The sequence below is a fragment of the Rhododendron vialii genome, chromosome 9a, assembly GCF_030253575.1.
Source record: "Rhododendron vialii isolate Sample 1 chromosome 9a, ASM3025357v1".
Lineage (NCBI taxonomy): Eukaryota > Viridiplantae > Streptophyta > Magnoliopsida > Ericales > Ericaceae > Rhododendron > Rhododendron vialii.
Genome location: NC_080565.1, coordinates 25,121,347 through 25,183,881, shown reverse-complemented (window position 1 = coordinate 25,183,881; position 62,535 = coordinate 25,121,347). Strand labels below are relative to the sequence as shown.

General features: G+C 40.0%; 4 protein-coding genes across 4 annotated transcripts; 3 read left to right on the top strand and 1 right to left on the bottom strand.

The window, feature by feature from the left end:
• Positions 1-21,762: 21,762 nt before the first annotated feature.
• On the top strand, positions 21,763-28,291 carry LOC131301856 (endoglucanase 8-like). The gene is made up of 7 exons (XM_058328337.1): positions 21,763-22,026; positions 22,227-22,634; positions 23,820-23,912; positions 24,117-24,278; positions 25,785-25,896; positions 26,573-26,736; positions 27,690-28,291. The coding sequence occupies exons 1-7, from the start codon at positions 21,802-21,804 to the stop codon at positions 28,011-28,013; spliced, it is 1,488 nt and encodes a 495-aa protein (XP_058184320.1). The 5' UTR covers positions 21,763-21,801; the 3' UTR covers positions 28,014-28,291.
• Positions 28,292-30,927: 2,636 nt separating this feature from the next.
• LOC131301855 (cell number regulator 2-like) lies at positions 30,928-38,031 on the top strand. The gene is made up of 4 exons (XM_058328336.1): positions 30,928-31,231; positions 35,154-35,225; positions 35,343-35,555; positions 37,655-38,031. Exons 1-4 carry the CDS (start codon positions 31,066-31,068, stop codon positions 37,729-37,731), a joined length of 528 nt encoding a protein of 175 aa, XP_058184319.1. The 5' UTR covers positions 30,928-31,065; the 3' UTR covers positions 37,732-38,031.
• Positions 38,032-41,308: 3,277 nt separating this feature from the next.
• LOC131299734 (uncharacterized) lies at positions 41,309-43,678 on the bottom strand. The gene is made up of 3 exons (XM_058325314.1): positions 43,504-43,678; positions 42,280-42,373; positions 41,309-42,209 (listed from the first exon to the last, which is right to left on the bottom strand). The coding sequence occupies exons 1-3, from the start codon at positions 43,676-43,678 to the stop codon at positions 41,309-41,311; spliced, it is 1,170 nt and encodes a 389-aa protein (XP_058181297.1).
• A 2,910-nt stretch (positions 43,679-46,588) lies between these two features.
• On the top strand, positions 46,589-49,489 carry LOC131301854 (cell number regulator 2-like). The gene is made up of 4 exons (XM_058328335.1): positions 46,589-46,748; positions 47,091-47,162; positions 48,301-48,531; positions 49,222-49,489. The coding sequence occupies exons 1-4, from the start codon at positions 46,676-46,678 to the stop codon at positions 49,299-49,301; spliced, it is 456 nt and encodes a 151-aa protein (XP_058184318.1). The 5' UTR covers positions 46,589-46,675; the 3' UTR covers positions 49,302-49,489.
• The last annotated feature ends 13,046 nt before the right edge of the window (positions 49,490-62,535 follow it).

Here is a 62,535-nt window from a genome sequence, read left to right as displayed (position 1 = left end):
AAAATCTAGGAACACAACCGCGAACACTTATAACTGTACCCGAAATCATTCGATGTATGTAGACCTACATGTATCGAACAGGTCTAGACGCAGTTGTGTGTGAAATTTAGTTTTCAAATCGTATTTCTCAAGTAACATTTTGTGTTGATCGGTGGAACCTGGAAAACAGAATATCCATTCAAAAGTTTGCACTGTACGGGGCCGGAAGTAGTGGTCTACCTATCGATATCATAATATGATTCCCGCAAGAAAGGGAAAGTTGAAAAAAATAAAAAATAAAAAAACATCAGAAAATATGAGATCGATGCGCTTCCGTTACGTAAGAAAACTGGCCTTCCCTTGTGTCCTACTACCATGGGTCCCTCCCCCCCGCACAGTATCTTCGAAAAAGAGGTCCTCAACATTTGCGAATTTTGATCTGGTTGGTTCATACATGATGGGCAATTAACATGCATATGTATGTCCCTAGTGGCCGGCAACACTATAAACAAGTATTGTAGTACAATAGTTATCTTTTGTGCTGATTTGGTACTATATTCTTTGTGTATGTCTAGTTTAATTGCCTATTGAATTCTCTGTTACGGCTACGTGCGATTGTTTTATTTCCTTTCTTTGGTGTAATGGTGTAAGAGTAAAGGCATATTAAAAATTTAACGCATTTTACCATCTCGTTTTCATTTACAAAAAAAGTTTTAGCATTTTACTATCTCGTTTCCAATAACAAAAAAGTTGTCAATAAACACTGTTTTTGCTACAATATGTAACTCTACTCAGAACCATCAACAACTTATTCATTATCGGAAATAACTTGACGTTTCACATCAACTTATTCATTACCAGAAATACTTAACAATTTCTTGACCACAAATAAAAATTCACAAAATTTTCACTACCGGAAACACTCCTAATATTGGCTAATAATGTTAGCCCAACATTTAAAGTCAATGCTGGTGTATTGCCCCAGGCCCGTTGCTGTGTTTCCCTGACCTTTTTTTATCTTGTTCAATTGTGCCTTCCTGGTGTAGAAGATATAAATAATAAAGTTGTTTCTTTCTCTCTAATAACTTAAGCTTTTAGGTGAGTTGATGGTTAACAATATAATACATAGTTTCGTTGAAATTAATTTGTTTCTTAAAAAAAAAAAAAACTCCATCCCTTTGCTTGGGAGTTGATTGTTAAAGGGAAGAGGGACCGAATCCGTCCTTTTTCTTTTTCATTTTCATTTTTTAAGGTCAAGTGCTACTTCTTTTTCTTTTCCATTTTATTGTTATTTTTCTTATGACAAACGCAAAAAAAAATATAAAAAAAAAAACTCAAAAAGATAAAGTCCAACTCCTTTATCTTTGACTCCCTACTGCTTGGTGACATCGTATCAATGCTAATGAAGGGATACTTGACGAGGATGAAATTCACAGGCAGCCAGCTGCTATAAAATCAGTGCGTTTACACCTTCATCTTCTGTTTTGATCCTCCCTTAAAACTGCTAGTCATTCACATTTCAATTTATTTAGCTAACTAAAATGGTTAAAAGAAAAATCAACACCCGATGAATGTTTGGAGAACACAAAATGATATCCAATTAGCATGATTTTTTGGGTGACTAAAGTTTCGACGAGGTCTAAAATATCGACAGCCCCAATTATCAAGACGGACCCAGAAAAGGCTAGCTATGTAAGTAAAGATCCTGATAGGACTGTCCAATCCTGACTGGAAATGATCCCATTCCTTCATATTAACGTACAATGTTTAGCCATACAATAACGCTAAGCTTCACAGAGGTTGGGGCTTAATTAAGATGTTAATTAGTAGGACGTGCATCATTCTATGCTAGCTAGGATTGGACCGCTTCTAGTATGCACAACAGCCGACCTAGCTATGGCTTTCGCACATTGTGCTAATAATTAAGGCATTTTATTACCATAATAAATATATAGCCTATGCATGATTCTTTGGGACCATTCATTTAATGCCATTACTTCTTCAAACTCTAGCTAGGTGTGTACATGTGTTAATTTGCCAATGCAAAATTCAAACTCTAGCTAGGACCCGTATAAAGGAAATAGATTGGGGCAACCACGGCTAGCAGTCAAATCATAGAGCGGGCTAGCTCTAGACTCGCGGGAGCTAGATCTTGGAATGTTGAGATCAGTCAACAGTACTTGCTCGTTCTTCATTACTCAATAGTTCAATACGTAATATTCTAGAGAATTCCGATAGTTTCTTCCCAAGAACATGAGAGTATCTTCGAAAAGATTCTAGAATGTTAGGGAAATGTGTAGAATATTGAAGAAAATTCTAGAGTACCTTCGGAAAGGTTACTTGGGAGAATCTATAGTGATTTGGAAGGTTCATGAAGACTCCGGAAAGATCAAGGACATTCTGTCATGTTCTAAACATGAGGAGAATTCTAGAACGTTAGGGTAGATAAAATTATCGCAAAAGAATCTAGAATGTGGTAATTAAACGAGTATAAATAGGGCCAAAGCTGTTGTAGTACTTGGTTTTTTTGTTGTCTTTATTTATTTAAAAAAGATTCACTTTTGTTAGTTTAGCAGCAAACAACAATCTGTGGTGGTTTCTCAACAGTTTTGGCCCTTTCATCATCCAGCTTTGCCCTTAAAGGCTGAGAAATCCTTGATTCATACTGATTTTCTGCTTCCATCCTCTCTTTTAAAACTATTGTTTTCCTTTCTAATATTTCTAACTTATGTGCAATATAAACCACTTATAAGCTTCTCTATCATTTCTCGACTCACATGCCCACTTCACTCTTCAGACAATCGTTGAAACTAGTAGAGATGATGACAGATTCAGCAATTAGCTTATACGCGTGGCTTGGACCAAGGGTGTCGAGGTGGCTGATTGGTACTTCAGCACCAATCGACGTTGGTGTTAAGGTGTTGTCCCTTATCTGCTTCACGAAGCACTGAGTTAGGATCCTTCGCGATATGGTCCAAGAGGAAGTCGATCGTGAGGAAGTTGATATATTGTGGGTCTCAATAAATAAAAGGAGACACCAACACAACAATAAAACATTGAGATAATTATGTAAACACAAAAGTAGGAGTCAAAGAGAAAACTTATTGATCGAGTCATGCGTAAAGCGCCATCTTAAGAGAAGATATGTGTCTGCTTGCACCGGGTTGTGTAACATTCTATTCCCCAAGATAAAATGATCCTAGAATTAAAGTTTTGTGTGCAGCTAAAGCTTTCTCCGGGTGTAATTTAAAGAGGAGCCAGGGGGTCACGTGCCTCACCTAGCCATATTACACTGGGACCCCTATAAAATTTTGTTATTGCATAGTTGTAGTTATTCCTTAGGTAATCACTCTTGTGCCTGGCCCTCTTACAAATTAACTTGTAAAGGTAATATTAGCCGTCTTCTTTACGATCCTCTCTCTCTCTCTCTCTCTCTCTCTCTCTCTCTCATGTATTCTCTTGAAATAGTTTAATTTTCAATTGTGCTCGTTGGTTTTTTTCAAGAGATGCTTTGGATATCTGTAACTATTGCGTTGATTTTGTGCAAAAATTAGAATTTACACTTTCAGTTATTTGGATAAATTAAATCTATAGAAATGAGTAGAATCTTACTATTTTTTTTTTACATGAATTTTCATTCTGATTTGTAGAGGTTACGACTTTTGAATTGGCTCAACTCAATTGCTTCATTTACTAGTATTAGTGCCCCATCTCCACCAAATTCCTGGCTCCAACACTGGCTTTCCTCACAAACCAAGAATCGTCTGTATGCTCAAAATACTAAGAGTATATGCAAGATATTTTCAAAATATGTGTATGGTGTACTATATGTATATTTGATCAAAATACATCTTCAAATCACCAGGGCAAGAAAAGAAAGTTTCTAAACTCGTGAACTCTCTGTATGGTTTAAAACAAGTTCTGAAACAATGGCACGGAAAATTTGATAAAGTTATACTTTCTAATGGTTTTAAGATAAAAGATTTTGATAAGTGTGTTTACATATAGCAAATTGTTGATTGTTATGTGGTTCTTCACTTGTATGTTGATGATATTCTAATTTTTGGTACGAATATGGGTGTCATTAATATGATACAAAAGAATTGTTGTCTAAGAATTTTGACATGAAAGATTTGGGTCCTGCTGGTGTTATGGTATAAAGTTGATAAAAAATTAAAATAGCATTGTTATGGCTCAGTTTCATTTTGTTGAGAAATTATTAAGAGAGTTTGGTTATTTTTTATTTTGAAGTAGTTTCTACTCCTTTTGACCCTAATTGTAACGACCCTGATTTTTAATAAATAAAAATTTCGTTAAATATTTAAATTTTATTTTAATTACTTGGATTTGCTACTAAATTATTTTTTTAATTTTTATAATCCGTCATAATTAGATTTGAAACTTATAAAATTATATCTTTCACGCCGAGCAATCTAGTCATTTTCTAAAAACAAGTATGCTTATAAAAGCACTTGTATATTTTTCCTAACGAGTTAGATAAAATCTTTAAATTATATTTCTTGGCTAGAAATCCTACTTGGCGAGTAAGGTTAGTTTCCAACCGACTAGTTGGACAAACCAAACTACCGATTCACCTAGTTACATTACCCTAACCCTAATTGGATCTTTTAGACCATCTTTGAGCCTTATGAACCCCTCCAAACCCTATCGGACCATTAGACCATAGGAGTAATCATTTTACTCCCATGACAAGTCATTTCAAACCCTAATTATTACCAATATTCCTTTACCCATTGGTCCATAATTGTTAGGGGAATTTTTGTCCCTTGGTTATTAGACCTTTGACTTGCCTAAATGCATGACAAGACAAGTCATACAAGAATCCCATCATTTTGCTTCCAAAAGAAGCAACCTTAGACTTGCCATAATGAGAACCTAGATTTGACTAGTCATTCAAGCCCATACTTACCTTCTTTAACCAATGGTTAATAAATGCTAGGAGAATTTTTGACCATTGGTTAATAGCAATTAAGTTGCCAATGAAGCCTTGATTTGACAATACAAAATCATGGGCTAAGGAATCTCATCATTTTGCTTCCAAGGGAAGCAAAGCTAGCTTTGCCATGCATGCACACCTATGTTCTAGTCTTAAAATCCTAGACTTACTTTCCTAGATTTTCTTGGATGTATATAGATACAAGAGAGAGAGAGAGAGAGAGAGAGAGAGAGAGAGAGGCCGAAAGTGAGAGAGTGAGATGGAGTGTGTGCTTGTGTTTGATTACTTACACAAGCAACATTTATAGCCTTAAGCCTATTTTTGACCACTTGCCAACCCATTTCTAGTCTTTCAAAGTACAAAGCTAGGCCATGATTATATTCCTTCTTGCAAGCAACCTCCCCATAGACTTGACAAGTCAAAAACCCTTCATGATGGCCTAAGATTTGGCCTAAAATGGAAGTGACAAGTCATGGAAGGCTATGACTTGATTGAAAGACTTGAAATGACCACTTAATGGAGCAAATCCATGGGAGAGAGAGAGAGAGATATGGCTGGCCATAGAGGAGGGAGGAGGAGCTCAAGTGTTGGCTATAAATAGCACCCCATGTCTTCCATTCAACTCACACCCTCACTCAATTGCCATTTCCATTTTCCAGACAGCTTACTGCCCTTCACGAATCCTCATTTTTCTCCTGCTTAAAATAGTTTTTGGAACCAACTCCCTTCGGAAAAGTTGTAGAGCACTTCGAAACCTTCAAGTTAGAGCCAAGAACCACCCCAATCGGTGAAGAAATGACAAAGATATTGGCATCCGAAGTTCAGTAAAAATCTCGGATTTCCATTTCCAGACAGCATACTGTCTCTTCCTTTATCACCATTTTTCTCCTACCTAAAGTAGTTTCTAGGATCAACTTCCTTCACGAAAGTCGTAGAGCACTTCAAGAGCTTCAACTTCGACCCAAGAACGATCATATTCGGCCAAATACTGACCGAGTTACTGCCATCCAAAGTTCGGTCCAGATTTGCGAGTTTCACCACCCGTAAAATCTTCCAACTAGCTTATTCGGCCCCGACTAGTTTCGGATCAAGGTAAATTATTCTTACCCCTAACTCTAAGTTTATCCTTACTCACTTACTTACTTATTCCAAGTAAAACGTATGTTGTTTGATCTTTAAGAAAAAAACGGTTTTCGAAAGTTAAAACGTTACCATGTGAATCGAAGTATTCGTATTTTGATATTCCAAGGAGTATGAGCTTACATACATAAATCGAATGTGTTACTTGTAGTATATTATAGAATTGGATGATCTTGTTAGAATGTTTCATGCTTACTTTTGTCCTACCGCGGAGTCTTTGCATGTAAACGAGACACGAGAACCGAGAAAGTAGAAACATGGCACCTAGGGTGTGATAAATGAAAGGAAATGTTTTCCGAAGAAGGAAATATTTTTGAAACTACATTATGACCGGTTTTGGTGGCATAATGTGAGTTGGGTGTGTGTTCCAATGGAGATCCGGAATAGCGGAACCATTGTGAGGTTGTGTGCGTTCCCATGGGAACCCGGACCGGCGGAACCATGGTGAGGTATGGCTTGGTTATCCGCGGAGAGGAGCCAATGCAAGATTTTGTGTGCCAATGGGAACCCGGTGCGGCGGAACCATTGTGAGGATACTCGGGAGACCGGAACGGCGGAACCGAGGTTGGGTGTGTTAAACAAATGATTTTTGAAAGATTGAGTTGTAAATGAAAATGTTGACACGGTCTACGACGAGTCGCGTAGGAGAAACACGGAAATCTTGGACACCAACGATAGATGATTAACGAATATGGGTGTGTCATTGTTAGCTATATATACATGTATCATGTGGAAATCGATGATTGTATAACCTGTTGTTTGTAAGTTATGGGTTAGCGGGTATGGGTTTGTTCTACTGAGCTTTTGTAGCTCACGGTGTTACCTTTGGTGACCCTGACATATTATATCGGTGGCGACGCTGGTATAATGTGTCAGACTTTGTAGATGATCAAGGTGAGCAGTACACCTTGGAGGCCTTTGGAGCTGAAGAGTTGGCTCAGATGAAGGAGCAGGCGGAGCTGTAGTTAGGGACCTTAGTTTCCCTTCCCTTGTGTAATAAAAGTACTCTCATGAGAGTTATGTTGTAATAATGAGCTAGACTCACTTTGTTTTTGCAATAAAATGTTTTCTTTAACGTACCCAAAAATTCGGGGCGTTACAACTTGGTATCAGAGCTTTAGGTTCAAAACCTCGGCCATGGGTAGAATGGGTAGAACCATGAGATAGTTTGACCGTTGCACAAACGTGAATTGAGTTTAAGTTTACCGTCCCAAATTGGGTGGAATTCTGTCAAAACAATCTTCGGATTGAAGCAAGGCACGGAAATTGGCAGTACAGCCGAGCTGGGAATTCCCGAACAATTGGATGATAACTTAAATCAAGAATCGAATGTGGGACTTAGAAACTTGAAAATATTTTTGGTATTAGTAAACCTTGCGGCCTGTTGTTGGGATAAATATTTTTCCACGTCTTTTAAACGACGAGAGCGGAACCTAGCACCGAGTGCCACCCCATTAGGCGTGGCAAACCGCACCCCCCTAACCGTCCAATTTCAAAAAAAAAAAAAAAAAAAAAAAATTTCAACCTCCAAAATTCAAATTTCAAACTTCAAATTTAAATTTCCAATCTTTCCCTCCACAACACCCCTTTTCCGTCCCCTATATATACCCCACCACCACTTCCATCTCATCATCTTCCTCACCATCATAACTCCTCCAAATCTCCATCATATCCTATCAAGCCGAACCGAACCGAGCCGAGCCATGGCAACCCGACGACGAGGATTTCCGGAAGACGCCATATTCCGAGAAATCGAGCGAGCCGAAATAACCATAACAATCCAAACCTTATGGTTGCAACTCTTCGCCCTCATTATATTTTGTGCGGTAGTCACAATAGGCATGCCACGGTGGTTCGCCGTGAATAACCGTCTCAACACCTTCTGGTACGGGACTCTCGTCGTGGCCGTCGCACTCGCCGCAGTCATAAAGGAGTACGAACGTCAGTTGCGCCAAGCTTACAACGAAAGATGGTAGAGAATCTCGAGGATGGGCGAGACCCGAACCCAACGACGCCATTTAGACATATATTAGGCCGATTGTAATCCTTCGGGATGTAGGATGTCGAAAATTAGGATCCCTTCTATCTGTTTAAATATGTACTCTTCCTATGTTATTAATGAAGGGCTTATTTCAGTTACTATTTATTCTATTATGTTCTTGATCTCTATTCACGTATGTGACCCTACTTGCCATTATAGTGGAACTCTATGCTTATTTGTGAAAAGCTTGCTTTTGTTGATTGCATACTACTCGATAAACTACTTCGACTTTTGAAAAGAAACACCATGTGCAAAAAAAAAAAAAAAATTGTTTAAGTAGACTAAAAGTTTCCCCTTTCAATTTTTACTCGTAGATGGCGAACCGACGCAATGGACTAGGACACGATAATGGAGGACCCTCTAACGCGAACCCCGACCTAGCCCAGATCATGCAAGCGTTCATAGCTGCTTTGAACGCTAACCGCCAAAACCAAAACCACGACGACGGACCTATGACCCGAACCCGAGCAATGAACGAGTTCTGCAAACGCAGACCTCCGACCTTTCATGGGGACACCAACCCTGTCATGGCCGAGACGTGGCTAAATGAGGTCAAGATGATCCTCAAAACCTTAGGGATTACCCAAGACGGAGATCGTGTGGCCCTAACCACCTACCAACTGAAGGGAGAAGCCCGCTATTGGTGGGATCTGATGGAGGCGACCCATGACATTGCCACCATGACCTTTGCTGAGTTCGAGACTTTGTTTCTCGACAAGTACTTTCCCACGCCCCTTCGCTTATCCAAGGAACAAGAGTTCTTGAACCTGAAACAAGGAACAATGACCGTCACCCAGTACGCGGCCAAATTCGAAGAACTGTCCCGCTATGCCTTAACCTCCATACCTACTGAAGACAAGAAGGCAAGACGGTTCGAGTGGGGACTGACAACCGCTCGAAAGGCTGTGGTAGCTCAAGCTTTTGCCACCTACGCCGAAGTAGTGAAGTGTGCACTCCGGCTAGAGAGTGAGGAGACTGACTTCAAAACCCGATGGAAGAAGGTGACAAGCAGCACCGGCGGACCGATCCGAACCCAACCACCCAACAACAACCGTGGACCCTACCATAACAGACCCTTCACCCCGTCACAGAACAACCAACCCTGGAGGACTACTACCCCCGAACCTAGCGGGCCACAGAGAGATGGTCAAGACATAGCAACAATTCGGTGTTTCAATTGTCAGGCTATGGGCCACATTAGGCGCAACTGCCCGCAGCCTCAAAGGAGGAGGGATGGGAACTTTTGGGATCAGAAAGCTCAACAACCTGGACAGGTCGGGTTTGTGATGCAAAACCCCGAGGGTCCATCACAGCAACAGAATGGGCAGAACAAGGGAAAGCAGCTCATGGGGAACCAGCAAAGCACGGGAGGGCGTATCTTTGCGCTACAGATGGAGGCACAGGAGCAGGATCCCTCTGTGATCCAAGGTACGCTATTATTGTATAGTACCTATGAGCAAGCCTTGTTTGACTCTAGGGCATCACATTCATTCATATCTACTGCCTGTGTAACTACTCTAGCCCTAGAAACAGAACCCCTAAGTACGAGTATGAAAGTAACATCACCGTTTGGGGGGAGTATAACTGTTAGTCTAGTGCAAAGAGGTGTGAACTAGAAGTAGCCAACTTGCACCTAAACTGCGATCTTGGAGTGAATGACATGGCGAATTTTGACGTAATCCTGAGGATGAACTGACTATCAGTACATCAAGCGGTCAAAGACTGCCATCTGAAGATGGTGACCGCGTATACCCCCGTAGGAACTTGTTCTCAATTTAAGGGGGATAGACAAACGGTGAACCCGACGACGAGAACATCCGAGTGGCAGAATCAACTATTTGGATGGCTCGCTAGTCTCCAATTAGAAGAAGCCAATAGGATGGAAGTGAGATTGCCACGCATCGTATGCGAGTACGCTGATGTTTTCCCTGAAAAACTTCCTAGCTTACCGCCCCAAAGAGAAATAGACTTCTCTATAGAACTCCAACCGGGAATGGCACCAATCTCTATGGCGCCGTACCGAATGACTCCTGCTGAGCTAAAGGAGCTCAAGACCCAACATAGCGACCAAGTCTAATCTATAGTCACGTGCCAATTTCGGGGACGAAATTGTTTTAAGGGGGATAGTTTGTAACGACCCTGATTTTTAATAAATAAAAATTTCGTTAAATATTTAAATTTTATTTTAATTACTTGGATTTGCTACTAAATTATTTTTTTAATTTTTATAATCCGTCATAATTAGATTTGAAACTTATAAAATTATATCTTTCACGCCGAGCAATCTAGTCATTTTCTAAAAACAAGTATGCTTATAAAAGCACTTGTATATTTTTCCTAACGAGTTAGATAAAATCTTTAAATTATATTTCTTGGCTAGAAATCCTACTTGGCGAGTAAGGTTAGTTTCCAACCGACTAGTTGGACAAACCAAACTACCGATTCACCTAGTTACATTACCCTAACCCTAATTGGATCTTTTAGACCATCTTTGAGCCTTATGAACCCCTCCAAACCCTATCGGACCATTAGACCATAGGAGTAATCATTTTACTCCCATGACAAGTCATTTCAAACCCTAATTATTACCAATATTCCTTTACCCATTGGTCCATAATTGTTAGGGGAATTTTTGTCCCTTGGTTATTAGACCTTTGACTTGCCTAAATGCATGACAAGACAAGTCATACAAGAATCCCATCATTTTGCTTCCAAAAGAAGCAACCTTAGACTTGCCATAATGAGAACCTAGATTTGACTAGTCATTCAAGCCCATACTTACCTTCTTTAACCAATGGTTAATAAATGCTAGGAGAATTTTTGACCATTGGTTAATAGCAATTAAGTTGCCAATGAAGCCTTGATTTGACAATACAAAATCATGGGCTAAGGAATCTCATCATTTTGCTTCCAAGGGAAGCAAAGCTAGCTTTGCCATGCATGCACACCTATGTTCTAGTCTTAAAATCCTAGACTTACTTTCCTAGATTTTCTTGGATGTATATAGATACAAGAGAGAGAGAGAGAGAGAGAGAGAGAGAGAGAGAGGCCGAAAGTGAGAGAGTGAGATGGAGTGTGTGCTTGTGTTTGATTACTTACACAAGCAACATTTATAGCCTTAAGCCTATTTTTGACCACTTGCCAACCCATTTCTAGTCTTTCAAAGTACAAAGCTAGGCCATGATTATATTCCTTCTTGCAAGCAACCTCCCCATAGACTTGACAAGTCAAAAACCCTTCATGATGGCCTAAGATTTGGCCTAAAATGGAAGTGACAAGTCATGGAAGGCTATGACTTGATTGAAAGACTTGAAATGACCACTTAATGGAGCAAATCCATGGGAGAGAGAGAGAGAGATATGGCTGGCCATAGAGGAGGGAGGAGGAGCTCAAGTGTTGGCTATAAATAGCACCCCATGTCTTCCATTCAACTCACACCCTCACTCAATTGCCATTTCCATTTTCCAGACAGCTTACTGCCCTTCACGAATCCTCATTTTTCTCCTGCTTAAAATAGTTTTTGGAACCAACTCCCTTCGGAAAAGTTGTAGAGCACTTCGAAACCTTCAAGTTAGAGCCAAGAACCACCCCAATCGGTGAAGAAATGACAAAGATATTGGCATCCGAAGTTCAGTAAAAATCTCGGATTTCCATTTCCAGACAGCATACTGTCTCTTCCTTTATCACCATTTTTCTCCTACCTAAAGTAGTTTCTAGGATCAACTTCCTTCACGAAAGTCGTAGAGCACTTCAAGAGCTTCAACTTCGACCCAAGAACGATCATATTCGGCCAAATACTGACCGAGTTACTGCCATCCAAAGTTCGGTCCAGATTTGCGAGTTTCACCACCCGTAAAATCTTCCAACTAGCTTATTCGGCCCCGACTAGTTTCGGATCAAGGTAAATTATTCTTACCCCTAACTCTAAGTTTATCCTTACTCACTTACTTACTTATTCCAAGTAAAACGTATGTTGTTTGATCTTTAAGAAAAAAACGGTTTTCGAAAGTTAAAACGTTACCATGTGAATCGAAGTATTCGTATTTTGATATTCCAAGGAGTATGAGCTTACATACATAAATCGAATGTGTTACTTGTAGTATATTATAGAATTGGATGATCTTGTTAGAATGTTTCATGCTTACTTTTGTCCTACCGCGGAGTCTTTGCATGTAAACGAGACACGAGAACCGAGAAAGTAGAAACATGGCACCTAGGGTGTGATAAATGAAAGGAAATGTTTTCCGAAGAAGGAAATATTTTTGAAACTACATTATGACCGGTTTTGGTGGCATAATGTGAGTTGGGTGTGTGTTCCAATGGAGATCCGGAATAGCGGAACCATTGTGAGGTTGTGTGCGTTCCCATGGGAACCCGGACCGGCGGAACCATGGTGAGGTATGGCTTGGTTATCCGCGGAGAGGAGCCAATGCAAGATTTTGTGTGCCAATGGGAACCCGGTGCGGCGGAACCATTGTGAGGATACTCGGGAGACCGGAACGGCGGAACCGAGGTTGGGTGTGTTAAACAAATGATTTTTGAAAGATTGAGTTGTAAATGAAAATGTTGACACGGTCTACGACGAGTCGCGTAGGAGAAACACGGAAATCTTGGACACCAACGATAGATGATTAACGAATATGGGTGTGTCATTGTTAGCTATATATACATGTATCATGTGGAAATCGATGATTGTATAACCTGTTGTTTGTAAGTTATGGGTTAGCGGGTATGGGTTTGTTCTACTGAGCTTTTGTAGCTCACGGTGTTACCTTTGGTGACCCTGACATATTATATCGGTGGCGACGCTGGTATAATGTGTCAGACTTTGTAGATGATCAAGGTGAGCAGTACACCTTGGAGGCCTTTGGAGCTGAAGAGTTGGCTCAGATGAAGGAGCAGGCGGAGCTGTAGTTAGGGACCTTAGTTTCCCTTCCCTTGTGTAATAAAAGTACTCTCATGAGAGTTATGTTGTAATAATGAGCTAGACTCACTTTGTTTTTGCAATAAAATGTTTTCTTTAACGTACCCAAAAATTCGGGGCGTTACACTAATTTTTTATTTTTCGATTCCTCTTGTTGAGACAAACCAATAATTCATAAAAGTTTGGTGCAACAAAAAAAAATGCAAAGTTTTGGAACAAAGACAACAAAAAAGTCAAGTACTAGCTAGATCTTTTAGTTTAAGTGGAAACAAAGCCATACCTTATTGGGTGGTGGTTACATAACATCCCTTTGGCTAGGTAGGGAGAACCCCAAAGTGGGAGAGTAGCAAGTACAAGAGGATTGGTACAATTCATGACATTTGGACCATGTAAGTGTCCATGAAAATAAATGAATGGTAGTGAATCTGAACCATTCATTTATTTTCATGGACACTTACATGGTTTGAGTGAATCTGGACCATTCATTTACTTTCATGGACATTTACATGGTTTGAATGAATCTGGAATGGACACTCTAGATGTCATGAATCCCATCATTTTTTAAGTACAATTTAGTGTACTTACACGTATTTGCATATGTAATAAAGTTCGTGTTTCTTCCGTTGCGTGTATACTCAACAAGGAAGAGACCAAAGAATTATAGAAATTACAGTTCCTCCCAAGACAAGCTGGCAGTAGCTTGGAGAGAACTGGAAGGCACGGTCTAGCGGCATCCTGAATCGAACCAGCAATCTCTCATTTTCCCCAGAAAATAATAAGAAAGGTAGGGAGTTCAACTCTAGTATTTTTGGGCCTTGGACAAAAGGGTCCTCATTAATGATGGAAATCGTTCTTCTTTTAGGCCCCGTTCATAGATCAATTTTATACATACTAGATTCAGACATTGTTGTCACAAGATTTTAATAAAAATTTAAAAAGATCGATGATTGTAACATACTCCTATTTAATACTTCATCCGTCCCTTTTAATATTAACTGTCTAGCATCGTAACTCCAAATTATTAAAAAACAATATCATATTAACACTTTTCACATAAACTTTTACCTCCACTTTCTTTACTTACCCTCTATGAAAACATCAATATTATAATTTTACTCACTAATTTTTCAAAATGGAATATATTTTAGGGACAAAATGGAAAATATACCAACTTTTATCCACTAATTTTACAAAATGGACACTTATTAAAGTACAGTCCAAAATGGAATACTGTTCCAAAGCCCAACTAATACAAGGTACATAATAAAAAAAAATGACACAAGGAGCAATTGCCCCCAAACAAAAAAAATAAGAAACAAAATAATTGGAATATAATTAAATCTTTTTCATTTGAGATTTCTCTGCAAATGTTTATGCAGAGCAGAAAAGTTCAATAACTTCTTTATGCGACCTTTCTTTGTACCAAACATGAAAGATGAACATAGAATAACAAATATAGCTAAAATACACAAGGGGAATTTTTGAGGGAAGCTGCTGAGTGGTTTGGGCCAGCCCAAAACCTGTATGGGCTTTCAGTCCAAACAAGAGACAGTGGCATCGATCGTTTGGGCTGCAACATTCTCAGCCCGAGGCTTTGTGTCCATCCTGTTGAATACCGGGCATTCGTTCTTCGGGTCGAATTTTGTTGGACCAAGCTTAGCCCACCAAGGACATCTTTGTAAATTGACGCCAAGAGGAAGCCAGAGCGGCAGTACTCCTTGGCCACTTGGCGATAACCGATTTGTTGCTTGGCATGACATCTTGGAAATGTTTGTTCAGGATATAGGCGTGAAATTGAGGTGTACACGATAAGTTGATGAAGACAAGTAGAAGATATTAAAACCTGTCATATGAGAACAAATTTCAAAAGACATACCAAACAAATCCCCATGCGACACAAATTAAGCAGGAGGTTTCAACGCTTTTGGTGAAGACACAAGTAACAGGGACATGGGATTGCCTCTCAAAGTTGTGGGCCATCACAATTTCTTTCTTATCCATTTGAACTACATTCATAGGAGTATGCAAATCCAAAAGGGATACTATATTTTACAAGTAAAGACTATGAAATAAAAGTATAGTAAGACTTGGGGGTTGTTTTCCAAAAGTGCTAAAAGTTTTAAAAAATCATGTTTAAAATGCTAAAGTGATGAAGGAGTTAAAAGTGCTTAAAAAAGTCAACTTGATTGCCAAAAGTGCTAAATAGGTTTCTTTTTAGAGAAATGAATTGGCTTTTTGCCTAACAATGTAGCCTAGACTACTTTTGGAAAACTTGGCCACATTTTTCTTATCGACCGGGCCACAACAATCGAATAGAATTTTGTATCACGTATTCTATTTTTTAGGAGAATGAGAACCCAAAATAGAAAGGGCATGCCAAAAAAGTTTTTTTTTGTTAATATGTAAAATTGTATTGATATAAGTCTAACGACACTTATATAACAGAGTTCATTAACAATATCTTTTGCTTCATAGTCAAAGTAATCATCCAACACATGCAAAAAAGAAAAATACAAGGCAGTTGATCTATTTCACCCCAACCTAGATAACACACATTTTGTTGAAAATTTATACATTTCTAGCTGTTTGAAAAGAGAAATGAGCCAAAGACGAAAGAAAATGAATGCGCAAACGATCAGATGTGCTCCACAAAATATGAATGCACCAATGAATTTTCAAAACTAAATATTTAAGGTCATTCATAGTGGTATAATAAAAAATGGATAACCAAAAGTTGACACATCAGCTTTTGATTATTCATTTAAGATGTTGCTAAGCTCAACAATGTTGAATTGTAGATGATGAGTGGACCCCTTATCCATAACCAAAATAAGGGGTCCACTACAATTTCACTCTTTCGCTCTCTCCCCCTATGTTCTTCCTAGTGTTCTCTATCAAAACAACACCGAAACTTCTTCGTTTTTCCTATTCTGTAGCCTATCTAACCAAACTAATATCACAAATTAATCCACCACTTTCTTAAATCTTCCAAAAAAATTTAGTGTGTGTTCTTAAATTTGGAGAAGAATGTAAGGTTCTGCATATACTCAACCACAAGGAAAAAATGCAGATCAAAAAAAAAAAAAAAAACCCCACAGGGGAGGAACGGAAAAGGAATAAAATATAGACGGGAAAGAAGAGTAAAATGCCTTAATCTGCAACAATGGGTTGAATTGTAGATGAATGAGAGATATGAGTTTCACTTTTGGAGAGAAAGAAAGAGAAACGATACTTTGTGGGTGAAATGAAGAAGATATAGAGCAGGCGAAGAAGAGAACATGAAAATACCAATTGAAACACGCATGTATATAAATTTTGAAACTAATTAACTTATGTGGTGTGGGGTTCACAAATTTTGATTATTGAAAAATGCTGTTAGTTTTGATTATCCAAAGCCTAAAATTTGATTATTTCTAAGAATGTTGCTAAGTTTGATTATACTACTGTGAGTCATTTTTTAAACAAATATTGTTAACTTTAAAAACAAATAGCTTTTGATTATACCACTGTGGATGGCCTAATAAGCCACCATGAGTTCTCACGTCATTTGCCAAAGACATCAAAGGTAAGAACACAGATGGTATGAAGTGATATCGTCTAAAAAAATCTGATATGTAGTTGAAATACTCGTAGAAAGACAAAACTAAGTACTCTTTCAAAAAGAAGAGACCTATCTCCTACAGATCATGTGACAAGTCAATGATTTGAAGAAACTGGAAAAACAAATTAATACTACAATATAGAAGAACATATTTAGAACTGGTATTATGCCCTTCTCCTTTCGCTGCCATACGAGAGTAGTGAAACCGTACAAGGAGAGGGGAAAAGCGAAGAAAAATATTTGTGACGGCTAGAGTTATGAGAGGGAGTGCATTTCTTGAAAGATGGGAAGATGGAAAAGTAATACACCAATTTATTGCATATCCAATATATTTTCCGGGCTAGATCGAGTACTGTTTATGTGGCATTTCTGTCTGTACATGAAATGAAGTTGTACCTATATATTGACTAAATTGACATCTTTTGGGAAGAGCTGTGCTATGTGCACAGCATGCTGTGCACAGCAGCTGTGCACAGATCCCGTTTTCTCTCGCCTCGGGTCGCACAAAGATGATCGGAGCCGCTCATTTTGTTCAAAATATGTTGTTTAAGGTCTCTGTAAAAAATGAGCTTCATTCGATATCGTTAGAGGCGTTAACAAAACACCCAAAATCACTTCAGAATTTAGGCCGGTGTTTTGTTAACGCCTCTAACGATATCGAATGAAGCTCATTTTTTACAGAGACCTTAAACAACATATTTTGAACAAAATGAGCGGCTCCGATCATCTTTGTGCGACCCGAGGCGAGAGAAAACGGGATCTGTGCACAACTGCTGTGCACGTAGCTTTTCTGTTTTGGGAAACTTGGCCACATTTTTCTTGTCGACCGGACCACAACAATCGAATAGAATTTTGTATCATGTACTCTATTTTTTAGGAGAATGAGAACCCAAAATAGAAAGGGCATGCCACAAAAAAAATTCTTTTGTTTTTGTCGTCAATATGTAAAATTGTATTCATATAAGTCTAACGACACTTACATAACAGAGTTCATCAACAAATCTTTTGCTTCATAGTCAAAGTAATCATCCAACACATGCAAAAAAGAAAAATACAAGGCAATTAATCTATTTCACCCCAACCCAGATAACGCACATTTTGTTGAAAATTTATATCTTTCTAGCTGTCTGAAAAGAGAAGTGAGCCAAAGACGAAAGAAAAAGAATGCGCAAACGATTTGCTCTACAAAATATGAATTCACCAATGAATTTCCAAAACTAAAGATCTAATAAGCCACCACGAGTTCTCACGTCTGTCGCCAAAGACATCAAAGGTAAGAACCAGGGGCGGAGCCACCTTGAGACAAGGGGTGGCATCCGACCCCCTGCCTTCCAAATTACAATGGAGATAGTTATAGTTTTCACCCCAAAATTGCTTACTTGACCTCACTTTTACATTACAATTTGCCCCAGTCCGTTTAAAAGTTTGAAACTTGAGGAAAAAAAAAAAGGCAAAGTAAAATATCATCACTTCTCCCCCCAAAAAAACCCCCAAAAATATCTACTTAACTCCTTTTTGTTTACCATTTCAACGTTTTTTTTTTTTTTACTATCAAATAGTATGAAACAAATTTTTTTTGTGCTATAGGAAATTGACTCCACTGCCAAGAATTTCTGGCTCCACCCCTGGTAAGAACATATGGTACAAATTTCATTGTGAAGTGATATCGTCTGAAAGAATCTGATCTGTAGTTGAAATACTCGTAGAAAGACAAAACTAACTACTCTCTTAAAAAGAAGAGACCTATCTCCTACAGATCATGTGACAAGTTAATGATTTGAAGAAACTGGAAAAACAAATTAATACTACAATATAGAAGAACATATTTAGAACTGGTATTATGCCCTTCCCCTTTTGCTGCCATACGAGAGTAGTGAAACCGTACAAGGAGAGGGGAAAAGCGAAGAAAAATATTTGTGACGGCTAGAGTTATGAGAGGGAGCGCATTTCTTGAAAGATGGAAAAGTAATACACCAATTTATTGCATATCCAATATATTTTCCGGGCTAGATCGAGTACTGTTTATGGGGGGCATTTCTGTCGATCTGTACATGAAGAAATGAAGTTGTACCTATATATTGACTAAATTGACATGCGTCTATGATGGAACTTGTGAACACATGCATAATAATAACATTAATTGCAAGCAATGAATCAATCAGAGAGGAAATCAAGGGGCCGAATCTGGTGGTGAGCTGATCATGGGGAGATTTGATTCTCTTTTCTTTTTTCTTACAAAAAGGGAACGAGCTAGTAGGAAACAAACAAACATCATCTTGGAAAAGTGTTCCATCTAGCTAGTGATGTAAGAAAGAAAGCTGACCCCACCTTGGCCTTCTTATTGATGAGATCCCGATTCCAATGCTTAATTTATCTGGGAAAAGAGGTCGGCCGCATTGCAAATTTTGAGTCCAGGATTAAAGGCAAACATGTCTACTGTGAACCTGCAGCCATATTAATATATATAGTCATCTTTGTAACTTCAACCCTGTGCTTTGCAGCTTTGAGTTGATTTTAAGTAGGTTTCAAGAACAAAGAAATCAGACCGATTCCCATTCCTCTAGATATCACTAACCAGAGCAGATTATTGTATTGTATCAAAATACCATATATCTAAAAAACATCTCTTACATACTTGGAGGACTAGTGGGAGACATGCATTAGTATATTTACTTTAGTCTGATTATCAACTTTTATTTGTTTGTGACACCTCGTTAGCTTTTGCAACTGTTGCATTGACAAAACACAGGAAACTCTAACTCTCCCTTTGTATATGGGAGAGATAGATCGATTTCATAATTATATCATAATCCTGCCGGCGAAAAATAGAGATCGAGGCGGAAATCGGATATCACAATAGTAATGAAAGTCAAATTTGGACATCGATCTCAGTTGGTAAAGAAGTAGCAGCAGAGTATGCGCCTCGGCGCAAGTAGAAACCGCAAAACGGGGCATGGCGATGGTTAATTAATATGTCTTAGAACTCTAAGGTTTGTGGATTTATTCCTACCTCTACTCATGTATTTCACGATTTAGGGTCTTGCTAGATTATTTCACGATTCTTGGTTATGGCTTTCACTAATTTGTTATTTAAGTGGTCCCGTAATAATACTTTGTGTACACTCTCAAATTTTGTACAACTTTACGGGGATCAATTTTTTTTGATTTGTTTCTAATGAGTTAAGCATTGTGAGACCGCCAATAATACTGAGCTTAATATGCAACATTACATTACGTCAAAGTTTTAATTAAGATTTACCGTATTTAAGTCGACTTTAATACGTAAAAGATAATGAGAAATTTCAATCCGCAATATTGCTAACAACCAACACTGACGATTGAGGATGCAAAAAATATATACAAATAAGATAGACCACTGATTGCTGGAAGGAAAAAAGAAAAAGATAGACGTACCACTGATGCTAATGGAGGGAATGAGCAGTCCTAATTAGCCAAATAGTACAAATTAGGTATATGAATAAGAAATGACAAAAATCCAATAGAATCAAGTGACGATCGGTAATTGTTGAGCTAGAATAGTGATAGTTGATATATGTGTAGATTGCAGTATATATCAAAGACAATGTGGATTGTAAATATATAATCGCAAAGATACTTAGTGGCAATTGAAAATGATCATAAGAATATCTTCAAAAAAATAAATGTAAACCTTTATCTCTCTTTAATTTAACTGTAAATAATAAGCGATGTTGGAGGTAAAATAAAGGATATCGGTGGTATATATATGCTTAAGCCTTAAAGGGCTAATATAACACTGAAATAACTGTTGAAATCTTCAAAAGCCACTTGCAAGAGTTCACTCTCTCAAAATTCGAAGCCTGAGGATTCAAGAAAGATTGAAATGAAATTCGCAAAAAACTAGGATTCAATATGTAAACGTTGAGGGAAATAAATAAGGATCCGAGTATTTGCCGTTTCAAAAAAAAATTAAATAAGGAGTGGTCTGTTGAATTTGGTTACTATGATTGCGCCACCCTTGAGGACCATAATACGTTTCTCTTGACGGACAAGTTTGTCGATGTGTCGTGGATCGGATCTTATTGTGTGGGTTCTGATTTTATCACCAACGGCGGGGCGGATGTGGTGACATATGCATGTACTCCATGCCGAAAATTTTCCAAAACCAATTCCATGAGGGATGATGGTTTCGAACACCTGAACTTCTTTTCATATGAAATTTTTTCTTTTTATGTATCACTGTGTTTGGACAACCACGAAGTAGAAAATAAATATGTCAACAAGCAATCAAGACAAGGATGTAAAAAGCCGACTATACCCATAACTCTCAAGGAGAAATTTTTCAGTGACGGGTGGGCACAGGCTACGTGGTACCGAGCACCATCTTGTCTGTTCAAACTTGTTTTAGACGGTCCAGATCTATTTAGGCTTGAGAGAATGTTTTGGTAATTTTACACTTCAAAATTATCCAAATAAATTTATACCGTCTAAAACATGTTTGGACGGTTGAGATGATGTTCGGCACCTCGTGGCCCGTGCCCACCCTCGGCACTGAAAAACTTCTCCTTGAGAAGTGTTAAGTGTTCAACAGTAACTCCAGCTTCAATTAATAACAACTGACATCCTATAGAGAGAGAGAGAGAGAGAGAGAGAGAGAGGAAAAAACTCACTTGCAGAGGTGAGGTGGGCATACTAATAAGTGGAGTAATTGCAATCGAGACTTTAAAAGTTGTACGCATCAAACGGCTATGATTCGACCAAGTATGCAAGTAGAGCTCTCAAGGCAAATCATGGTCCCTTCTTCCTTAGGTAGGGTCCAAACCGTCCAGTACTTTCCCAGACGATCCATGTGTTTACCACCAATAAACGGTTACTCAACCAACCTCATTCATTTATTTATTTATTTATGGAACCAGTGAGATACCCTACCGAGTACCGACCCTCATAAAAACCCTCAACCCCGACCCGAATAAGACCCGTCAAAACCCTCAACGAACCGGTCAAACCCTGCTGTCATCGGTATCTCAACTCTATCCACTCACAGCCTCCCACGTGTCCGCCATTCCCTGGCCCACTCCTTCGAATCCAATGAACGATTTTTTCTCCTCATAAAAAGAACCACAACCGGTTCCCACTTTGCTAAACCAGCAAGCAAGCCAGAAAGCAGAGGAGTGGGAAAAATGGCGCCAAATGCTCGCATTTCTCGGGCGAAATTACCGCATTTTCTCCTCGTTCTGCTTCTCTCCCTGAGTTCCTCCTCCGGCTCCGGCTACGGCCACGACTACTCCGACGCTTTCCGGAAGAGCATCCTCTTCTTCGAAGGCCAGCGATCCGGCCCTCTCCCGCCGGACCAACGCATCCGGTGGCGCAGAGACTCCGCATTGCGCGACGGTGCCACCGCCGGGGTAAATCCCTCCACCACCGCATAATGTGGACCGAGCTCAATTACTTCGGCCCAAGTAATCGAGCTCGAACCAGGCTAATGTCGAATGAGACGAGCTATGAAGCGAGCTCCAACACTCCGTAGCTCGGCTCATTTGCAGCCCTGACTCCGCATTCCCTTCACTCCTAATTCACACTAATTTTCCTACTCTCTTTCGAACAGGTAGACTTGACGGGGGGCTACTACGACGCCGGGGACAACGTGAAGTTCGGGTTCCCGATGGCGTTCACGGCGACGCTGCTGTCGTGGAGCGTGATAGACTTCGGGAGGAACATGGGGCCGGAGCTCGGGAACGCCCTGAAGGCCGTCAGGTGGGCGACGGACTACTTGCTGAAGGCGACGGCGGTGCCGGGCGTGGTTTTCGTCCAGGTGGGCGACCCGCTCTCGGACCACAATTGCTGGGAGAGGCCCGAGGACATGGATACGCTGCGGACGGTGTACAGGATTGATAGGGACCACCCGGGGTCCGACGTGGCGGGGGAAACCGCCGCTGCATTGGCTGCTGCTTCCATCGTGTTCAGGTCACGTGACCCTGGTTACTCTCGCCTCCTCCTCGATCGTGCCGTTAAGGTACGTCTTGCTATCCAGTGGGCACCCCACATCAGTTTGTTTGTTTTTCTGCATAATTCTTTAAAATGTTCTGCGCTTTTGTTCTTAATTTTTGTACTGCGCTTGCATTTTTTTCATCTTGAATTTTAGTAAATTTAAGATATATTTAAAAACGCTCGCACTTCTGCACGTGAATTATGTGACCTAGCTATAGTCACTCTTCACATTCATGATGCATGTAAATGCTACATACATGTATGCATGTGCATTGCTCAGAAATGATCTTTTATGGCCGTCATGTGAATGAGAAATCAAGAGAGTGAAAAGAGTTGGCTTCTTATTCCTGCTTTTCCGTGTTAATTTTCTGATCTAATAGGGATAGTACATGGAAAATCGGAGTAGTAAAAGTATGGTTCGTGGGATACTTTACTAGTACTGTAGTTTATTAATTACTCTGAGATAAAACCCATTTCAGTGTCGGGTGGGTAGCACGTTGTGCCACTCGGCACATACAGACCGTCCAAAAGTGTTTTGAACGGTCCAGATTAAAAACAAAATTTTTTAGGGAATTATTTCCCATATGATCTGACATTTGGTCACGGAAGATTTCCAACAGTGTGTACATTTGTCATTCCTGCACTGAACAAGTCAAAATTTATATTCACATGTGAGTTTGCGACACTTTTCGGGAGTTAATAGGGGGGCATTGTGGACATTCGGAGTCATTTGTACATACTGCAAGAAAAATAACACGGATGTAAAATCATCAATTGTATTTTTCCTCTCATTTTCTCCTACCCGTTGTCCCCCTTTCTTGGTCCTACATAGTAAACAAAGTTTCGAAAAGGTTCCAAATCTTGAGACCGCTAGAGGTTTATCCAGTTTAATGTTGAGGCACAAAATTAGTCGAGGTGCGTACGCGCAAACTGGCTCAAGCATCCGTTATAGGGGAAAAAATATATTAAAAACTTGCTATAACGAAGGCATGCATGAGTTGTTGGGTTTGCATTTTAACATGGCCCATGGGTTGGGTATTGATATTATTATTTATTAGTGAATTATTATTTACTATTAAAACATGCTTCCCTGCATTCTTGCATAAAAAAAGGCCTTCTTATATAAAGAGGTATAGGTACAGAGTATTATATGTATGCGTGTACGTACGTATCAATTGACCGTTGTGTGAAACGGCCATGTGCTTGGCAGGTGTTCGAGTTTGCTGACATGCATCGTGGCGCGTATAGCAACAGCCTCCGCTCTGGTGTTTGCCCTTTTTACTGCGACAACAACGGTTACCAGGTAAAGATAAAGCAATCCTGCCATCACAACACAATTCCAAACACAATTGTGTTCGGAACATTTCGATGCACGTGGATCCACATGTATCGATCGGGTCCAGACGAAGTTGTTGTAAAGTTTTGCTTGTAGACTTTTTGAACAAAACGGAGCCGTTGATTTTCTTGATTTTTACAAAATGTGTGTAACGTAATACTAATAGTGTAGGATGAGTTGCTTTGGGGAGCGGCGTGGTTGCACAAAGCATCGAGGAGGCGCGAGTACAGAGAATACATAGTGAATAACGAGGTGATCCTAAGAGCAGGGGAGACTATCAATGAATTCGGTTGGGATAACAAGCACGCCGGGATTAATGTTCTCATTTCCAAGGTTAGCTCACCCCCTCCAACCTTAACCCTGAATCTTAATTAAAACCCGGATAAAAGGGAACCTTTGTTTTACTTTCCCCATACAATAGTAACTCGTTACTGTGAATGTTTGTCTCTACTAAAATTTATCCTTGTCTCCCCTCTTGGGCAGTAATAGTATATTCTTCTTGTCCTTGTTTATTTTGTTTTTGGATTGCTTGATTCATTATTATATTACTCCGTAGTAGAGATTTATATAGTATTATCAGCGAATCACATGGTACGGAATGGATATCTCCTGTATTGAAGCGGGGTCCCACAAAGGACGGGCTTTAATTGCTTGGAAGGGAAATAGTAAAAAATCAGAGTAAATAGTCTAACAAAGAGTTGATTTATTTTTCTTTTTGTTCAGTAACAAAGAGTTGATTACTGCATATGATTGCAGTTTATGCTTTTGTGGGTTTCCTGTGGGCACTTTTGCTTTGTTGACAAAATAACAATGTGCAAATTTTTTTTTTTATTGATCTTTGGCTTGCAATGTCGCTCGAACTCGTTTTCGATCCGTTTTTACGGTTTGTTTTAAGAGCATGATGTTCAAGTCTAGAAAAGTTTTCTTTTTTCTTTAATTTGTTCATCTTTTTTCTTGACGGATACTTACATTTTTTTTTCTCTTGAATTCGATATAATTCCTTTCATGGTATCGGATGACTTTATTAAATGGAATCTTTTCACCAGATCAAAATTCTTTCTTGGAAATCTCTCGAATTGAATTAATGTCTCCAATTAGGGCTGTGGCCTCTATGAATAGGGCAATTGATTTATTTTTGGGAAATTCGTAAAATGATGGTGCCCCAAACCATGTGGGTTTTCTGCTGCATGCATGTGCAAAAAGGCGTGGTGCCACAGTTTCTTGCCATCCTCAGCTCTACTAATATCATTTCAGTTCATTTACTTTTTTGCTGAAAAGTGATTGCAACCTCTCCTCTCTCTCTCATCAGTCTCCTAATTGTGGGCTGCAGATTCCGTAGCCATGAAATCATGCATTTAATTGACCTTACTTCAATTTGTTAAAGCTATCTCTGTGGTTAGCTAGCTTTACACAGCTGTGGGTCCTGAAATGGAACTAAGCTATAATTACTAGATTTCCTTTAGGTCTGACCTATGTATGTACGCTATAATCTAGTCCTATTTTCTCTGTCTTTTTTTTCTTTTTCATTGGTATCAATTTTCAATCGCTTATATATTTCAATATGAATTTCAAAAAATATACAATATGGATATTGTTTGATAGTTTTCAATTGGTGCTATGATACAAAGTTAAAATTACGAAAAACATTATTGAAAAATATAAACGTTTCAAGAACGACACGAAAAATAAAAAAAGAAAAATAAAATGGGATGGAGGAAGTAGCATTTACCAAGGACTCACATGGGTGTATCAGTATTTGCAATGTTAATTTATGTACCTGTGTGTCTATATTTAGACTTTTTCGAAATGGTTATTTCTAAATGTGAAATTCCACGACAGGAAGTGCTGATGGGAAGAGCAGATGATCTTAGATCGTTTCAAAACAACGCGGATGGCTTCATTTGTTCTATATTGCCTGGAATTTCTCATGCTCAAGTTCAATACTCTCCAGGTATACTTTCTTAGAAATTATAGCAGAATCAAGTTCACCACGCCTTATGTTGAACATATATTTGTCGTATTGTTGGTTCCTTTTCTTTTGCTGCACTCCATCCATTGGATAAACTCGTGACCAAGAATAGAAAAAAAAAATGCCCATTGGATAAAGGGGATAAACTAATACTCCAGCACGCCAGCAAAGCAGAGATGTGGAACCTAAAAAAAGGATTCATTCCTTTTTTTTTCGTTCTTTTTCGCTCGATGGTTAAGGATGTTCGGACCAATTTACGTCCTCGACTGATTAACTTCTGGACAGAACTAGGAGATTCAAAAGCAATTACTTTCTTGTGGTCAGACTTCGTCAACACTTCCTGGCATTGAAACAGAAAGTGTGAACCCACATGTATTACCACACTTCCACAACCCAGAGGGATAGGATATCCTTTTTGTTATTTCTATACAACACAAAATTCCCTTTTGCGGTGAAGAGATTGAAATAGTTATACCCCATTTGGCCATTTCGTGTAGCTAATTAAACCGAGCCTTGTATCTCAATCAATCAAAGTAAGCTAATAATGTTCCGTATCTGTGTATTTCATTTGTTTTTTTTTTTTTTATTATGGCACGTTATCTTTCCGCTGATAATGAATCATTTTTGGTTTGTGAATTTTCGTGATTGGGACAAAAAGGTGGACTGATCTTCAAAGCAGGAGGGAGTAACATGCAGCATGTAACGTCTCTGTCGTTCCTACTGCTGGCCTATTCTAATTATCTGAGCCACTCTAACCATATCGTGCCATGTGAAGGGCGATCAGTCTCTCCTGCTCTCCTCAAACAGCTTGCCAAACGTCAGGTAACTTTCTGTCCCACCCTTGTTCCCGTATACCCCCATCCACATCACCGTTAAAACAATCAACGGCTACAAATCCATCTTTTTTGTCTCCTAATAGTCCACAAGGGATGGACCCACAGGTCACAGGTGTAATGCCCGGGCATATATGCGGTCCACTAGTGCCGTAGACATATGGGATGAGGTCCTCTCCAGGCCGTGAAGATGGACTAGCTAGACTGTCTAGTTATCTCGTTTGTGGACCTTTCTCGGGACCACTTTGATCCAAGCTGTTCATATTTTAGACGTCGTTGAGACTATCAATTACGCCAAAAATTATTTTGATCGAATATCGTTTGATATGATTTTAGGATATACTTGTCTGGGAACATAAGAAGAAACTATTTCACATTTATCTCAAAACAAATATATCCCGAAATATTATCAACTGGTATTCGATCAACTTGAATTTTGCTGTGACAAATGTGCTCAATAAGGTTTAAAACGGGCACAATTTATACATATGTTTTGGAGCAAAGCCCGAAAAATATTCCTTCTAAATTACTCCTTAGCATAAGAATAAAATTGATTAGTCATAATCTAAATAAATTTAATTTTGACTCAATTCGAACAATTTTTTTTTGTTCTGTCGAAAATAATCTGGTGTTGCAAACACGACATTATGAGTTTTCTGATGATTTTTTTTCGCTTTTATCCCCTAAACTCTCCATTTTTTTCAACTTCATCCTTTAACTATGTAAATTACAATTTTGTCCCCTCAGCTTCCGATTTGCAAAATATTTTGTCCAAAATCGTACGAAATTGGACAAAATTTTACCTAGAAAGTTAACGGGAAAAATTGTCGTTTAAATAGTTTAGCGACGAAATAGACTAAATGCATATAGTTTGAGGGATAAAAGCAAAATACACTCTTTACTGATTAACAATGCTTATTGTTTGTTGCTTTCCCTACGCAGGTGGACTACATTCTAGGGGATAATCCAATGAGGATGTCGTACATGGTAGGATACGGCGGACGCTACCCACGAAGGATACACCATCGGGGCAGCTCACTCCCATCCGTGGCGGCCCACCCGGCCCACATCGGGTGCAAGGCCGGGTCTCTATACTACCTAACTCCGAATCCAAACCCGAATATATTAGTCGGAGCAGTTGTGGGTGGGCCCAACAGCACAGATTCCTTCCCGGACTCGAGGCCTTACTTCCAGGAGTCCGAGCCCACAACGTACATAAACGCGCCGTTGGTGGGCCTCTTGGCATTCTTTTCGGCCCATACTTGATTTCTATGCCGAAAGAGTGGGTAGAAGAGGAGATAATGTTACTAGTAGTGGTGGGCTAAGGTCACCCTACTTATTATTATTATTATTATTTTTATTATTATGGTGAGAATTAAGATTTGTTTTGTGGCCAATCAATTAGAAGGGGAAAAAAATTGAGAGAAAGTGTAATTTCTAGTTTCCTACCTAGTTTTAATGGTTTTGTATCTATGTGTATGTATGGATTTTCTTGTTCTGAGTTAAGGACGAGGTATAAGAAGTGAACCACTAATATAGCCCTATTGTTGAGTATGTGGTGATAAACAACTAAAAATTGATGGCTGCAATTTTTGAGAAAAAAGAACAAGTTGGGAAGGATGAGGTTGCGAAATCATCTCCTTATTTCTCAATTCAAAAAAATTAACGGGATGAATGAATATTTTTCTGTGACTTTCGATTTGGCCGCTGCATTTGACAATATTTCTTATAAAAAGTAAAATGGAATTAACGAAACTCAAGGTTTGAAATGGGAAGATCCGCCGTAATGAAGCTAGTTTTGTTAAGTTACTTCCAACGTTGGATGATCATCGGATACATTTACACGAAGCCCGGCTTTCCAAAGGCTTAAGAAAGTGCTCTACTTGACTCCCGATTCATCCAGATCTGCTGCCTGGAGGGGAGCCGGTCTCCACCCTCCTCCCCCGGGTTGCCTTCCCTCTTTTTTGTTTCGTTTTGCAGGTGTACGCATTTGGGCAATCAGATGTGGTGGGTTTACCGTTGCCGGTGCCCTCATCTGCTTTTGGGGCTTGCGACTCGGCGGGCTCACGATGGTTGGGTGGCGCGTGGCGTTTGTCAGCCCTTGCATTTGCTTCGTGCTCGGTGGTGAGGGGCTGTGCAGATCTGTAGTGGTGGGTTCACGGCGATGAAGGCTTTCAATCGTTTTTGGGATCTGTGATTAGGCAGGTTCACGACAATTTGGGGGCTTTTGCGGCGGCGTTGGCTCCGGAGCTCGATTCTTTGATCCTTGCCGCTGCTGCTGTTCAGCCTCTCTTCTACTGGTTTCTTCCATTGGTTCTCTTCGCCGGCCGCCTTCCCTCTCTCATCCTTGTGTTGGTCGGCCGCCAGTCAACCTGTTGGGGTTTTCCGGTTTCGCCTAACAGCTTGGCCGGCTCGGCGGGATGTGGTTGCTTGGGTTTGCGTGTCTCCACCAATGTTTCTCTTGAGTTCACTCGGTTCTTGGCCTAATGGTTTGTGGGGGTGGCGGCAGCTTTTGGGTGACTCTCCGGGCTGTCTGGTGTGGTGGCTGAAGGTGGTGCTATCCTTTTGCCGTGGTGGCTGGCGGCGGACGATGGAGGTATTGGCGGTAGATCTTGTCAGCAGTATCTAGGGTTTTGTTTGAGCTATATTGATTGGGTTTGTCCTATTATTTAGGCTTTTAGGTCCTTTGATGTTTGGTTTTTCATTTAATTATATGGGCGTTTAGGCCTATGGGTGTGGGTTTTTGTTCCAATTGATTTTCCGTGTTTGGTTGCTTGCTAAACTTGAGGAATGGATATCGGATGGGCATATGATTATTCTTAGCATTGTAGATCGTTTGGGTCTCAGGTTAGGAATTTGATATCATCATTTCTTATTTCTATTAATCTTTGTAATAATTTCAGAGATTAATGAATTTTTTTTGCCATTAAAAAAAAAAAGAGAGGTTACATTTACACGAACATTATAAAGGAAGATATCCGTCATCCGTGGGGTCAGATTGGCACATGGTGGGAAATGGGAATGGTTCAAACTTCAAAAGTGCAATTTGAATTGGAGAAAAGCTTTGGATGGTGGTACGTACATATATACAGCCCACCATGTGAGCAATAAGCATCGTCATGTGTTCTTATCGACTCTGGAAATGACCGGAAACCATGTGTTGCATGCTTTTTAAGGTCACTTTTTGTCCAGTGTTTTAGTGGTGGGGCTTTGAAAATACCTGTGGGTTTAGTGTTAACACAATTATTGCCCATTCCCCCTCCAAACTCCTTGTGCCTCCTTGTGCTTTTTTCCATCTCCATCTCCATCTCCATTCTTTATATTTTTCTTTTTTCTTTTTTCTTTTTTTCTCTTTGGCAGAAAACAAATGCAAAGGGATTTCTAAACAGAGCATAGTGATTTTTATCTTATTTGAATTAAACCTACCACAACCACTAAGGATCCAAAAAGCTCAGACCTAAAATGCTAGGTACGTACACGACCCACACCAAAACGGTTTTGCATTAATACGAGTGGTTATGAAAATAGAGGTAAGGTGCATGAGTTAAGAAAATTTAGTCCTAGTCCTAGACTATGACTTGAGGTGAGCTCATTTTGCACTAAATGCACACTCTGAAAATCTATAGAGTATAGAGATAGTGGAATCACTTTTGACATCCGACAAGAGCCTGTGCGACTATGCCCCTGGTTGGATTCATTCTTATGAAAGCCTAACTCTTTGTGATTCAGTCTCTGCATGTGCAAATAAAAACATAGAGACGTTTGTTGAAAAGAAGTTAGGCTACAAAGCCACCTTTGAATGGAGCAATATTGTTTGACCTCAAGACCTCCCTAATGGAATCCAGAATTCTATAACCACTATGCTAGCACCATGTGGCTAAGTATAACCAATTGGGGGGATGACATCTTTCAATATCGAAAGGTCAAATTAATAAAGTTAGTAATCTGAATTATTTAGTGGAATCAGTTAACAAAGCTAGCTAGCTTAATTGCACCACTAAAATCCTCAGATGGAGTTAGCACCTGGCTAGATTGGAATAGCCCAAATTTGGTTGAAACTCCAGCGAGATGGGGAAAAACATCTAAAATGGGGTTACGTGTCAAAGCTTTCCTTCTGTGTTTTGGATCACGTTTCAAGTATGCTGGCATCCGCCATGTGCTTGACTTTTCAACCAACATTCCCTTCCAAATCTGTCCATTTCAATCTCTCTCTCTCTCTCTCTCTCTCTCTCTCTCTCTATTTATGCAAAATTTATAAGCATCATATAACAATATTTCTCATCGTGTTAGAATTTTTTTGAAGTAAGGGTATACAACGATGTATTCCTCATACTCAAGTAGTACTGCTACTGATATAGATTATCAAAAACACTCGGCTGATCCTCCACAACTAATCTCCGGAAATCCGCCGGTTCAAACTCCACCCGGGACCGAGGCCCCGTGGTCCACCGGCCTCTTCAGCTGCTTTGATGATGTTCCCAACTGTACGTTTGCTTTTCCTCGATCTATCTATTTCTGTTATTGATCCCTTTTTCGTAGATGCCGTATGGTTCTTTGCGTAAATTTCTGATGTTCAAAAACTTTTACCCGACCCACCACAATTATTTGGCAGTTGGTTAACCATCGATCTCCTATGTAAAGTCTATATGACCGTGCTGGTCTTCAGTTTTGTATGGATAAGAAGATAAAACAAAAACAAAAAAAAAGAAAAGGCTAAAGGATTGATGAAGGAGTCTTTCTATTTTTTCTTTTCTTTTTTTTCCTTGCTTGGGCTATAGGTTTACGAAGGAGTAATTAAGAACTAAACAAGCAAATTAATTTCCTGTAATCTCAAGGTGTTGGCCAAGTACCTAGTATTGGCCCGGAATTTAAGTGTTTGCTCTATCCTAAGATTTCAGATTTGATTTTTTTTGTTTACAATTCTTAGAGTCACCTCACTTCAAGCTTAAGCATGTGAAATGGCGCACAAACTGGCCTGGAATATCCTTGAAAAAAATTAATTTCCCGTAAGAACAGGAGAGAGACACTGTTTCTTTTTCTCGTTCATTCTAGATAGTTCAAACACATGTGATGTTTTATACTCGTACGTTCTTATGATAATGGACCCTTTTTTTAAGTGATAATGGACCTTTTTTTTATATATATTTAAATCAAAGTGATATTGGACCTTGGGCCTATCTTTTTTACACAATGGCCCAACTACAAAATAACTCAACATGATCCAAATTGGAACATGATATTTTGAACGAGGGAAAATGATGTGCGGCTAAGGACGTGTTTTGATAATTAATACCTGCTAAAAATATTTTTAACATTAACAAATGTTCTCAGTGTCCTTAATGGGTGTTAATTATCAAAACACATCCTGAACCTTCATTTTCCCTTTGAACGGAGGTGATTCTCTTTTGTTAGGCCTTTTTATAAGGAGATGATTCATTGTTGGCCCTTTGGGCACGGAGGACTCAGGGTGAGTTTCCCCATTGACTAAAAGCCTTCTTTTAACGCTAAAGATATAGGTACTGACCGGCTGGCAGGGAAATCGTATCGACGGCTGCGCCAGGCCGTCTTCGGCCACTGGACGGCCGATCCGAGTCGTCTAAATTTTTTTTTAAAAAAATCATATATATATACACACGAAAAAAGGGGTGTATATACACGAAAAAGGGGTGCTCGGATCAATCACTCTATACACCTCGGATGCCGTTGATTCCCGCGATCTGTCCCTCGGTTTTTTTTTTTAAAGAATTTTTGGACGGCTCGGATCGGCCATCCGATGGCCTGAGACGGCCTGGCGCGGCCGTCGGTACGATTTCCCTCCCCGGCCGGTCGGTGTATATAGCAGCACTCTTCTTTTAAATCCCCTAATTTCAACGTTGATGATCTGTCTTTATTTGGATTGGAGAGGAAATTAGTTGAGGTGTGCGTAAACTGGCCCGTATGCCTCTCACCATCAAACTTAAAAAGAGAAAACTAAAGCCCATGTTTTAACGGTTTTGTAGGCAAGTCATTCTACTCTTATATACTATTAACTAAAGGAAAATTCTAAAATCAGCCCAATGGGCTGACAATAGTGAGTGTGTGAATGTGTATTAAAGGTATAAAAAGTATACAGAAATACGTGTTTTTCTTGTCTTTTAGTATGCTTATTGTCAGCCCAGTGGACTGACAATAGCAAGACCGTTAACTAAAATACCATTTAGCGGAAACAAATTTTTTTGAACAACAAAGAAAGATTTTATTAACCAAAGGTTAAAAGGATAAAAAGTATAAGATATCAAAACAAAAATGCATCACAGTCGACACTCAACCTACCCGCTAATCTCATACTGCTAACTACTCTAAGGACCAACCCAAGAAATGAAACGCTCTGCAACAACACATGAAAATGACAACAACGCGAAAAAGCCCATCAAAAGCAACCTCAACCTCCACCCAAACCACCGCTGACCACGAGGTCGCCAAGCAACCCCATCAACACAGAACAACGCCACCCGACGGTCTTTGCACCAACAAAACTTGTAAGAGAAATCTCTGAAAAAGCTTTGGTTGAATCACAGATCCAACAATGGTAGCAAAGGATCACCCAAGACGTCGAAGGGAGGAGACGGGAAAACCCGTAGACCCACCAACAGACAAGCGCATGACTCCACATTACTGTTAGGGCAAAACCGAAAACACCCAACAGTGTAAACCAGCGGGAGCCATGTTCAGGCTATCATTGTCGTTAGGCCCAAAATCGAAAGCATCTAGTAGTACTGGCGACAACCTAGAAGCTGATACCGAAAAATTCCCAGAACCAACCCTTCTCCATCGTGACACCCAAACCCCTTCCACCACAGCCACCACAGCCCCCATCACCACCAAAACCACCAAAGCCCCTCGCAACCCCACAACCAAAATCTACCACCACCACAACCCCTTCCACCATATCCGCAAGCTCTCACCATGGCCCCACTACTACCAGCTCCCACTACAACCCAAAAACTCACTACAAGAAAATCGGGATCTAGCAATGATCATAAGCGTCACTAAAGAACACAAAAAGCGTCGCTAAGGCAACAGTTCATTAATCGTCGGCCAAACCGTCGCGAGATATATATCCGTCGCTGTAGAGGTATAGAGACCAAGAAACCAACACACACACACACCCAAACCACCGCTGACCACGAGGTCGCCAAGCAACCCCATCAACACAGAACAACGCCACCCGACGGTCTTTGCACCAACAAAACTTGTAAGAGAAATCTCTGAAAAAGCTTTGGTTGAATCACAGATCCAACAATGGTAGCAAAGGATCACCCAAGACGTCGAAGGGAGGAGACGGGAAAACCCGTAGACCCACCAACAGACAAGCGCATGACTCCACATTACTGTTAGGGCAAAACCGAAAACACCCAACAGTGTAAACCAGCGGGAGCCATGTTCAGGCTATCATTGTCGTTAGGCCCAAAATCGAAAGCATCTAGTAGTACTGGCGACAACCTAGAAGCTGATACCGAAAAATTCCCAGAACCAACCCTTCTCCATCGTGACACCCAAACCCCTTCCACCACAGCCACCACAGCCCCCATCACCACCAAAACCACCAAAGCCCCTCGCAACCCCACAACCAAAATCTACCACCACCACAACCCCTTCCACCATATCCGCAAGCTCTCACCATGGCCCCACTACTACCAGCTCCCACTACAACCCAAAAACTCACTACAAGAAAATCGGGATCTAGCAATGATCATAAGCGTCACTAAAGAACACAAAAAGCGTCGCTAAGGCAACAGTTCATTAATCGTCGGCCAAACCGTCGCGAGATATATATCCGTCGCTGTAGAGGTATAGAGACCAACAACAAAACACACCCACACCCCCCCACCCCCCCCCCCCCCCCCCCCCCCCCCCAAATATGGATCGGAGACAAAAAAACGCCTTCAAACCATGAGTAGCAGAGATGAAATGCAAAAGGGAAAGTTCATTATTCAAAGAGAGAGGAGAAGGAAGAAAGGAGAGAGCAATCGGGGAGGGGGGGGGGGGGGGGGGGGGGGGGGGGGGGGGGGGGGTTGTTGTGTAAATTTTGCACCCAGAAACATTATGTTTGGTCTTAAGCGGGCTAGGGGCTCGCCGAAATATACAGGAACATCATAGGAGTTGCAACTGTACGAAACATTATCATAGAAAATATTACCAAATGGTAACTGGCTGTGCGAATATGCTGTAAGTTTTTACCCCCCAAAAAAAATGCTGTAAGTTCCTCTTTTTGATCTGACTTTAATTGTACCATGTAGTAGTAATGAGAGTGATCTCCCAGGACTAAGTTGAGGTGCGTGTAAGTTATTAATCGGGACACATGAGTTATCATAAAACAAGACTTCTATTGTACGTTACTCTTATTTAGCTCTGATTTTGTTACAGGTTGTATAACGTGCTGGTGTCCGTGCATTACTTTCGGGCAAATTGCAGAGATTGTAGATGAAGGAACAATCAGTAAGTAATAGAAATGGATGTAGCAACACTCTTTAGGTCACCGTTAATAAGGATATATAGAAAATATATGCGATGGGTGGCATTGATTTTGGGTGTATCGTACTTGCATGAGCGCAGGTTGGGGAGCAAGTGCAGCAATATACACACTGATAGGATTTTTCACGGGGTGTGCGTGCTGTTACTCATGCTTCTATCGCATGAAGCTGAGGAAGCAGTACAAGTTGAGCGAAAGCCCTTGTGCCGATTGTTGTGTCCATTGGTTTTGCGAGTCATGTGCGTTGTGTCAAGAGTATCGCGAGCTCAAAAATCGTGGATTCAACATGAGCGAAGGTAATCTCTCTCTCTCTTTCTCTCTCTCTCTCTCTCTCTCTCTCTGTTAGCGTAATGTAACTGTTGAGAAAAATATGCGGAATTTCCCACAAATAAATCACAAAAGAAAGAGAATAAATGCAACGAATATAATTCAAAATGAGCAAACCACAAAGCAAACGATCATCAGAACACAAGGAATTTTTACGTGGTTCCTCAAAAAATGTGAGGTACGTCCATGAGACATGAGTCTGATTTCACTATCAACAAATATCTTACAAATAGATTTACAAAGAGATTTAAGATCTCACAAACACCCTAAGGTGTAACTAACAAATACAACAAGCAAGAGGAGAAGACCTCACCAAATGTAGATGAACCAAAACCCTCCAAAACAGACCTAAAATGGAGAGACCAAGCTGGACCAAATCTGCCGCAAATTAGCACGTACAAGATGCCGAGATTAGGAGCGAAAACTGCACTCGGAGCTTTTGCCCTTTTCCACCGAACTCACGAAACACACACACAGTGCACTGCTCGGTTTTTCTTTTTTCCAGATAACACCACCAATAAGCTCCCGAGGGAAGCTAAGTAATCTCTAACAACACATGTGCAAGTCATGTGTTATTGTGTAGAAAGTTCCACAAAAATTAGCCCACAAAAATATAACTTTTTTGAGCCAAACAAAATATTATTGGGCTAACAAAATATTGAGCTTCCACCAAGGAGGGAACCCAATAGTAATGCAGTAACATGAAGATATATATACACACACACACACACACACACACATACACACGGTTTGTTTCAAATGCAGAGGTCCTCATTTTAGTTAAAATATAGGCCCCTCTTTCCTGATCGAATTGCGATGATTCGAACCGTTCAATATGCTCAGAACGTGATTTTAAGGATACTCACGAGAAATCGGCAAAAAAAAAGACCGGGATAGGCTTCATCCGAACAGTTCCGAACAATTTTTTATTGAACAGTTCAAATAAAAACTGCTCAAATCAAGTCTTTACTGATCTTTTTTTTTGCCGATTTCTTCATAGTACCCTTAAAATCACGTTTTAATAACATTGAGCGGCTTGGATCATCGAAATTCAATCGGGAAAGAGGAGAATTAGGAAGGTCCGCATTTTAACTAAAATAAGGACCCCCTCATGTGAACAGACTACACACACCCACCGTACCTCACTTCAATTGGGTTTGGGTCAGGGTCTGCGATTATTGTACTAACCTTGCCCGCCAAATCATACTCCCTCCGTCACTTTTTAAGTGTTCTGCTTCGTAACTGCAACTTATTAAAAAGATATATCATCATTATATCTTTCACATCAATTTTTTCCTCCACTTTCCCTATTTACCCATCATCATTACACTTTTACCCACTAACTTTTCAAAATTGAATATATTTTTAGGGACAAAATAGACAATGCACCAACTTTTACCTACTAACTTTATAAAATGGACACTTATTAAGGGACAGCCCAAAATAAAATACTAAACTCTAAATAAGGGACGGAAGTAATATGAATTTGAAAACACCTCACTTCACTTTCCCATCAAATTGCATAAATTTGAAAGCATCTCCGAAGTAATATTGTACTCTATTAGTCCTAAAACATTGTCCAGTGGAGTAGCACACAAAATGAAAACAAAAAAGAATGCATCTTGTCAAACAACTTTTAAACTTTTACCCGCAAGTAACTAGAATATCAATAAGTTAATAATTTTTGAATTTTTTTTGAAACTTTTTTGACAAAAATCTTATCTTTTGAAGTTCCTATATATTTTTTTTTACTGAGGAATAGTTTTTCTGACATAAAGGCAGTTCTACTCTTGTCTGTGTAGCATTTTATTTTGCCAACACTTTCCCAACTATTCGCATAAATTAGAACGCGTCGCCCAAATAAACATTGTACCACTCTTGTATCACATACAAGTTTATTTGGTGTGAAAGGCCTACTTCGATTATTGAATTCCTGTCCTGTTTGCATCGCAAAGATCTACTTTATTATTTGCATACCTATGTGTGAAAAATGTATATATTCTTCTTTTAGAGTCAATTAATTAATGTACTAATTAAACTTGGCCTTGGTCTTCGATCGGGATTGTAGGTTGGAAAGGAAATTCGGAGAGGCAGAATTATGGCATTACAATGGCACCGGTGGTTGAAGGAGGAATGGCCAAATAATTAGGGTGATTACTCGGGTTGTCGATCGGATCACTACAATTTCTCTGTGATGAAAATTGGGGTTCAACAAATTAGCTGTGATGGCCTATTAGTGAAAACTTTCACACTGCTTATCTTATATATTCTTTTGCACATTTGTTGGGGTCCTTGTTTTCCAATCATCGAAGTTTATATGCGAATTGTTACAAAATTGTATTTACGAATTGTTACAAAATTGTATTTATTTGTGTGTGTACGGTATATCACCACTCAGATCATTTTTAGAGACAAAATACAAGTTTCATTGATAATAAATATTACGATTCAGTGTGTGCATCTAATACAACTGAACAAGGTCTATCTCACACGAGTGAGACGAATAACACACCTAAATCAAATGAAGAATACACCAACGATAAATTGATCATACGGTCAGATGTCGGAGATGCGCATGCAACGATAAATTAATCAAATATTGAAGGATGCACCACTTGAATCGGTACGAGTTTATACCTTTTTGTTGAAAATTCGTATCATATATTTTGTTTGAATTTCACAACACTTGTATAAAGATTCATAACATTGGCGAACTGAAATTTATAACATATTGTTCAATTTTATTGCTTCAAGATAAAAATTCATAACATCCGCTTATGAATCGCTATACAAAAGTTATAAACTCAAGTATGACACTATGAATTTCTATGGGAAATGTTCCAAATCTTCAATTTGAAGAAAATGAGAGGGAAAATTGAATAGAAATTTGGTTGTCTAAGCCCAAGGACTTGCTTACTGGGCTTACCCCTGAGCCGGCCCTGCACGCGAATACCCAATTTCTTATCCAAAACTGCCGCCCCCCACCACACGCACACACCCCACTAAGGTTTCTATTTGTTCTGGATTTCCACAAAAGTGTATAACCACAGATAAACTGATGTGGTATTTTGGTAAATGGAGTCGTTGATTTTGAGATTTTGTAGGAATACATGAGCATCGGTGTAAGTGATCCATAAACGTAATATTCCCCCGTCCCAAAAAAGAAGACATTTTTTTGAAACTCGTGTCATTTTTTATCGCTTATATCTTTCAATCTATAATATTTTTTCATGAGTTTGAAAACTTTGTATAACAGAACTAATCGAGAACTATTAAACAAAATTCATATTGCATATTTTTTGAGATCCATATTGAAAGATATAAGGAATTAAAATTAGCACGGATATAAAAAGTTGCCATCCAATTTGGGAGGGAAGGAGTAGTAGATTACAGAGACAGTTCTTCCTCATTCTCATTGTTTAGTATATATCCAATACTGGAGTACTGCATAATTCCAAGTTGACTACAAAATACAATATCCTCTGAAGGCAATTAACTGGGGCTAGTTCAGTTGGTCAGGTCTTTTACATCTCACTAGGAGATCAGGAGTGCGAGTCTCTTTTCTTGCGTATTGGTGTTCTTCCCTTAGAGAACTTTTCCTTTTTTTTTCTTTGTTTCTAACCTATAATGAGCTTATTTCTTGAATTGATTTAGTTTGTTAGGCTTGATTGTTTCGTGTCTATACTTCATATCTGATATAAAATGATCTCTTCTATCGATTGATAAAAAAATCTCGAAAGACCAGGTAGAAAATTAAATTGAATTAGGAGTATGGTCTGCGGAGGGAACCCGTGAATGAAATTGATGAAAGATTCTTATGACTTTCTCGAGGTATAAATTAAATATTACTACTACCTATGTTGATGATGCAAACAGATGAAACGATCGCGATCATCGTGCTACACTTCTACTATGATCTATCTGTACATACATACATCATCATCTTTTAATATTCAAACTATATACCGTATCTCGTTATTAATTGACCTTCAAGCTAATCAACACCATAAACCTTAAAATTAATCAACGATCTTAAATAGTTTGAATGAGTCGTTTAATGACGATCCTAATCGTAACTCTCTTTTATTAGTTTGGATAATAGGTCACTTGGGAAGAGTACCAGATGGTGTCAATATCACGTGGAAACCAGAAGATGATCGGTTTGGTTAAATTTATCTTATTTTATAGAATATGGATTTCCCCCAATACAAGTAGGTATTTAACCAAATTACATTTGCGTAAAATCAACGACGATATTAAATTAATGGTTTGAATGAGTCGTTTAATAACGATCCTAATCGTAATTCTCTTTTATTAGCTTGGATAATAGATCACGTGGGAAGAGTACCAGATGGTAGCAAGATCACGTGCGAAGAGTACCGGATGATGGTTTGGTTAAATTTACCTTATTTTATAAAATACGAATTTCTCCTAGTACAAGTAGTATCTAACCAAATTACCTTTGCATAAAAAATAAAAAAAGAAGAAGTTGAGATGTAGGTTTTAGATCGTGATGCCATTTTGCCTATTTCTTTTTAATCTTTGAAACTCTGGTTCTTATTAGATTAATAAAAAAAAAAATTGCTGATAAAAAAAATAAAATTGGATTGAATTGGGGATGGTGGGTGGCACCTATCCCGCTACCTCTGCCCCTGGTTGCGCCCGTTGAACATATTGAAGTAAAATCGGTACACAAGCTAGCACAAGCAGAGTGGACTTCCAAACCAAACGCGGGGTTGAAAGTTTCAAAAGGCTTTTTTATAACAGAAAACCTATAGTGACCGACAGGTCTTGCACCGAAATCGTACCGACGGTTGCGCCGGGCCATTTCCGGCCACCGGACGGTCGATCTAAATCGTTCAAAAATTCTATAAAAAAAAAAAACGAGGGGTCAAAGTGGGAATCAACGGCATCCGATATGTGTAGGGTGCTTGATCAAAACACCTTATTTTTCATGTATATATGTATATGCATGTATATATGAAAAAATGAGGTGTTTGGATCGAGCACCTACGCACGTTGGATGCTGTTGATTCCCGAATAGGCCCACTCAGTTTAAAAAAAAATATTTGGACGGCTTGAATCGGCTGTCCGGTGGCCGGAGATGGCCCGGCGCGACCGTCGGTACGATTTCGGTGCCAGACCCGTCGGTCCCTATAGCAGCACTCTTTTTATAACCCGTTTGGGCTTTCAAACACAAAATTCAATTAGCTTCCAAACCAAATAAAACAAAGAAAGAATAATAGTATTCAACTTCGAAGGAGTGTAATTAACAACCTTGGATTCCCACTATACCACTCCTTCCATTGACCAACTTAATTAACATTTTGGTGATATTTTTGCTTAATTTAATTCGAACTAACCACCTTCGATTCCCGTTACTCCACTGCTCCCATTGAGCAACCATTGAACAAATTTTGTGACTTTTTTTTTTTTTTCAAATTATATGTAAAAAAAGAACGATTTTTTTTTTTTTGCATTTTTTCAACCTAGGGAGTTCGCTCGAACCTTTTTAGGAACATAGTTGTGCCGCTCCTAATTAAGTGATTGAATTACATTTGTCTGGAATAAATGACAAGAAGTATGATTAAAAAATACTTCGAAGATAATTAATTCGATCGTGTACTTATCCAAATTGAATAACCATGTTTTTCTATGAAATTTGTTTTTGTTTTTTTTTTGCCCCAACGATGATGATATTATTAAAATTCCAAACAAAACATCAAACGGAAGACTCATCTCTAGAAAGAGGACCAAACAACCACAACGGAGGGGACTCAGTCCAAGGACTATACCCCAAACCACAAAAACCTTCACCAGCTAAAACATAAGCAACATTATTAACGGTCCTACGAACAAAGGTAAAACTGCAACAATGGAAATTATTACTCAAAACCTGAAAATCATGAGTAACGACTTCCACCTCTTGACTAACTGCAGCCTGACCATTGAGCATATTCACGAGCAATTGAGCATCACTCTCCAAAATAACAGACCCCAAACCGAGCTGAGATCCCAACAAAATACCCTGTCGAATTGCCAAGGCTTCTGTAACCAATGAACTCGCGCACCACTGAAAAAATCCCATAGAAGCAGCAACAAAACAGCCTTGAAAATCCCTGATCACAACCCCAAAACCCCCTCTCATCAACCTTTCCTTCCAAGACCCATCCACAATAATCTTAAAAGTACCAGCTGGAGGCCTTTGCCACGAACTAAGTCTTCCTTCCCCACACGATATTACCGGCGCAGGACCCAAGGAGTTTGCAGATAAGAACTCTTGCAAATACTCCACAGCCCGCTTACATACCATCCCAGGGAGAGAGAGCTCTTGTTCAAAAATAGCCCCATTTCTACAGCTCCATATAAACCACATCATAACTGCAGCCATCGACATACACCAATCCTTATTAGCGTGATTATGCCACCAAAGCTCCATAACATCCCAAAAACCATTAAAAGAATTGAGTCGTATAGCCCTCATATCAACTTGCAAAGGTGACAAATGCCACACCTGAACGGCTAAAGGGCATGTACAAAAAAGATGAACAATGGTTTCTTGGCCAGATCCACAAACCGGGCAGCTAGAATCCTCCACCACCTTTCTCGGCTGCAAAGCTATCCTAGTTGGTAAAATTCCATGAAAACATTTCCACAAAAAGTGCTGAAACTTTCTTAGGAATGTTGAAATGCCAAATGCTTTTCCAACGCTCCTCCTTTACTTCCAATGATCTAGATCCATCCTCATCTCTACCCCTCATCACCCTTTGGTTTTTCAATTCCAAAGCTGACAAATAGCCGGAACTGACATTGTAAAGACCCGAGAGCGAATGATGTCAAACAGAGCTGACAAACAAGCTTGTCAGCTCTGTTTGTCCAAGACAAAGGAATGATGAGGATACACCTTGCATGATCCGGCTCAAAAATACTAGTAATCACATCTTCCTTTTATGAAATTTGTTTACACGCTGCAATTGACAAAGTGAATGATTCTAAATACATTTTCACATTAGGCCTTTTTAGTCTTAGAAGTTGGAACCTGTGCCCCGTTTGTTAACCCCCTTTAGTCTTGGGATTGGACTAACAATCCCAATGGCTTCCCAATTTCTTGTTTGGTAATCCAAAACTACTCCGGACTATGAATTCCATGGTATCAACAAGACCCCAAATTGGGGGTATTAGTAACACCCCTTGGGACTTGGTATTCATAGTTCAACCCCAATCCATTCTCATTACTAATTTCTTCTATCAATCTAATCCCATCATCTAATCTCATCTCAAACAAATATGATATTAATAATTACCAATCTCTACTCATTATCAGTTCATTCTCATTACCAATCTCAATCATAATCCCATCTATTTATCACTGTTATCAAACGGGGCCTGAATGGAGATCGGAGAAGATCCGAAATTCCGAATGAATCAAAGCTATAAAGCGCTCAAATTAGCTACACGGCAAATATCTTCAAACAATCCTAAATTAGGGATAGCTTAATTGGCATAATGTTTGTTTGAATTATTTTCTTCTGTGAACTTTATATTTTTAGATTATTTTTTGAATTATTTGTTTTCCGGAACGTGAGCAATTGAAAAAAGTAAGACAATACAATCAAGCGTTTAATAAAATTCATTAAGAACAAAAATATGACGATGGGGTTTTCTTAATTCTTAGACTATGCTCTAGAAATTCTTGGGAACAAATTTAAGTTGATTTGGGAGGCTATCTATCGGGCTTAAGTCCTTCGTAACATTGATTTTCAGCCACATAATCATGTGAGATTCATATAAACAAAAAAATCATGACTATCCTTTCTATCTCCTAATTTTCTCTCCAATCTTCCTTTCCATGCATTCTCAAATTAAATTTCCGAGATATATTCAAATTCCTTTCATTCAATGTTCTTCGTAAACTACTCTGTCCCACATCAGAAGGAGATTTTGTCAAGCGCATGGGATCTATTGTGGATGTTCCCGCGATGAAAAAGAGTGACGAACTCATTTTTGCCCAGTCATAGGTTGGTCGATCCAAACAACGATAGTCGACTTCCTTAAGTCCGTTCTTCCTCAGTAGCTCAATATCGCTTCTCATTTTGATAGGAGTAGGTGTTTGATGCTCACTTGCTATCTACTGGAAGAACCTTCACTGTCCGTCCGGCCCCTTTCTTTAATCTTAAGTAAAATAATGTCAAATCAATGAAGTGAATAGCCCAACCTCTTTTTTTAAAATAATTAAAAGATTCTAAATTTATAAATCTATCAATAACATACATAAAATATTTTTTTCCAAACTAAAATAATGAAAGTAATGCATAACGGATCAAAAAACTATGAAAAATTATAGGAGAAAATTGTGAGGAATCTAAATTATGCTAAATAATGATGGGTGGACCAACTAATTAAGTTGGGAACGTGGGCGTGGTCAGGAACGGAACCGAGCTGGAAGAGTGAAGGGATTTCGTTTTTTAAAAAGGGAAATGGGAAAAGAATATTTTAGGAGATTTGATAAATATTTCCTTAATTAATTAAATCCTTCAGTCGTCAACTAGCTCCACTAATGACCATCATATTTATCTTACTTAGGATATCCACAAGCTATAATAAAAAATGTATAACCAAAAGTTGCCACATCAGCTTTTGATTATCCATTTAAGAGATTACTAACATTAGCAATGTAGAATTCTACAATGACATAATCAAAATTGAATAACCAAAAGTTGTTAAATCTCCTTTTTAAATTTCAAAAAAACTAATAACTGTGAACATAGAAATAGTTTTTTCTAAAAATAATTTTGAGACTAATAAAAACTATCTATTAGATATAGAAAATAATTTTGAACCTTTTTCAAATTTTTTTTAAAAAGAAAAACAATTTTAAGAAAAACAGCTTTTCTGTAATTATGGTTTTGAAAAAATAGTTATTATATAAGAAAATATTTTGAAAAGAAAACATTTTCTTGAACAAAATAATTTTTAGAAAAAAGAACATTGTTTTTGGTGGAAAACAGTTTATTTAAAAAAAAAGTTTTAAGTAAATTTTTTTTTTTGAAAACTTTGTTGAAAAAGAAAGATAGAGAGAGGGGGGAAAAGAGAAGAGATAGAACATTTTTTTCACAATGATGTGTGTATTTGATTGAGAATGTGACGTACATTAAATTTGGTTATTAGTAAAAGGTTACTAGTTTTGGCTATCCAAAGTTCAAAATTTAATTATTTATGAGGAGGTTGCTAAGTTTGATTATAGTGTTGTGAGTCATGTTTTGCACCAACATTATTAACTTTAAAAATCTAATACTTTTGGTTATGCCACTACGGATAGTCTTAGTTTTGGATTCGGGGATGCTGTAGTGCACCCCCTGCACTACACATATAGTGCGATCGATTGGACTGTCCATCTCGGCAATGGACGACTCAGATTTTAATCCGAACAATCGACGGCTTGGATTAGTAGGAGCTCGGAGTAAATCCGAGCCATCCATGTCAAGATAGTCTTAGTTTTGGATCTGAGGGTGCTGTAGTGCACCCGCTGCCCTACACGTGTAATGCGGCCGATCCGGCCGTCCATCTCGACAATGGACGGTTCGGATTTTAATCCAAACAATTGACGACTCGGATTAGTAGGAGCTCGGAGTAAATCCGAACCATCCATGTCAAGATGAATGATCGGATTGACCACACTACACGATGTAGCGCGGAAGATGCACTACAGCCTCTCCCAATCCCTTAGTTTTGTCTTTTCTATCCTATCCTTTTTCTAGTGAGAGAAATAGCCGCCTCTCTCTAGGAAAAAACCTAATCCTGAGCGCCGCTTGGGGGGGAGGCCGCTTGGCCCCCCTGGGTCCCTCCTCGCCTCTCTCCTCCTCTCCCACCTCTAGTTTCAAGTTCTCAGTTTATTGGGACAGTGGTTCGTTGGACGGCGAGGTCTCCTCAGAGTTGGCGCCGCCGGCTGATGGTGGATCCTTCGACTGGTTCTTGTCCGTCGCCTCCGGATCTGATGGCCTTGGCCCTGAGGTGAGGTAATAAGGTGTGCGGTTGGATTTGGGGGTGTTTTTTTCTTCGTCTTTTAGGTTCTTTTTCCGGTAGTCTTTCTGTCTTCTACCGGCTATTATTTAGTCCGGTCGTGTGCCGTTTTCGGGCCTCCCCCGGATCTAGTGTGGTCGTGGTGGTGGGTAAATAACTTATGCTTTTTCTTTTCGTTCTGTTTTGGATGGATTTTCCGCCGGTCGCTGTGACCGTGTTTTCTTGCCGAATCTGGTTTGGTTAGCATGGTCAGAGCTTGTTGTGCCAGCAGGGGCTTGCTGCGGAGGTTACCTCTTTTTGGACGGGGCAATGGCGGAGAGATCTCCTCTTTTCTGTTGTCCCCTGTCCGTCGGCCGGCATGCTAAAAGGACAGTAATCGATGGGACCGGTGGTCTGTTCGTCTGGTTGTTTTCTGTCTTTGGCTGGCCATGCGCCGGAGTGGTCGGCTCATTTTTCAGGCGAATGTCCCGGCGCTTTACTACGGGAGCGTAATGATCAGTGGTCCCTCAAGATCCCTACAACGAACCCTATACGTTTGCTGGAAATTCGTCTATGCTCAGATGAGTCGTCCTCCCTCTTGCTGTCTTGCTAGCAAATCCTTCGGTTCGGAGATGTTTCTTTTGGCTAGATTTTCTCTATATTTGCTTTATGGTGCGTTTGCAAATGTAGTAGACTTTGGTGGGCCGTTTAGTCCTTTTTTTGTAAACCTGTGATTATTGTATTTCTAATCCGTTTGGATTTCTTAATGAAGATATGCCGTTCAAAAAAATAAAAAAAATAAAAATCTTTCCAAGTTTTTTTTATACTCTTTCATAGTTCTTATTTCTCTCATCGACAGCCGTATAGAAAAAGTTAACCGTTTTGAACACCTGTTAATTAAATACAATAAAATAACAACAAAAATAAACCGAGTAAAAAAAAAAGTTCAGAGATTTCAAACTCAATTATAATAATATATTCTTGTTCCTCCTCGTCCTCCCCATATATATCCCTTCAAAATAGCTCTCCATTTACTTATCCTCAAACCAAACATCAACTAGCTAATTACCTCATAATCATCAATCGAATCATGGGCTACTCCTCAAACCAAACGATACCGTGGTCCAGCGGCCTCTACGACTGCGGCGACGACGTCGCCAACTGTAAGCTAAATACAGGGGCGGAGCTATGTTAAGGCTCAAGGGGGCTCCAGACTCCTCAATCTCCTGAGTTTTAAAATTTTTATTTTGTATATATTTTTGATTTTGAATATTATTGATGATTATTCGTGTATAATTATTTATAATCTTAATGATTTTGGTTTGATTTGATAAAAAATTGGTTATTTTACATTCATATTTCTCAATTTTTTTATAAATATAAAAAATAAGCATGTGACAATTGACTACTACTTGAGCATGGCGTTGAGTTGGAGTGGCAAGTGCATTTCCTTAACATACTTTGAGTCAAGAAGTTTAATTACTTTTACTTGGTTCAATTTGCAGGTTGCGTGACATGCTATCTTCCGTGTGTTACTTACGGGCAGATTGCGGAGATTGTTGATAAAGGAGAAATATGTAAGCGCTAGTTAGAAAAGAAACTCATTATGCATAACGAAGGAACATGGATTTTTCTAATTCTCCCTCCTTTGCATTTTTTTGCTCACCTTTTCTTTTTGAGCCGTTCCAAATCCTTGCAACTTTCCAAAATAAGCGACCAAACTTCCAATTTTACCCCTTTTATTTGGAATTCTCGTAATGAGCTAACAATTGGAATAGATGTTGGTCGCGGGGCCAGCATCCTGTCCACGCGGGTCGAACCGTGGCGCTTGGGGCCTGCTACGCTATGGTATAAGGAAATAGAGTTGCGCCTTTACCACTACCTGTGGGTTTTGGTGAGATGGTAAGCGCTTGATCCTACAATAGAGGTAGTATATATTTTGGGTGTTGTACTCTTTTACACGTACGTATGAAGATTGCATACAGCGAGAAATTTATTCACAGTAATGCTGTGGAAATATTATTTTGGTGACTACTATTTTTTAGAAACGATGTGATGTACCAGTAATGCATTCATAGAATCAAGGATGGGATCAGGGGGGGTCTAGTAGCGGCGACCGTCATGACAAGAATTTTAAAAAATGCAATCATTATATGAAAAAAAAAATTTATGCCCAACTTATATAGTCTCGCCACCACTAAATTTTTTTAGTATACATTTCGCCACTGCTAGGGTAAAATCTTGGTTCCGTCCTTGCATAGAATACGTAGGAAATTATACATGTTCCATCAATTTATGATTCATATCCCATGATAACTAAAATGAGATAAGTTGATTACCAAAGCAGTATAAATGATTTAATTAACTATCTTTTTGTTGACGGGAAAGTTCTCTATGATTATTAGTTCTCTAACTGAGAACGATATTTCCTATGCCCAAAGTGCTGACCATGTCTCAATATACGCGTTTCCGGTGTGGCTAAGTTCCATCCAACTGTTGTGGCTGAGTTCGATCCCAACGACCCACTCTCTTAATTTTAGAATAGGATTTTCGTGAAAATTTTGAAAAGAAAAGATCAGAATAAGAGTAATTGTATGCATTGCTAGCTAGATTTTGGGGGTATTTATCAGTAATTAGGAACATGTTGGGGTGAATTAATTGGTGAATTTTTTTTTTCTAAATTATGTGATGTAATATGGGTGGGCGATAATGCAGCATGTTGTAAAGCTGGAGTACTATACGGAGTAATACACTTCATGATACCTTGTTGCCTACGCTTTTTGGTTGAACCCTGCTGCTTGGGATCATATCGTACCAAGTTGAGGCAACAATACTCATTGGCAGAAGCCCCTTGTAACGATTGCCTCATCAATTGCTTTTGCGAGCCATGCGCCTTGTGCCAACACTACCGTGAGCTCAAGAAACAAGGTTTCGACATGTCCGCTGGTAGAATTAACCTCTCTCTCTCTCTCTCTCTCTCTCTCTCTCTCTCTCTCTCTCTCTCTCTCATGCATATACACAATTTGTCTCAATTTTTTCGGTCCTCTAATTCCATTACACACCCATGTACGTATATTGGTATGGATTTGCTAGCCCAGACACTTCAGTTATAAAAAATATTGGTATTGGTATTCCCAAGAGATACTAATTCGGCTTTGATTCAGTCCTAGATACAAGTAGGCACAACCATATATACGCGACTGCTATACAACGTACTAACATTTTTTTCATTTTGACCAAGATTCATGACTACCCGATTCATGGCCGTATGCCTCGTAACACTAAGGGTTGTGTTGTAATGACATCGAGATTAATTATAACGATACTTGTTATGATCATGAAATTTTTTTTAAATGTTAAGTTAAAAAAGAAGAAACTGAAAGAGCAATTGAATTGGCCACAACGGTCAACGATTAGCTGCAATGGCTATGAACTAGGCCAGGAAGAATACGAACAAACAACCATTGGGAGTTGAGCGAAGCCACATAATTTTTAGTTTCATTGATATATTGATGACAGTACATGAGAGCCCGCCAATATGCAACAGTTTTTGGTTTAAACCTTAAATAGTATCTGAAATGCGTACTAATGTAAGCGTTATTGGTGACGGTATTGTGACTCTTGTAAATTGTATAGGATGGGAAGAAAATTTAGCGAGAAAGCCTGGAGAGATGGCGGTGCCACTGACTGAAGTTCGAATGACAAGAGATAAATGAAGTGGAAACGAGATGGAATTTCAAGCGTGAAACTTTTGTTATGTTGAATTGGTAAACGTTTGTTATGTCATGTCATGTATTTTATAATTAGAGAACAGTGGTGATGTGGATGCTTTGTTTTTTGCTTTATTAAGTATGTATTTGCAACTTGAATAATATATTGTACTCAGAACTTGAGGTTCCATCTATAGCATATCTTTAGTCAAACGGTAGTACTACGTTTTTTTTTTTTTAACAGCAAAGTATTATTAAGAAACTTGATAAGGTTACATTAAGTGGGGGAGAAGGGACGGGGATCCAATCAAAAGTTGGATAGGCACTTGAAGAAACAAAGCCCCAAACACCTAAAGGCCTCAAAATGACCAGATCAAACAATTATAGCTCGCGGATCAAAAACAAAAAAAAAAAACAAAACATTTATAGCTCTAAAACAATACCTAAGGGCAAAGCCCAAAAATAAACCAAAGGCCAAATCTGCCCAGATTTCAACATTACAAGCCCAGTCCAGTCCAGCCCAACCCAAACCCTAATCAAACAGATCAAATCCTGCCGCAACCACCCTTGCCGACCACCAACCCAGGCCACCGAACCACCAACCACCTGACTGGACCGCAACCCCAACACCACCAGACATTGGCAACGCCGCCGTGAGCCCCTCAAATGGTAGTTGTTGAGATGCGTTAAATCTTTTGGATGGAGTTAATTTTCCTGCAGTAAGGTTAGGGTTCATTAGAGAATAATTATTCCCGGGTTCATTACATATCCTTTATCTATCCCTGACTAAAATAATAAGCAAGTTAAAAATATTAACTAAATAATAAACAATATATATTTATTTATATACGATAGGTCCATTTTTGGTTTTGTTCTCTTTGGGATGAGAAATGGGTTACTTAACTCAGTAATTAGAGTGTTGCTTTCATACAACGGGAGTCATTAATTGGTTCAAATCCAATAATAACTGGGTAGAACTTATTAGATACCAAAGTCAATGGTATCTAATAAGTTTTTGTATCCTTCTTTTTTTTTTTCGTTGGATTAAAATTATCGTATTTGATACGAGAGAATCAAATCAAAATAAGGTGTATATAAGTATAATAAGAACTTCTTTTGATTATTTTTCTGCCCTGCCACATGGCAGCTAGCTTGTGGAGGTGTCCTTTTGGTCATGAACTTAATTTGTAACTCCCTCCGTCCCGATTTGTTTGTCCACTTTTTGATTTTTAAGTGTCCCAAAATGTTTGTCCATATACTTCAAATTGAAAAAATGCCCTTTCTTTAGTGGAATAAAGTAACTTTTTTAAAAAAAGTTGAGGATAATGTGGTAAGTTGTATCTTTTTAGATGCAATCATTATGTTCCCTAAAAAAGTTAGATTTTTGAGATTGGACAAACAAATTGGGACGAAATAAATAAATTTACGTAGGCTTTCTTTGAATTATTTATTCATCTGAACGCAAATAGTTAGAAAATCATACCAAAACTTAAAAACTAATTCACTAAAGGCAAAAATAATCCGAAACCGTACTCATCCGAAAAATTTGGAGAAGGATTGTACAATTTCAAGCGGATGTGCTCATCCTAAAAAGTTAGGAGAAGGATTTGTACAATTTCAAAACTTAAAAACTATCTCGAGCTTTATATTTATATATCTAATTGAATAATGGCTTCATAATTTAGGTGTCTCAATGGAGTTTATCAAAATTTGAGTGTTTATTAGACATTGAAGTCAAAGTTTGGAAAGTACTTTTAAATTTTTGCGAGAGATAAATATAACAATGCTTGAGCAAGCCAACGGTCCAAAACTATATTCTCACAATTTGAGACACCATGCATATAGGGACGGTGCTAGGATTTTACCTTAGCGGTGGCGAAATGTTTACTAGTAATAAATTAAAAAGATGAACTACAATATGAAAAGTCATTGAATCTAGGAAAATTTAAAATTACATAACATAAACTATAGTAAATGATATTTGAAATATGCACATGGCGTACCAAAAAAGACAAATTTTAATTTAATCTATCTACTAAAATGAATCATGAATTTTGTCCGACGCTCTTTAATGTCGTTAAAAGCATCGATGATAGAATCGGCTTCAAAACTTAATTATAGCTATGTCCTTCTCAATGTATGTGATTAAGAAACTTGCCAGAAAATCATCTTTCATCCTAGTTTGAAGTTTTTTAATTTACCCCTTAATTTGAACTGTATCTTTTATAATACTTCACTTTGGCCCATTGAATTTAGTTTTGAAATACTTTTTTGGGTATTCTTTCTTGAAAAAAAAGATAGAAGATTAAAGACTAAAATATAGCAAAAAAATAATTAAAAAAATCTAGCGGTGGTAAGTCTATATAAGTTGGGGATAATTTCTTTCATTTACATATAATAATTACATTTTCTAAAATTCTTGTCGTGGCGGCCGGCGCTACTAGACCCTACTGATTCCATCCTTGCATGCATACAAATTATAGAACAACGTATCTGGGAAAGAAGAAGATGCAAGAAAAAAAAATTGCTATCCTCTAGTTTTGAAAAAGACTTATACGCAATACGCTCAATAGATACACCTTTTGTGTTACTGTGAAAATGGGACCATAACTTAAAATTTGATAGTTTGAGATCATATAAATAGACCCTAAAGATTAATTTGCTTGAAAATGACCAATGGCGCCAATGGTGGTGATGGTACTTTGTTGGGACTCTTGCAAATTGTGAACGATGGGACGAAAATGAAATAGATTTTAAGAATTTATTTTTAGATATTGTCAACAAATTAAAACCGCTCTTTTTATAATGTAGATTAACCCGTGCTATGCCCAACTATTGAAAGAAAAAAAAAATGAAATGAAATAGATTTTAAGAACGTGTTTTCTTACGCAATATATGTAAATCGAGATACTTACACAAATTTGAATGACCCCTCACTAATAGGGTCATTTTTTTTATTTTTAAGTTATCTCATTCTAAGAACCAGGATTGAAGTAGTTAAAACATACTGAGTAAATGTCAGGGAACTTCTCACAAAAACACCCTCTGCAATACTATATGGTATATATAGATTGAGCCACCTCGTAAAACTAAATTACAGTCAAATTCCCTTTGTTTATTTGCAATTAAATTTCATGGCCTCTATGATCTATGAAATACCACCAAATTCCCTGTATTGATTTTTTTTTTTTTTTCGTTTTTTGATAAGTAAAAGACTGTTGGTTGACTAAACAAAAAATCCTCAATCCGTTAGCTCAGCAAAAAAGAAAACTCCTTCAAATGCCAACTCCGCGCACCTTTGTGATGCATGGTTGATTGTTCCACCCTCACACGCGAATACCCAACAATTTCTTATCCAAAATTCTCCCCCTCATAAGGTTAATTTCTATTTGTGCTGGATTTTCCACAAAAGTGTATAACCACAAATAAACTGATGTGGTATATTAGTAAATGGAATAGTTGATTTTGAGATTTTGTAGGAATACAGGAGCATCAGTGCAAGTGATCCATAAATGTAAAAGATTTCAAAGACAGTTCTACCTCATAATTCGAAGTTGACTACAACATACAACATCAGTAATTACAAACTCTTAAGATTGTATATATGGTGAATGAAATTGATTGATGAAAGATTCTTATGAGTTTCTCCTCATATAAATAATATATCTGTACATATTTGACTTTTAAATCAATATTCATTCAAACTACCTTATCTCTTTACTAATTGGAAGGTAATTTACATAATTAATCTTCAAATTAACTAAGGAAGGCCATAAACCTCTTAAAATCAATGACGATTGTGATTGGTTTGAATGAGTCGAGAAATATCAAGCCAGTTGTATTCTTCTATTAGTTTGTATAATAATAAGGTCATGTGGGCAGACTAGCTAAATGGTGTCAAGATCACTTGGGAAGACCAGATGATGTGGCAGACCAATCAGATGACAAGAGCTGTGTCACGGTTGATGCCACCCACAACGTTACTCGCTTATGACGTACAAATATTATCACTCTGATATTTTTTTTATAAGCAATAAATTTTATTTAGAGCTCGATAAATGGTATATCAAGGAAGGACCGAAACAGCCCACGGAAATTGAGGAATTGTAAAGGCCAGGAAATAAGAAAATAAATAAACTGAAAATACATTCAATGAAGATTGAATGAGCTCTAAATCAGGATAGTCCATAGGTGGTATCAAGGGATATCCAGTAAACACTACATCGATCAACCAAAACCGGATAGCCCCAAACAAGAATCACTTCAGCCAGCTGATTTCTAATCCCAACTTGATCATCCTAATTAATCTAATCCCAACTTGATTGAGATAAACGTCATAAAGAATAATTAATTATGTAGCAGGCCGAGCAGTATGGCTCGTGCCACTTCTGAACGTGATCCAGTATCCCGATCAACTCCGAAGTCCTTTTTACCCTCGACGTTCGGAACGCCGAAGGTCCTGTTAATTACGACTCGATTAATCACCTCGGTCTCCAACACCCATACGAACGGCGGGAAATGCGTTCGGTTGGAGATCCTCCGGTGATCTCATAACACGCTCGGTGCCGAACGAGCGTAGCCAACATACTATCTCACCTGCATGGGAACAACAACCTTGATCGTGGTGACATTCGTGACGTCATCCGAGCGGTTATTAGGATAAAGATAGGGGACATGTGAAGGTGCCAGCTCATCCTACAAACGGTTACAAAACTCTAAACGTGACGTCAGCCGACGCATGTTGAGCGTTGATGCAATCTTGGGGATCAAGCTAAGAGGTTCCCTATAAATATCTCATTATGCCTTCTTGTTAGAGGTACGCACAGAAAAAACCCTAACTCCTAATTCCTAATTTCTCTCTGCAAGTAAACTGATTCTTGCACCGGAGGGCCATCCCGCAGAACCTCCGGTGTGGTCTTTAGTTGTGCTTCATTTTGGAGGGTGAAGAGAGAGATTAGGAGCAGATCTCGAACCCATAGTCAGAAAGCATAAGCGATTCGGAATGGAGCCCCACAATTTGGTGAACCTGACGTGAAACGGTTGTTTCTCAGATCCACGGCGGCTCCTCCGTGTCGACCACCTCTTTTGTCCTAAAAACTTTACTCCACCAGATTTCCACCAGTCTCCCTTTAAAAAATGGACGGAGCACCTCCACCTCCTCTTTTTCAACCCCTCGGTTCCTCTTTGCACATCACCTCTGAAACCGGTATCAATGCCGCATCCCCATCTCACCCCCTTGGATTTACTCCTCCAGGCATGAGCACCTCCATCCAGCGTCCAGTGGGTTTAAGTGAAGACGCTCTGGCATACGTACAAATGCTAGAACAGCAGCAAGAACAGACCAACGCTGATGTCGCCATTCTTAAAATGGAGATCGCAAAAATTAAGGCCAACGAATGTCCGACGGCATCCCACTCAGGATCTAAGGGACGACGCCGGAGAGGAAATCTGCCACCTCCTCCTCCTCTGGTTGGTGATGGACGGCCACATAGAATCTCAGTCCATGATCGCTTGGACCCACCATTGACAGAGCACCGAGCCGGGGATAACGCTCGCTTTAGGCAGCAACTCTCCCTGGTTCATCAACGTCTCGGCAATAGTGCGGGACTAAGAGGAAGAGAAGGGCGACGAGAAAGGAGCCCACATAATGTTTTCTCAAGTTCATCGGCTGGAGACGAATACTCCCAGGGCTCCCAAAGTTACGATACCGTGGAATTTCAAGACAACGATCAGGCTCTTATCCCATATGAATCCGAACGGCAAAGAAGCCGAACGCCGCAAAGAAACGGGAAAGGTCCTCAGAGCCATCGTATTGAACATGATGAAGTCCCTTGGGAAAAGACCTACGACGGACGAGTAACAAATTCAGGGAACGCTCGGAAACTTCCCCGTGAAAAAAACGTAAATGTGGTCGTTCGGCAAGACGATCGTCCTAGCCATCGAAGGGTCTATCATACTGAAAATCTTCCAAAAGAGGACCACAGAAGGGACCCCGTAGAGAAGAGATAGAGGGGATCTCAATGTCGGCATGATGTGATGGAAGAAAAATCGCAGGAACAGGAATACCGAGCATCGAAGAAATCACGGAACACTCGAGAAGGTCTCCCTTCTCGGCCAACTCATGAGTATCAATTGAAAAACCTGACAGAGTCTCCCTTCTCGGCTAAGATCCAAGCAACCTTGCCGAAGCCAGGGCTCCATCTCCCGAAGTTTCAGAAGTTCGACCCCAACACAACCGAAGCATACACCCATCTCATCAGTTACAGAAGCACCATCTCATGCGTTACCGATGACGACACCATCATGTGCAAAGCATTTCCCTCGAGTCTTGGGTGCCTCGGCCTTTTATGGTTTAACCAATTAGAAGCAGGATCGATCCATAGCTTCAAAGAGCTTGAAAGGGCTTTTAACTATCGGTTTATCACAAGCAACAGGCAAGCCAAGGAAGAGGATGCCCTAGCACAGATGAGGAAGAGGCCCGACGAAACACTTCGGAAGTATGCCGAGCGTTACTGGCAATTGTTTAACGAGATACCCGGTGTTGATCAGTACTGGGCAGCAAAGAACTTCAAAAATGGATTGGAAACAGGAAGCAAGATTTTAGATTAGCTGGCAATACGGGCTCCTCATGGAATGAACGAGCTAATGAGGACGGTTGAACAGTTTTGTTCCTACGAAGAGTTCCTTGCCGAACGAGAACTTCAAGGAGGACAAAACTCAACCACACCCCAAAGCCTTCATGTCCCCACGCCCCAAATTGCACCCTCAAAGTCGTGGTAGCGGTCCAGCCGAAGAAGCAGGTCAACACAGTCAAGCTTGCAGACAAAAAGAGTCTGAAAGCCCATGACTATATAGCCGAAACCACCGTTTTTAAAGAGCCAATTTATTTCCTCCTCCGTACGTTAGAGAGGGAACCGTTTTTTGTCTGGCCGAACCCTCCCAAGTTGAACACAGAAGAAGGTAATAATAATAGTCGGAAGAGATGCTCGTACCACAACGAGCTTGGGCATTACACCACGGCTTGCGCTCCGTATAAAGCACTTTTGGAAAATCTAACGGCACAGGGACTTCTCGATGATCATATTGACTGGACAAAAACACCGAGGAGACAGCCGAACGCCGGTGGACAAAATCCTATTCCCCGTCCGGTCGGAGTCATCAACATTATTCACGGACCAACTACTAAGGAGGCAGTAAAACAACTTCCAATAGAGCTCGACAAAGCTCAAAAACTTACCCAAATTTTTTCTATCGATCGTGCTCCTAAGCGGATAAAGACGTTTGAGCGTCCCTGGTTAATCACTTTCACCGAGCAAGATCTCCAACGAATCCAAACACCCCATAACGACGCTCTGGTGGTCACGGTGCAAATCTGAACTCACTCCGTCAAAAGGGTGCTTGTAGATCAAGGAAGCTCGGCGGAAGTAATGTACTTATCCCTCTTCAAGGAGCTCAAAATCCCAAAGTCATGCCTTCTCCTAACAGAAGTTCCCTTAATTGGATTCAGTGGAACTCCCGTTTGGCCTCTCGGTAGGATCACCCTCCCCGTGGTTACAGGCTCGGTTGCTTCTAATCTGGAGTTTGTCGTTGTGGACGCTCTCAGTCCGTACAACGCAATCCTCGGCCGAAATTGGCTCCATTCGATAAAAGCTGTCGCCTCAACCTACCACCAGCTGGTTAGATACATCGGCGCTCACGGCAGACAAGAAGATCTGTTGGGAGATCAATTACAGGCCAGACAATGCTACGTGTATTTATTTCCTCCTCCGTACGTTAGAGAGGGAACCGTTTTTTGTCTGGCCGAACCCTCCCAAGTTGAACACAGAAGAAGGTAATAATAATAGTCGGAAGAGATGCTCGTACCACAACGAGCTTGGGCATTACACCACGGCTTGCGCTCCGTATAAAGCACTTTTGGAAAATCTAACGGCACAGGGACTTCTCGATGATCATATTGACTGGACAAAAACGCCGAGGAGACAGCCGAACGCCGGTGGACAAAATCCTATTCCTCGTCCGGTCGGAGTCATCAACGTTATTCACGGACCAACTACTAAGGAGGCAGTAAAACAACTTCCAATAGAGCTCGACATTGCTCAAAAACTTACCCAAATTTTTTCTATCGATCGTGCTCCTAAGCGGATAAAGACATTTGAGCGTCCCTGGTTAATCACTTTCACCGAGCAAGATCTCCAACGAATCCAAACACCCCATAACGACGATCTGGTGGTCACGGTGCAAATCTGAACTCACTCCGTTAAAAGGGTGCTTGTAGATCAAGGAAGCTCGGCGGAAGTAATGTACTTATCCCTCTTCAAGGAGCTCAAAATCCCAAAGTCATGCCTTCTCCTAACAGAAGTTCCCTTAATTGGATTCAGTGGAACTCCCGTTTGGCCTCTCGGTAGGATCACCCTCCCCGTGGTTACAGGCTCGGTTGCTTCTAATCTGGAGTTTGTCGTCGTGGACGCTCCGAGTCCGTATAACGCAATCCTCGGCCGAAATTGGCTCCATTCGATAAAAGTCGTCGCCTCAACCTACCACCAGCTGGTTAGATACATCGGCGCTCACGGCAGACAAGAAGATCTATTGGGAGATCAATTACAGGCCAGACAATGCTACGTGTCAGCCGTCAGAAAGACACCAAGCTCCAAACGAGTACATTGGGTTGAAGTCCCAAACAAACCGGTTCTCGAGGATGTCAGATCTCTTCCGAAAGAAAAATCTATTGAAGACCTTATCAAATTCCCACTCAACGAGGATGCATCACGGTATTTCATGCTCGGCGCCGGTTTGCCCGAAGACGAGAGTGAAGAAACATTTCAGTTCCTAAAGAGCAATATTGAAGTCTTTGCTTGGACGCCGCACGATATGCCAGGCATCGACCCGAAGCTCATCCAGCACTCACTCAACGTTTCAAAATCGGCAAAACCAGTGATTCAAAAGCCTCGACAATCGGCAACTATTCATGCTGAAGCAGTAAACGAAGAAGTGGACAAACTCCTTGAGGCGGGTGCCATCAAAGAAGTGCAATATCCCACTTGGCTTGCGAACCCTGAGGTGGTAAAGAAGAAGAATGGAAAATGGAGGGTCTGCGTGGACTACACCAACTTGAATGATGCTTGCCTAAGGACTGTCTACCCCTTCCAAAGATAGATCAATTAGTAGATGCAACAGCAGGTCACGCTCGGCTCAGTTTTTTGGATGCCTACAGAGGTTACCACCAGATAGCCATGAACCCCGACTACATGGAAAAGACGGCATTTATCACCCATAGGGGCCTCTTTTGCTACTTTGTTATGCCGTTCGGTCTTAAGAATGCAGGGGCCACATTTCAAAGAATGGTGTACCTATTGTTCGGAATGCTCATTGGAGAGATCATGGAAGCCTATATTGACGATATGGTCGTCAAAAGTCTCAAAGCCGAGAACCACCTCTCTCACCTTGCCAAAGTCTTTGCAATACTGAAGAAGTACAAGTTACGACTGAACGCCGACAAATGCGCCTTTGGAGTTAGTTCCGGGAAGTTCCTCGGTTATCTCGTCACTCGGCATGGCATTGAAGCAGATCCGAACCAGATCTCCACAATTCAGCAATTGAAACCACCATCGACTCCTCGGGAAATTCAGAAGCTGACAGGGATGGCGACGGCCCTTAACAAATTTATTAGCCGCTCATCAGATAAATGCCACGTTTCTTTCCAAACCCTAAAGAAGCAAAGCCAACGAAGCTTCAAATGGACGGAAGATTGCAACACAGCATTAATCGAGCTGAAATTTTATATTTGTTCGGCTCCACTTCTCGTCAAACCAAAGGCTTTTGAAACTCTCAATCTCTACCTAGCTGTCTCTCCACATGCTGTTAGCTCGACAATTATTCGACGGGAAGGCCTTGAAGACCAACCCATTTATTTCACTTGCAGAACCTTACTCCCAGCTCAAACCAGATATCTGCCACTGGAGAAGCTTCTTCTAGCATTGGTTACAGCTGCTCGAAAATTACTCCCTTATTTTCAGGAGCGCCCTATCATAGTCCGCACAGAGTTTCCACTAAAAAACCTCCTAAGGAAGGCCGACCTATCAAGCCGAGTATCTCAGTGGGCGGTCGAATTAGCAAATTTTGATATTCACTTTGAGCCTCGAACAGTAATCAAGGCCCAAATATTGACAGGCTTCATTGCTGAATTCACCCCTGGAAGCCCAGACGAAGAAGCATTGGTTAAGCCTAATTATGGAATGCTAGAACAACAAGAGGCTTATTCAATGGAGACGTTGGGAAGCTACACGTTGATGGGGCTTCAAATAGCAACGGTGCGGGTGCAGGGGTTGTCCTTGTAAACCCTTGTGGCGTCCTTCATGAAAGTGCTATCACAATCAACTTCCCAGCCACAAACAACGAAGCTGAATATGAAGCACTGCTAGCTGGGCTCCGAGCCACAACAAGTTTACAAGTTGAAGACCTACACATTTTCTGTGACTCTCAATTGATCGTTAACTAAGTAACAGGGGATTATGAAGCTCGGGACCCAAGGATGATAAAGTATCAGGCTACGGCTCTTGAGCTAATACGAGGGTTCAAGGGATTCCACATTGAATAGATCAACAGAGAAGATAACGCTCATGCCGATGCTCTTGCAAGTTTAGCCTTGGCAAGCAAAGCATCTGAATACAGACACATCAGCCTCGGCAAGATCCACCAGCCAAGCTTTGAAGTCTCGGAGGATGTTCTCAACATTTCCATTGTCCCTAGCTGGATGGATGAGATAATCTCATTCCTGAAGAATGACACGCTCCCCTCCGACAAAAAGGAAGCCCATCGGGTACGCAGCAAAGCAGCCCACTATTGGATCTCTGAGAATGGGCAACTCTACAGGAAAAGCTTCACAGGGCCATATCTTCGAGTCGTTCATCCAACCGAGGTCCCAATAATATTGACCGAACTTCACTCTGGAAGCTGCGGTTGTCACTCCGGCGGGCGTTCCCTCTGTCAAAGAGCTCTAAGTCAAGGATACTTCTGGAAAGGAATGAAGAAGGATTGTGAAGAAGTAGTCAAAAAGTGCAAACCTTGCCAACTTTTTTCTCTTATACCAAAGCAGCCCACTCAATCCCTCAAACCTATCACCAGCCCCTGGCCCTTTGCTCAATGGGGCTTGGATATAGTTGGCAAACTTCCAACTGCCCCTGGGGGCTTCAAGTTTTTGATAACTGCAACGGATTATTTTTCAAAATGGGTGGAAGCCGAGCCACTAGTCACAACCACTGAAGCAGACGTTCGGCGATTCGTTTGGAGGAACATCGTCACAAGGTTCGGCGTGCCTTATGCAATTGTTTCGGATAATGGCTCACAATTCGTCGGCAAAAAATTAACAGGACTTTGTGCTGAGTTCGGAATTAGATTTTTCAATTCAACCCCATCCTACCCCCAGGGCAACGGTCAGGCCGAAGCAACAAACAAGACAGTGTGCGCTGGCATCAAGCGTCGTTAGACTCATAACACGCTCGGTGCCGAACGAGCGTAGCCAACATACTATCTCACCTGCATGGGAACAGTAACCTTGATCGTGGTGACGTTCGTGACGTCATCCGAGCGGTTATCAGGATAAAGATAGGGGGCATGTGAAGGTGCCAGCTCATCCTACAAACGGTTATAAAACCCTAAACGTGACGTAAGAGTGACGTCAGCCGACGCGTGTCAAGCGTTGGTGCAATCTTGGGGATCAAGCTAAGAGGTTTCCTATAAATATCTCATTATGCCTTCTTATTAGAGGTACGCACAGAAAAAACCCTAACTCCTAATTTCTAATTTCTCTCTGCAAGTAAACTGATTCTTGCACCGGAGGGCCATCCCGGAGAACCTCCGGTGTGGTCTTTAGTCGTGCTTCATTTTGCAGGGTGAAGAGAGAGATTAGGAGCAGATCTCGAACCCACAATCAGAAAGCATAAGCCATTCGGAATGGAGCCCCACAAATTACAATATGAAGTACGATGAAATTGATTATTCTATTGGACGGTATGTTTTGACCCCTTTTGCCCGGTATGTATCCAAGTAGAATAATAAATAAATTACAGGTCAGATTCAGTAAGTTGCGCACCCAGTGGCAGAGCCAAAATTTAAACTTCATGAGTGGCACTGTTTAGTGAGAGTCCACTTTTGTTAGTTTGTGTTATCTGTAAAAATTTGAAAAGAAAGATTACGTGTATATTATAAAAAATTTATTTTATTTTATTTTTGAATGGCAAAATATTTCATTAATCTCTGAAAATATTACGAAGATTAATAAGAGTAAGAAATGATGACATCAAAACCCTAACCCGAGACCCAAACGATCTACAACACTAAGGTCATGTTTGATAGCTGGACTAGAGCTTGGGATAGGATTACCAATGTGAGCTTGTCTCCAAAAATCATGTTTGGTGTGATTTTGTTGGGTAGGATTAGGAATCCCATGGGATACTTGATCCCCCCGATTGATGGGATTAGCCAACCCAAGGAGGAGGTGTTATTAGGAATCCTATCCCATGGGATTAAGGTTAGAAAGAGAAGTAATTCTCTCTTTAACTTTCCTCTCCCTTCTCTCTTCCTCGTGTGCCACCTTTTCTCCTGGGGTGGGGGGCAGACCCCGCCCCTGTCCTTCTCCCCTCTCCTTCCCTCTTCCCTCTCCGCCCACTGTGGTCTGGTTCTTACTCTCCAGTTTAGAGGTTGTAGCGTTGTGTTGTCCGATGGGTGGGTCTCCGGCGATGGCCGGTGACTTGTTCCTTTCCGGCTCCTCCTCACCCTCTCAGATCTGGTTGTGTGAGGTCGGTAGTGGTGGTGGGCGTTAATAATCGAAGAGGTAAGGTTAGGGTTTGGCCCGTGGTCTTTCGGCTTGGTCCGGCTTTTCTTTTTTCTTCCACCGGCTGGTTTTCCCTAGTCCGGTTAGTTTCGGTCTGGTTTCCCCAGATTCGAAGGGAATGGTGGTGGGCAAATAACGCTAGCTTAGGGTTTGGTTCTGCTGTGTCGACTTCAAGCTTGGTTCTCAGAGAAGACGCTACTCACAGGCTTCGTCCGTGGAGGGGTTTGTTAGTTTCAACTTTGGGATTGAACAGGTAAGCTGCGGTGCCTCATTTCATCGGCCGTCGTGGTCATGTGTCGTTTGGAATTTTAGTCCAGGAGGATTTCTTTTCTGTTTGTCGTGCCTGGAGCCCGTCGTGATAGCGAGGGCTTGCCGGAGTTTCTTAGCTCCATCGCTTCGGTTGTGGTCCGT

Coding starts and splice junctions, on each gene's coding strand:
- LOC131299734 (XM_058325314.1), bottom strand. CDS start 43,678: ATGAGAAGCGATATTGAGCTACTGAGGAAGAACGGACTTAAGGAAGTC. Junction 42,374..43,503: donor TCCTTCTGATGTGGGACAGA/GTAGTTTACGAA, acceptor GCTATTTGTCAG/CTTTGGAATTGAAAAACCAA. Junction 42,210..42,279: donor GAGCGTTGGAAAAGCATTTG/GCATTTCAACAT, acceptor TTTACCAACTAG/GATAGCTTTGCAGCCGAGAA.
- LOC131301855 (XM_058328336.1), top strand. CDS start 31,066: ATGTATTCCTCATACTCAAGTAGTACTGCTACTGATATAGATTATCAA. Junction 31,232..35,153: donor CTTTGATGATGTTCCCAACT/GTACGTTTGCTT, acceptor ATTTTGTTACAG/GTTGTATAACGTGCTGGTGT. Junction 35,556..37,654: donor TGGATTCAACATGAGCGAAG/GTAATCTCTCTC, acceptor TCGGGATTGTAG/GTTGGAAAGGAAATTCGGAG.
- LOC131301856 (XM_058328337.1), top strand. CDS start 21,802: ATGGCGCCAAATGCTCGCATTTCTCGGGCGAAATTACCGCATTTTCTC. Junction 22,635..23,819: donor TCCTCGATCGTGCCGTTAAG/GTACGTCTTGCT, acceptor TGTGCTTGGCAG/GTGTTCGAGTTTGCTGACAT. Junction 26,737..27,689: donor AACAGCTTGCCAAACGTCAG/GTAACTTTCTGT, acceptor TTCCCTACGCAG/GTGGACTACATTCTAGGGGA.
- LOC131301854 (XM_058328335.1), top strand. CDS start 46,676: ATGGGCTACTCCTCAAACCAAACGATACCGTGGTCCAGCGGCCTCTAC. Junction 47,163..48,300: donor TGTTGATAAAGGAGAAATAT/GTAAGCGCTAGT, acceptor GCGATAATGCAG/CATGTTGTAAAGCTGGAGTA. Junction 48,532..49,221: donor AGGTTTCGACATGTCCGCTG/GTAGAATTAACC, acceptor TAAATTGTATAG/GATGGGAAGAAAATTTAGCG.